Source organism: Choloepus didactylus, chromosome 3 (assembly GCF_015220235.1).
Source record: "Choloepus didactylus isolate mChoDid1 chromosome 3, mChoDid1.pri, whole genome shotgun sequence".
Lineage (NCBI taxonomy): Eukaryota > Metazoa > Chordata > Mammalia > Pilosa > Megalonychidae > Choloepus > Choloepus didactylus.
This window is the reverse complement of record NC_051309.1, coordinates 53,104,768-53,176,856: the sequence shown is the minus strand read 5'-3', so window position 1 is coordinate 53,176,856 and position 72,089 is coordinate 53,104,768. Positions and strand designations below refer to the sequence as shown.

Below are 72,089 nucleotides of genomic sequence, written 5' to 3'. Positions count from 1 at the left end.
AGGAGCAGAGAGAACCCCCTGAGAAACGCTGCTATAGACCAATGTCTCTTATGGCCATCAATGGGAAACTGAGTTTGCAAAGCCCCAGTCTCTGGGGGAGAAGGAGGAGGGGGGACCAAGGACCCTGCTAGAGGCAGGCGGTAAGTCTGTATGTTCTTCTTAAATAAGGATGCAAACTCAGGCAGAAACAGGGATAGAAAGCTGTATGGGCCAAGAAGGGGTCCATAAAGTAAAAGAGAGGAAAGATAGCATTAGTCCTCAAAAAATGACAGATCCTCATCTTTAAGCAGAAGCTACTTACCTTAACTCTGCTCTGTCTCCCCAGCTGGCTGGGTCTGGCAGCCCTGAGTCCACTGGGGTTACTCATGGCCAGGGGAAAGCAGAGCCCTGCAGGTGGCCTGCTCTCCACTTGAAGTGGGGACATAGATGGGATTACTTTGGTTATTATAACACTGTTAGGCGTATGTTGTGTTCAACCCAACTGCAGACAATTTCACATTTGCATTGTTAATAGGGCTCTTTCAGAGCAAGCAGATGTTTCTGTTGATTTTGAGTGCTGTTAATTTTCTCATATCTGGGCAGAGCTGACTGACTGGGTGACAACAGGTAATGTTGGGATATGGGCCATAAAATGTGCCTTGTCAGTTACAGTCATGAAAGATAATCTTGAAGAGATGGTTAGTTAGATACAGTGGTTTCAGGGGAAGGCCCAGAAATCTCCATTTTAAAGAAGTTGTCCAGGGGATTCTGATGTCCAGTCAGGCTTTTGAAGCAGAGACACGAAAGATCTCTGAGTGGGTAGCCAATGGAAGGTTATTTGGGAAGTTTCTGGAGCTACATTCTGACTGTTGAAAGGCTCCTGTTTTGAAGGAGACAGATAAGAAAGGAAATGTCATATTTAGAAAGGAGCTTAGAGCTTTTCAAAAGTTCCCATTTTAGCAATTATAAAAAATTCACAGCTAACATCATGCTCACAGTGAAAGACTGAAAGCTTTCCCTTAAGATTGGGAGCAAGATGAGGATGTCTGCTTTCACCACTGCTATTCTACATTGCACTGGAAGTTCTAGCCAGAGCAATTAGGCAGAGAAAGGAAATAAAGGGCATCCAACTTGGAAAGGAAGAATAAAACTATTTCTATTCACAGATGACAAGATCCTATATAGAACATCTCAAAGAATCTACAAGAAATTTACTAGCATTAATAAAAAATTCAGCAAAGTTCAACACATAAATCAGTAGTGTTTCCATTTACCAGCAATGAACAATTTGAAAAGACAATTGAGAAATCAGTTCCATTTACAATAGAATCTAAAAGAATAAAATGCTTGGCAATAAATGTAACTTGCACACTGAAAACTACAAAACATTGCTAAAAGAAATTAAAGGAGGCCTAATAAATGGAAAGATATCCCATGTTCATAGATTGGAAGACAATATTGTTAAGATATCAGCCCTACACAAAGCCATCTACAGATTCAATGCAATCCTTCTAAAAATTCCAACAGCTTTTTTTCATTTTGTTTTGTTTCAGAAAAGGAAAAGCTGATCTTTAAATTCATATGGAATTGCAGGAGTCCTTGGTTAACTAAAACTTTCTGGAAAAAGAACAAAGTTGGAGGACTCACTTCCTGATCTCAGAACTTACAACAAAGCTACAGTAATCAAAACAGCACAGTATGGCATAAGGATAGACATATAGACCAATGGAATAGAATCAAGAATCCAGGAGTAAATCCCTATATATCTATGGCCAATTGATCTTTTTAAATTCAATTTTATTGAGATATATGCACATACCATGCAGTCATACAAAGTGTATATTCAATTGTTCACAGTACCATTATATAGTTGTGCATTCATCACCAAAATTAATTTTTGAACATTTTCATTACCACACACACAAAAATAATAAGAATAAAAATTAAAATGAAAAGGAGCAATTAAAGTAAAAAAAGAACACTGGATGCCTTTTTTTTTTTTCCTTCCCCCATTTTTCTACTTATCCATCCACACACTGGACAAAGGGGAATGTGGTCCATATGGCTTTCCCAATCACATTGTCACCCCTCATAAGCTACATTTTTATACAATCTTCTTCAAGATTCATGGGTTCTGGGTTGTAGTTTGATAGTTTCAGGTATTGACTGCTAGCTGTTACAATTCATTAGAACATAAAAAGGGTTGTCTATATTGTGCATAAGAGTGCCCATCAGAGTGACCTCTCAGCTCCTTTTGGAATTTCTCTGCCACTGAAGCTTATTTCATTTCCTTTCACATCCCCCTTTTGGTCAAGAAGATGTTCTCCGTCCCACGATGCCGGGTCTACATTCCTCCCCGGGAGTCATATTCCACATTGCTAGGGAGATTTACTCCCCTGGGTGTCAGGATCCCACGTGGGGGGAGGGCAGTGATTTCACCTGCCAAGTTGGCTTAGCTAGAGAGAGAATGGCCAATTGATTTTGACAAGGGTGCCTCAAATATTAGAGGCAATCTTGGCCTGATGATTCTTCCAGGAAGAATGACCCTATTCTCTCCATTGTGCCATGCCAAAATTGGCCTCATGGATTAAATATTACAGCTATTCAGACTCCCAAAACCCATCTCCCAATTCCAATCCTCCCCCAAGGGAACTAGGAGGTGAACTGGTGAAGGAAGACCTGGGGTTAAGCAGGGGCTGAGAACCGGCCTGGTCTTTCTCTGCGGTACTACATATCCCGTCCATTATTCTCAAATCTCCAAGAAACTATTCTTAAAGCTTATAGGTATAAGGAATTAAGAGGCAGGAGCATTAACTAGTGTCCCCTTCACCTACACACTGTGGTGGAAATAGCATCAGTTAGCAGTAAAGAACCACTCACCCCACAGAGAGAACCCCATGAAGGTCAGCTGCAGAGGAGACCACGGCATGAGGGCAGGTGGGAAGGCATGTGAAGTACATCCCAGGGATCTCTTTGAAATCACTAAAGGAGAGTCTGAGAAGGACTCATTTCCAGTAAGAATAATTTGATTTTCAGGTAGAACAGTTCAATTCAGACAATTGAAAAAGAGAGGCACACTCGTTTACACATAACTTTAAAATATTATTCAATTTATGGAATTCAACTTCAAAAGCATTGCTGTAAATCATATATGATGGTCCTCCATCCAAGGGCACATGGTACGATACTAAAACAGATGACTGGGCGTTTTCAATTCTGCCCCTATATTTGAAAAATGGGATAAATTTATACTTAGAAAAGCCAACTTGATTCAAAGCTATAAAAAAGAAACAAAAAGTACTCCCTAAACCTCTCATGCTACTGAGGCACTAAAATAATCAAATGAGATTGTACGGTACTTGATCGATGATCTTTGCTCAAAATGTTCCTTTCAAAGTGCATTCAAGCCTGCTGCTCATAACAGAGCCATAAATCACATAACCACACAAAAGACTGGGCAAGGGGTGATTATATCAAGTACTAAAAGTAAGACACAACCAGCCATTAGAATTGGGAAACTATTTTTGTACAAAGTACAGCCTCAATGTACAGGATCAGTGTGACATACACAGGATGGAGCCATCTGTGTAGAAGCTGCAGGGATATGTAAATCAGATCCCAAAGCAAATGCTTCAGCTGCAGGAAGTCAAAGAGGACTCGATGCCCAAAGCCAGCCCTGGTGTGGAACAGAGCCCAGGGGCAAACATAGCATGCCCAGCAACTAGCTGAGTGACCCAGGACAGATCACTTAACCTCTCTGGATTCAGTTGTGTCAACAGCAAAAGTTGGAGTTGCTTTCTATCTCCAAATTTCCCTTTATAACTGATGCAGGATCTATTCAATATATGGGGTCAAATAAACCAAAGCAGAAATTGTTGTAGGCTTTGACTTAAACAAAGCTTAGGATCTGTGGTACTGATACTTGGCGTCCATCACAGCTTGTTAGACATATGGGTGCCCTAGTCCTGAAGATTCTGTTTTTGTAGATCTGAAGTGGGCACCAGACAATGGTGTATTTCCCAAGTTCCCAGGGTGATTTTGATGTGCTCTCAAATCTGAGAGCCACTAGTTTTTCTAAGTCATCAGGGATGATAACCAGTTATCAGAAGAGACTGAAAAGAGAAGCAACATTTATTGAGTACTTGCTATAAGCCAATACGTTACATACTTTATCTTACTTAATCTTCACAACAATCTTTGGCTCTGAAAGAAAAGAACTCTTCCCTTAGGAGAAGTAGTAATCAACTCCAGTTGAAAAACAGGCAACAAAGAATTCTAGATAATCCCTCTAAATTAATTTCCCCCATTGACTCTTGGCCAGTCAAATCAATAACTAAGATCATTATATGCATTTCTTTGTATGTTTTCTTTCTTCTTGTCTGGTCCTTTTAAAAAGTACCAATTTGAATCTACTATTCAAGTTGATGTCATTTTATTCCAGTTGTTAAGCAAATAATCATATTTTGTAGTGGGGCAACTTTTGAAATGGAGTGATCAAATAAGAGTAAAAATAAATTTCATAAATTCAAAATAGTTGCATAAAAATAATATACAGCTTTTATACACAAGCTAATCAAAACAACAAAAAAGTCAGCAAAAGAATTAACGCCGTCCTTGGGTAAATAACACTCATCAAGCCATAATTTAATTGTACATTTCATTCTGACAACAATGAAGACACAGATTTATTCAGCTGCAGTAGAAAATTAAGAGATCGTATACCTACACCTTATATACAAACTCTCTATTAAATGATGTTTGCATTTCTGCCCTTGGAGAGAAAAAAAATACTTGGTTTCTCATTTAACCCTCACAACAGTTTTTTAAGACTGTTTCAAATTCCAGGTTGCTAGGGAACATTGTCCATTTATCCTAAAGTTCAAATCTCTGTTCTTGCTTGTGCGTAGAGAAACTGTCATTACTAAAATATCTTTACAAACACTGTTCACAAAGTGCTTTTCCTCAGAATATTTATTCAAATAGCACTGCCCTAACAAGGTTCCAGATTCTTTATTCTTCATAACCTGGGACGGTGTTCTGACAGACATTTTTACAAGTTCACATGTGGCAAAACCCTCACATCCCACTGGTAGTCAACCACCAGAGAAGGGAAATTTATAGATATTTTGAAACTTCAGAGTGAAAATAGAATTTAGAAAATAGAAAATAGAAGGGTGGGGTGAAGTGAATGGAAATATAGCCAATATTTATTTATAATATCCTTTCAGATGTAGTCATTTTGCTCAGGAACATAAAAATTAGATTGTGATAGATGTGCAAGATAAATACATACTGGTTGTATATGTGTACCATATGTTCGAAATAAGTTATTTTGCTGAAAGAAAAGTAAATTGTCATTAGCTAAGTTTACTTATCAAACTAAAATATGTATGTCATATTTTAAAGTATAATTTATTTGATAATTACAAGTACATTAGCTGGGTGTTCTTTTCAATGTTCAAAAATGTTCCTGCATGTGGAACTATATACTGCCAAACAGAGAAATCCAGCATCTGTTTTGCTAAAATCAGGCAAAACTCTGTGAAGGAAGAGAGGGGAAAGAAGCATTTTGGAGGATGTACTACAGGCAGGCACTGTACATAGACTATGTCATTTAATAAATTAATTCTAGGAGGCCAGAATTCCTCAGAGTTGAGGTTATTGGCCCACCTTACAGATGAGGAAGCTAGGGCTTAGAGAAGTCCAGTGGGTTGCCCAGCTAGTAAGTGTTGGAGCTGGGATGGAACCCAGTCTGCTGACTCCGTAGATTGTGCTCCTGCTCTTACATCACTCAGATGGGATGACTATGGGAGGCCATCAGCTGACAGGGGTCTGCAGAAAGAATGTGTTTTATCTATGTGTGTCCTGGAGTGGTGAAATGCCATTAATCAACCAACATGTATCATTGAGTCCCTGCCATACGATTCTATTTTCTGGACTCTAATGCAAAGGCTCATGAATGCAGGACAGTTTCCCCACCTGCAGAAAGTCAGTTCCTTAGCCAAATGACTCGGGATAGTGTCTCCAACGCAGCCCTGCACAGCCAGGGAGGAGAGACCTCACAAGTCCAGCTGTTTCCAGCTGTTGCATTCAAAAGGTGTCAGGACTAGAGCAAGCACAGTAATGTGGTCTCAGGAAAGTGATCCTGATTTACCCCTCTAACTTGTAAAAGTACAACCTCATCCCTGATCACAGTGGTGGGTCCATGAGACAGACTTGGAAAATACTAGTTCCCTTCTCCCTGGACCCAATGAATGGTCCTCAAGTGGGCAGTAACCCAAGCAGAGCGAGACCTTTCCTGAGTTGGACATACGGATAATGGGATAATGGAGGATTTGATATTTAGATGGCCAACAGCCATCATCCCAGCCATGGCCATGTGGAGAAAGCCTGTTTGCAAAATGAAGCCAGAGCTGAGACATGGATAGAGAGGGCCCAGTCCCTGGTGCAGGTAGGCCCTGGTGCTGTCAGCTCCTCCTCCAATCCTATAAGCTACACCAATGTATCCTTTTTTTTAAAGAACATTCTTATAATTGTACTATTAACTGTAGTCCATTGTTTACAATAGAGTTCACTGCTTGTGTTGCAAAATACTGGTATTTTAATTGTTATTCTAGTAACACATACGCAACCTAAAATTTTCCCTTTTAGTCACATTCACATATATAATCAATGCTGTTAATTACACTCACAGTGTTGTGCTACCATTTGCTTTTCAGCCTGTTGAGTTGGTTTTCTGTCCCCTGGAATTGACAGAGCTTTGGTAAACACACTTGTTTACCTTTCCCAGGAACTGAGAATTCGCTTGGTTTTCAGCCATGTCTCTAAGTATTTCCTTGGTCCACTTTAGCTCACAACTTCCCCTAATGGACTCCATAGATGGGAACCATATTGCCACCCACACATCCATCCACTGAATCATGAAGAGAGACCTCACCTTGAGGAAAGAGTGGCACCATATTCTGATTAAAATATTTAGGGATCCTGGTTAAATATGCACAGGGGTAGTGCTGCCAAGCACACTCTGCACACAAATACGATTTACTGTTTATCTGCATAGGTGGCTGAATGCCAGCTACGGAATGACAAACAGAGGACCAATGTGGTGTCAGTTGCTTCCATGTCAATTTGGAATCAGTTCTCATGGGATTTCAGCCCTTTCCTTTGCCCTCTCCTTATTTCCTGGCCTCACTCTTAGAATGGTACATTTTAGATTTGCTTTTACAGAATGCATACTGAATTCCCACTTTTGTTTACACCAGGGTTTCACAACAGCAGTGCTTTAGACATTTTGGACCAGATCACTGTTGGCTGAATTGACTCTCCTATGCTTTGCAGAATGTTTAGAGGCATCTCTGGCATTCACCCACTAGATGCTAGTAGCAACCAAAATTATCTTCAGGTATAGCTCAATCTCCCTGGGAGGGAAAAATCACCCCAATTGAAGGCCACTGATTTAGACAGTTCACCCAGTTTGAACACTGGGTTTTCAGAAGACACATTTGCCCTCTATTATCATCCTCAAAAGCACATGCTAGTTCACAATCTACCTATGTTTAGGTTCCTGATTACTTGAGAATATTTCTCTAGCAATTACTAGATTTGGGCCATTGTTTAGGTAAGTTTCTGTAATCCAAATGATGCACATGCAGGCATCTTTCTGAGCCTTCAATCCCACAGTCCCTCTGCTTGGACTGGTCCATATTTCACAATTGCCTTGATCACAACCAATAACTGTAGCCTGTAACAAAGACTTCAGTCAAGTTCTGATTCCAGCTCCCATTTTTTTTTTTCCAAAACTGAACTTGCCTGCCCCCAGGTTTATTCCTGTACAGTCCAGCATCAAACCCAGCTCTCAATATGAGCTCATTCTCTATTAACATGACCAGGTTTAGCAAATAAAAATGCCAGATGTACAGTCAAATTTAGACTTCAGGTAAACAACGAGTGATCTTTTAGTATAAGTATGTCCCAAAATATTGCTAAACATTCTACAATGCACAAGACAGCCCCCCACATCAAAGAATTATCCAGTTCAAATATTGCATAGGATGTACCTATATTTTATCTGGCAACCCTATATTTCTATCCACCCTGCCTTGAATCCTGCTAACCTGTATAGTTTTTACCCGAGTATCTACCTACCTACTGCTTATAAGCCAAGAGACATTTCCTTGTCCAGAGTTGCCCTTGTGGGCTGTGGGATGCCCCATGTGCTTTCTGGGTTCCTTAGGATTTCAGACAGGTCCAACCAGGAAACCAGAAACCACCTGGAATTTTAATTCAGGGAAATGGTTATACAGATGACAGCCAAGGCTGAAAAGCCAACCAGGACACAATGAAATGACTCATAGATTAGCAGCAGCATGAAGTTATTCCCACCCCTAGGCTGGAGTTCAGGGCCCAGGGTCAACTGGCAGTTATTGGAACTCAAACCAGGCTGATGCAGCAGAAGTGGGAGACAAGAAGATCTATAGTCCCTGTCTCCACCTGAGAAGGGAAAGAAGGGGAGAAATATCCCATCTTAGCCTACCAACCAATTCCCCGTTGTCTCCCACTCACCACACTCAGCCAGACACCAGCTACCAAGGGAACCCAGGAACTGCAGTCCAGTCCAAAGCAGCTTGAGTTCACCGGCCCTGATTCTCAGGATCCCTCTCCCACTTGTTATGTCCCTTGGCCCCCCACATGGACCCCAGATCTGGGCGGTGCAGTTTCTTCTGGCTCCACAGACCCCAGGAGAGGTGGAATCTTCCTGTCTCTGGGATTCAGGTGAAGTCTTGTGGTCACTGCCTCATGTACCCATGCCTACCCCAGGTCTACTTATGAGAAATGTTGAACTGATTCGTTATCCTGATTTGAGCACTCAGTCAGTTACTGGGTTTTCCTGAGCTGAGTCAGACTTTTACTGGCCTAAATCATATTCCTTCCAGTTCTGTTCTTTCTGTACATTGATCACCAGAGCTACTCACCAGTGTTCCCGCTCTCCATTCCATCCAGGCACATGATAGGATTGCACTCTGAGGTGTGGCCACATGACTTCCTTTGGCCAATGAAAAGTAAGCAGAAGCAATATAAGCCACTTCCGGTCCGAAACTAAAAGCAGGCATATAATTCACCACTTTCCTTTTTCCTGCCTTGGGCACTAAGAAAACATCTGTGAAGATGGAACACAGGTCCCTGTATTAGTTTCCAATTGCTGTTGTAAATTACCATAAACCTAGTGGCTTACAACAACATGAATATATTATCTCACAGTTCTGGAGGTCAGAAGTCAAAAATCAGGTTCTCTGGGCTAAAGTTGTGGTGTTGGTAGGGCTGGTTGCTTCCGGAGGCTCTGAGAGGAGACTAGGCTTCCTCGTCTTTTTGGTTTCTGGCTCATTGCCCCTTCCTCACATCACTCCAACCTCTTGCTTCTGCCATCACATCTCCCACGACTGACTGCCTTTGACCTTCTTGCCTCCCTCTTCTGAGGATCTTTATGATTACATTGGGCTCAACTGGATAATCCGGCATTGCCTCCTTATCTCAAGATCCTGAACTTAACCACATCTGCACGTACCCTTTTGCACTTAAAGTAGCATATTCACAGGTTCTGGGGCTTAGGACATGGTCATCTTTGAGAGGGAGGGTATTACTCTATCTACCATGGTCCCTGAGAGATTTTATTGAGCTGAGCCCACCTGCCAAGTGGTTTTAGATATGTAGCGTGGGTTAAAAATAAAATTCTATGACATCAAGTCACTGAGAGCTAGGGGTTTGTCTGTTACTGTAGCACAACTTAGCACATCCCAACTAATAAACCCTGTTTACTTTCTATCTCCTTTCTATATTTTGCAAAATTTTTAAATTACTTAAAATATTAAATGTGACTATTTTCTGCATAAAGTACATTTTTTTAAAATAACATACATAAGTAAACAATTTATGAGCAGATCAAGTTTTTTTGTTGTTGCTGAAGTAAAGTAACTTTAGACTTACAAAGTAGACTTAAAAATAAAGATTGCACACATTTCAATAGATGAACAAAATTCTTTCCTGAATCCGAAAAAATTTTCACAGATTCCCTTTGCTCCAAAAGGAACAAGTTAACAATGTCGATTTACTCAGATGTTGAAAGAGATGAATGTGAGAGAGAAAATAATTCATTGAAAGAATACAAAATCTATTCCTGTTTTTCCTAGAGGTTCTGAAAAAATAAAAGTTTTTCCTGACAGTTGAAAGGAAAATATTACCCAAACTACTAAAGTACAATCATTTCCTTAATTCATGTGATAATGACATAGGTCATAAAAGATAAAGTGATAAATGTCTTACAATCTTGGCTCCAATATGACTCCAAGTTGAACCACCACCCATGACTTTTTTTCATAAGTCAGATGAACATCTGGGCATGCCAGTCTCAGCACAAATCAGTGGTCACCAAGGCTTTTGATAATGCCCCTCTAATCAGTAAAAAAAAAATTTCAGTACATGCTTCCAATATGTATACTTACCAATGTGTTATGAGTGTTATAATAAATGCACAAAATAGAAAGTAAGAAAGATGATATAAAGATGAAATAAATACTATTTAAAGATTCCCTGCTTACTGATGACTTTAGACTATTTAGCTACTATTTCAAAGCACAATATGCCCTGAAGGTTAGGTGCCTCATTAATGATAGTGATATAAATCCAAATTGCACCTGTCTACTAGGTAATTTTCACTTTTTTTTTCAGACATGTCATTAGATCTTTTTTTTTTTTTTTTTTTTTTTTATTATGAGCACCACTTTATTTTTCCTTTCAAGGTCCATTTTTTTTTTTTGCTTATTTTTTTTTAATTAAATTCAGTTTTATTGAAATACATTCACACACCATATAATCATCCATGGTATACAATCCACTGTCTACAGTATGATAACATAGTTATGTGTTCATCACCACAATCTATCTCTGAACATTTTCCTTACATCAGAAAGAACCAGAACAAGAATAAAAAATAAAAGTGAAAAAAGAACACCCAAATCATCCCCCCATCCCACCCCATTTGTCCTTTAGTTTTTATCCCCATTTTTCTACTCATCCATACACTAGATAAAGGGGGTGTGATCCACAAGGTCTTCACAATCACACTGTCACCCCTTGTAATCTACATTATTATATAATTGTCTTCAGGAGTCCAGACTGCTGGGTTGGAGTTTGGTAGTTTCAGGTATTTACTTCTAGCTATTCCAATACGTTAAAGCCTAAGAGGTGTTATCTATATAGTGCATAAGAACGTCCACCAGAGTGACCTCTCGACTCCATTTGAAATCTCTCAGCCGCTGAAACTATTTCATCTCATTTTGCATCCCCCTTTTGGTCAAGAAGATACTCTCAGTCCCACGATGCTGGGTCCACATTCATCTTGGGAGTCATATTCTGCATTGCCAGGGAGATTTACAACCTAGATCTTTATTTTAACCTTTAATGTGGATGGCAAAGAGCTTGTACTAGGATTGCCTGTGCTGTCATTTTTGTTGTTTATTTGCTTGCACTCACTTTATTGTTTTAACATCAATCCATGTTTTCTTGGCAGAAACTCTGTTTTTAAGTCATTTGTCCAATTCATGAGAGTTAATTTAAGTAAAATTAGAAAATGTTATCTAAAAGGAGTTACGATACTATAACTGGGCACACATAAACTCTAAAATGTCACACTTTGCTGAAAGCAAACAAAAGAGTGAGGACACTGCCATCAACCCCTTTGTGTTCTGGAATGCCCACTCTTTCCCCAGTATGCCTTCGTGTGTGTCTCATCTGTAATATAAGACCACGTGACATCAAGTCAAGTGAGGGTGCCAGCATCAACCCATGTATTTAATATGATAATGCTTCTTGGGTGCACATGACATACTTTATAGAAACGCTAAAATAAATAACTGAAAGGCAAGTTTCCAGGGCTTTTACCAGAGCAATGAATTTAGGTAAGTGGCAGAAGACACGTGATAGGAGGCTTTGAAGACCCCAGAAAATCATGTTCTTGAAGCTAATCCATTCCTGTGGGTGTAGACTATTGTAGGTGGGACCTTTTTATTCGGTTATTTCAGTTGATGCATTTCCCAGGTGGGTCTTAATCCTCTTCCTGGAGTCCTTTATAAGAGGAGAAAAAACAGAGAAAAAAGCCCCAGAGACGCTAAGAGACAAGGACACACAGAGAAGCTCAGAGAAGAAACCACTGAAGCCAGAAGCTGGAAGCAAATCCGGGAGAGATCAGCAGACATTGCCATGTGCCTGGCCATGTGACAGAATTGAAGATCACCAGTAGCTTGTATTCAGGGAGAAGGTATTGTTTTAATGCCTTAATTTGGACATTTTTCACATCTTGAGAACTGTAAACTTTTAAGTTAATAAATCCCCACTGTAAAAGCCAACCCATTTCTGGTATATTGCATTTCATCAGCTTTTGCAAACTAAAACAACACATGATCTATTTTTACAGTATTGCTATTATAAAACAAGAAAAACTGAGACCTAGAGGTCTAAATGATTTTCCTCTGTCCTCACAGAGAGTTCTTGGCAATATTAGTACCAGAAACCAGATACTCTAAGCTTCAATCCAACACGCTTTCTATTACATCCTGAGATTATAAATGAGTAAGCACAGCAATTTCATGATTGAATTAAGTCCTGCTGACCTCCCTTCAACATAATGCATTGTAATGAAGGAGAAAGACTCAAGCCAAGTATAGAGAGAAGAAACAGGGGGAGATGGGTCTAGCCCTGCAGATGGGAAAGGCTTTTTACTTCTCTGTGAGATATAAGGAGGGACAGTTTGCCTTTCCACTGTATCACCAGCCCCAGTTTATGTTTGTCTCACTGAAAGAGATCTTTCAATTTAGATTCTCCCAAAAAAGAGTTCCTTTGTGACCCCCTCTACCAAGTTAAATTCATGGCAGCCAGCCGGGAAGGTGCTTGGTGTGGCTATTTATAAGGAATGATAAAATGTCCCCAGAAAATGTAATATGATGAAAAGAATTATATTTACCCAAACTCCTGTACCAGGAGGGTTGAATCAGGGAAGCAAGACGAGTATAAATATTGTGGGATAAGTTATTTGTTCTGGAATCAGACTTTACACAATTTCGGGAAGAGCTGGGGAAGGAAAGGCCCACAAAAGCATGAGCTTAATGCTTAAAACAACACAAATTCATTAGCGCATGGTTCTGGAGATCAGAAACAGTTAAAGCTATGAAACAGCCCTAGTGCAGATGAACAAGTCAGACATTGCTGGAAACTATCGCAACCAACTGCCGGAGCAGAACCAGGAAGGGGACAGTTCATAGCTTCCAGCTCTGTCACTTCACAGCAAAGCACCTCAAGGTGGGCTTGGGGGCACTGCTGGCTAGTGGGGCCCTCAGTTGGGAAGAAGAGCTAGATACTGGGTGGGAAAAAGCAAGAGCAAAGTGGAACCTGCTGACACCTCTGCGTGTCTCCCTAACATCCTTTACCTATGATAACCTTCGAAGTATAAAGGCAGCTGCTTCCTTTCTGCCTCTCAAGAACACACACATTTCTCTTGAGGCAGCTCTTAACTCTGAACCACACAGAGAATGCTGTATCTGGATATCTGGGAAGTGTAGTTCCACATTAGCTAAGTCGACACTGTGTAAACCACCACAGCTCCCCCCAGGAACGTATACGATGTGCCTGGAAGAAATACTTTGGTAGGTTGCCTGGGGTAGAGTGTCAGACAACCAAGGCTGTAGCTCCAGTTACAATCAAAAATTGCTGTACTGCCTTCTAAAAATGTGGGGCTGTCTGCTTGCAGGACTTCTGCTTTGGTGTGGAATATGCAAGCTTGGAGCCAGAGCAGAATCTCTGAGAACAGCAGAAATGAGGCAGCAAATGCCCCCAGCATCCCTTTTTCACTGCCTTTGCCTACTGCAGGGCTTAGCTTCCCTAGAAATAAACCTGTAAACTTTTCTAAGTTTTGAGGGAAATCTCCAATAGCTATCCAAATTATAAATGCCCTTCCTATATGAGTCAGAAATCCCAAGAATTTTGGCCTCACCACTTACCAATTTTGTGAACTTGTGCATACCTAAACATGTGAAAAATTCTATGTGTACAAATGCATCCATGGCAGTGTAAGAAAAATGGAAAGAACCCTAGCATCCATCTGTGAGAGCCTGGTTAATAAACTGTGGTACTCCCACACGATGGAATATTATGCTGCTAAGAAAAAAATGAAGACACTCTCTATGTATTGACATGGAAAGATCCCTGAGGTATGTAAGAAAGAAAGAGAGGAAGAGAGAAGGAGAGAGAGAGAGAAAGAGGCACAGAACAGCTTTGATAGTGTGTGTGTTAGTTTCCTGGCTGCTAACACAAATACCATGCAATGGGTTAGCTTAAAAAATAGGAATTTATTGGCTCATGGTTTTGAGGCTAGGGAAAGTCCAAAATCAAGGCATCATCAAGGCAATGCTTTCTCACAGAAGACTGTTGCATTCTGGGACTGGCTGCTGGCGATCCTTGGTCCTTGTTTGTTTGTTTGTTTTGTCTCATGGCAATGCACATGTTAGCCTCTCCTGGCTTCTCTGGGTTCCATTGACTTCCAGCTTCTTTCTCTCTGTGTGTCTGAATTTCATTCTGCTCATATCCAGTGTCTGCTCATACTCTGGGAATAATATTAAGACCCATCCTCATTCACTTGGGCCATGCCTTAACTGAAGTAACTTCACCAAAAGGTCCTACTTAAAATGGGTTCACACCTACAAGAATGGATTAACTTTAAGAACATGTTTTTCTGGGGTATATAGCTCTAAGCTCCCATATGTATGCTAGCTTTTATATAAGATAAGGAGGAAAATAACAGCACATATTTGCACATGTGCATATGTTCATAAAGAATACTAAAGGATGCAGGAAGTGAATACAAGTAGTTACCTATGGGGTGTGGGAAGGAGTGATGGAGAGGATGGCCAGAATGTGGTGGATAAACACAAGGATGGAACCAGACTTCTCAATGTATATCTTTGTATGTAGTTTTGATTTTTGAATCAGATTAGGGTATGACCTATCAAAAAAATTTTTTTTAAGTTAATACAGTTTGCCTACAAAGAAAGAAAAAAGAAGAATTCAGAGAAGCATGAAATTATTAACCTACCTGCATCTCATCAAACTCTCCTGCAGAACACTATGGGGAGCAGTCAAGTCGTACAGACTGGGGCAAGAGACTGTGAGGAAACTGTTTCCTAGAGAAGAGGGCACATTAATATCCGTGTAAACAGGGGAATTCCTACAGCCATATATGCATGCCCAAGATAAGAGGCATGCACAAAAAGGACCAGGGAGGCCCCTAGCCTTGTTCCTGTGCCTATTTTCAAATTCATTGTATGTATAAACCCAAAAAGATAGCACTCGTACAGGTCAATCTGCAAAGATTAGTAAAGGTGTTTACTCCTTCTTCTTCTTCCATTTTTTTTTTTTTTTTTTTTTTTTTTTTGGTTGCTGTTACCTCCTGGAATTCAGAGAAAATGGTGGTGTCATAACACTAGCTGAATACAAGCTTGGGAACAGATGCCTCAGAGTCTAAATTCCAGCAATAATCCATTAAAATATCAAAATGTCCAGGTTTCAGCAAAAGATCACAAAACATACAAAGAAACAGGAAGCAATGGCCCAGGCAAATGAAAAGATTAAAACATTAGAAACCACCAAGGAGGAAGATTGGATCTAGGATATTCAAGAAAAAGACTTTAAAATATGGACCTAAATAAACTCAAAGAGCTAAAGGAAAACGCGGACAAAGACCTGAAGGAAATCAGGAAAACAACAGATGAACACAAAGAGAATATCAATAGAGAGACAGCAATTATGAAAAGGAACCAAACAAAGCTGAAGTCCGCAGTAACAGAAATTTAAAATTCCCCAGAGGAGTTCAACAGCAGATTGGAGCTGCCTGAACAAAGAATCAGAGAACTTGAAGATAAGACAGTTGAAATCAAGAAAAGTGAACAGAGCCTGAGGAACCTCTGGGACACCATCATGTATAGTAATACATACACTGTAGGTGTCCCAGAAGGAGAAGAGAGAGACTAGTCCAAGAAATAATGGCTGAAATTTTCCCAAATTTAACAAAAGACATGAGTATACACATCCAAGATGCTCAACGAACTCCAAACAGGATAAACCCAAATAGACCCACATCACACCATGATATAATCAAACTGTCAAATTCCAAAGGTAAAGAGAGACTTCTGAAAGCTGCAAGAGAGAAACAACAGGTCACAAGCAAGAGAGCCTCAATAAGATTAAGTGCCAATTTCTTATCACAAACCATGGAGGCAAGAAAGCAGTGGGAAGAATTATTTAAAGTGCTGAAGCAAAAAAAATGTCAGCCAAGAATTCTGAATCTGGCAAAACTTTCAAAATAAAGGGAAGATTTAAGACATTCGCAGATAAGCAAAAGTTGAGGAATTTTGTCCCCATTAGATTGAACCTACAAGAGATCTAAAGGGAGTTCTGCAGGTTGAAAGGAAAGGACACTAGCCAATTAACTGAAGCCACATGAAGAAATAAAGATCCTCAGTAAAAATAATGACATGGGTAAATATAAATAACAGTGCTCTTGTATATCTGATTTGTAACTCCACTCTGTACTTCCTACAGATTTTAAAAGGAAAATGCATAAAATATAGTGATAAATCAGTGGTTTTGGACTCATAAGGTAGGGACAAGAATAACAAAAAGGTGAGGGAAGGAGGGGTATAGGAACATAGTTTATGTGTACTAGTGAAGTTGTTATACTGGTATCAAAGCAAATACAATTGTTATAGATTTAGGATATTAAATTTATAACCTATGGTAACCACAAAGAAAATATCAGATAATATGCAAATTCATAGAGATAGAGTAAGAGTTACAGGTTACCAGGGGTGGGGTAAGGGGCAATGGGGAATGTAGGGTTTCTGTTGGAGGTGAAGGGAAAGTTACAGTAATGGATGGTGACAAGGATACAGCAACATTGTGAATGTGTTTAATCTCACTGAATGGTATGCTTGGGTGGGGTTGGGATGGGAAGATTTATGTTGGATATATGTTTCCACAGTTAAAAAAGGAAGGAAGGAAGGAAGGAAGAAAGGAAGGAAGGAAGGAAGGAAGAAGGGAGGGAGGGAGGGAGGGAAGGAGGGATGGAGGGAGGGAAGGAAGAAAGGGAAACGCTAAAGAGATAATGACAATTAAATGCAATATATGATTGATACTGGATGGGATCTGAGAATAGAAGAGAAAAGGTTCAAAAGGATATTATTGAAACATTAAAAAATGGAATATAGAATGTAAACTTCATAGCAACATTAAAAATATTAAATATTAATATCCTGAACTTGATAACTGCTCTTAAGGTCATTACATAAGTGAATATCCCTGTTTATAGGGAATGTACATGGAAGATTATGTGTTCAAGGTATATGATATGTGCAACCTACTCTCATATGTTCAGAAGATAGATTAGATAGATGCTAGATGCTAGATAATAGATTAGATAGATAGATAGACAGATAGAAAGAATGATACTACATAGGTGGCAAAATGATAAAATTGGTGAATATAGTTATTAAGGGGGTGTGGGGTTATGTTGGAGCTCTCTGCATGGGGTCTGCATTATTTTTGCAATTATCTAGTAAGTTTGAAATTATTTCAAAATATAAAGATTTTTAAAAAATAGCCCACCTGGAACACCCCAGTATGTAGGTCAGACCTTGCTCTCCACACCACCCAAAACCACTGGATCAGGGGGAAGCTGCGTATATTCATTTCCTAAAGCTGCCATAAGAAAACACTACAAATTAGGAGGCTTAAAACAACAGAAATTTATCCTCTCACAATTCTGGAGGCTAGAAATCTGAAATCAAGGTGTCAGTAGGGCCATGACGTTTTCCCTCAAGGTTCTTGAGTCAATTGTGAAACAGGGTCCCACAATAATGGTTCTCAAACCAGCCATAGCTCCTGTTCCCCTGGAAAAGCCCATGAGTGTAGGGAGGTGGCTCAGGCTGATGCCTGCATCCCATCTCCAGCCTCCTGGGGTGCTGTTATCTGCACTTGCTGCCACATTTGGAGAAAAGGTCCCTTTGGGTGAGAGCTGCCTTCCTTCAGAGAAATATCTCTCTCATCAGCCCATGCTATCCCTGAACCCACAGTGAGATCCCTTCAAAATGTTCTCCCAGTCAGTTTTGGACCCTCTTATCATTGTCCAGCCTCAGTGGCTGTAACACCCTTGGGCTGATGGGTTCTCCAGGGAGTCCTTTCCCTTGGGTCATTGCTAAAGATGAAGGAGATGCTGAGGGAGGGGCTTGAGAAGAGCAGTCCCTGTTCAGACCAGGTGCTAAGAAATCGGGGAGCAGGAGGTGATACGGGAGCTGCAGGACGATTTTCTGGCAGTATCAGGGACCTAACAAAAGTCGGAGGCCAGGAACTTATAGAGACACCAAGCTGCCCCACTGTGTGGTTTTCCTCCAAAATTTTTTGGAAGCAAAGTACAGAAATTTGAAAAGACAGCAGTCTCATAATGGCTGAGATTCTGCTCCTGGAATCTAGCCAGATGGAATAATTTTATTTATTTATTTATTTAAAATAACTTTATTTATCAAACAAAAAAAATTTCCAGACAAAACAAAGCAAAGCACTGGGAGAACAAACATCCTGAAATAAATTCATTCCTTCCAATATACTCCTCTTACTGTAGTGTTCTGGTGCTGGCTGCTGGCAATCCTTGGGGTTCCTTGGCTTGCAGCTCTGCCTCCCTTCCCATGGCAATGTTCTCTCTTTTCTTTCCTTTGATTTTTGGGTACTCTTTATAAAGCCCCTAGTAATACAGATGAAAGCTCACCCTGCTTCAGCTGGCCATACCTTAACTAAAAATAACATCTTCAAAAGGTCCTATTTCCAGTGAGCTCATACTTACAGAGTATGTCCTACCCAGATCCCTTTCCCCAGGCTGGTGTACCCTCCTCCTGCTGCCCCCTTCTTCTGAGAACTGCCCTTGGCCCAGGGGGGCTACCTCACCCAGCAGCCCACTGCCAATGACTAGCTGATATGAGGGTACAAAAGACCGGCCCTCTTGTCTCTAGGGGGAAGTCCCCACTTCCTGCTACAATGCATGCTCCAGGGCTCCCTTTGAGCTAGGCTGTAGCTAGATTCCAGCTGAGGCCACATCCTTGCAGAGTTCCTTCTCCTACTCTCTTCTGTTTTTCTCTTTCCTCTTGCCTTTTCCTGAGAGCATGCCCCCAGTAAGTTTTGGGCACCTGAATTCCTGTCCTAGGCTCTGCTTCTAAGGAACCTCAACCTACAGCCTCTTTCTATTGCATTCTCATCTCCAGCCACATTGCCCACCTGCAGTTCCTGGAATCCTGGGCAAGCACCAGCCTCAGGGCCTTTGTACTGGCCATTCTTTATCCCTGGCATACTTTCCCGCCAGGTCTTTACTCAAATGCCACCTTCTTTTCTTACCCCCACTTAAAAATACAGAGCCACCCAACACTCCTTTTCTCCCTTCCTTGTTTTATCACCACTTAATATAATAAAATCAAGTATTTATTTAGTACTTACAGTGTGCCAGGCACTGTTCTAAGCCTTCTATAAACATTAACTCATTTCTCCCTCATGACAAACCTACAAAAGTTTCATTAATCCCATTTTACTGATAAGGAAACTAAGACCCAGAGAGGTTAAGTAACTTTCCCAGAGGTCACATAGCTTGTAAGTGATGGAGCCAGGCTTTGACCCCAGGCTGTCTGGTTCCAGACACTGTGCTCTTAATCACTACACTGCTTTACCATACTTATTTATTTTGGTCATTGCATGTCTCCTCCCACTAGAGAAACCCCTTGAACATATGGAGTTTTGTCTGTTCTGACCACTGCTATATCCTTTAGCACCTAGAGGAGTCCAGGTGCCATACTACTCCTCAGTAAGTATTTATTGAAAGATGCACCTTCTATGACTTCAAGCCCTCCTTATTTCAGGGTTCAAGTCGAAAGCAAATTGTAATAAGGATAGATTGATTATTCTAATTTCAGCCAATAACCAGATTCATGTAATAAGAACCTCTTCCTTCCCATCTTGATTCAGCTCTGTAATAAGATGAATGCAATATATTTAAGGCATGTGGTTTAAATACTTGGATTCCACTTTATAATCTGTGAATGCCACATAGCCATGTAAAATTGTTGGCTAAGATAATGATCTCTGGAGTTCTGAAGGCCAGAATTTGCAATGATGCAATGTTAAAACCTTTACAGAGACGATCAAGATGGGAAAATGACCTGTGTGAATCTAAATGGAAATTTCATGGCCAAAGTCATTTATTAATTCAATCTGGTACTGCTCATTGGGACTTCAAAGTCCAAAACACAGAACCTCTATTTCCCATTCAAGTTTTGAATTATACCAAAGAAATTGACCAAACAAAGATAAGACATATGGAAATCAAAATATCATGCATGAGGGAGAACCTAAGATGGCAGCTAGGAGAGACAGGGCAAAAAAACACCTCCATGAAAAATACTAGATAAAAGCCAGAAAGTGACCCAGAACACCAGCCGGATATGTTCTGTTAAATCCACAGGGACTGTGCACTTGGTGAAACTGGGAGTCTGCATTCTGAAATGAGTGAGTGAACCTGCTGAATGTCCGGCAGCTATACTGTGGTGTAGGTTGGCATTTGGAGGCAGACGAGTTCTTTTTTAAAAAACCGAAAAGCAGCTGCAGATACAGAAGTGAGAACCACATAGTGAAGTGTGGCGGGAGCGGGCTGAGCAAACACCTCATTATCTGGCATGGAAGATAGCCTTTCGTGGACCCACTGCTAATTGTCTCAGAGCGGGGAGGGCAGAGGTGAGCCAAAAGGAGAAAAAAATCACGCCCCTTGCAGCCATCTTCCTGGCAGGCTGGGAACACTCCTGCCTGGCACCGGAGCCATGGACCAGAGCCACACCAAGGGACCCAGTGTGATGAGAAGTGTTTCCCGCAACACTGCACACATGCCACTATATCGAGCGTGGACAGTGGCCTTTTGCGCGCCCACAGCTGGTTGTCCCGGAGTTGGGAAAGTGGAGCAGTGCAAAAAGGGGGAGGTTAACACTCCCCATTCAGCCATCTTTATAGCAGGCTGAGAAGGCCCCTGCATGGCCCGGTGGCCCAGGGCTTCCCTTGAGGGACAGCGCCCACTTGTGACATAGCACATACTTCCCCCAGCAGAGGCCCTGGAAGGGCACAGCTGGGAAGAGGGAACCACTCAGAAATCCCAGGGATCCCAGGGACTTGTGGGTCAGTGGCAGAGACAATCTGTGGCAAGACTGAAATGAAGGTTTAGGTTTGATTATTAAAGCTGCCCTGCCTCCCTAACCACTCAGACACATGCCCCACATTCAGGGCGGACAGCACCAACAACACACCCAAACTTGGTACACCAATTGGACCCCACAGGAACCAGACCCCCACACACCACAAAGACAAAGTTGGGGAGAACTGACTTGAGGGGAATAGGTGACTTGCACATGCCATCTGCTGGTTAGTTAGAGAAAGTGTATGCCACCAAGCTGTAAAGCTGACAAATTAGAGATTGGGGTTTAAACAATTCTTCATATCCTAAAAGAACACTATCAAGTAAAGCAAATGCCAAGAGACCAAAAACAACAGAAAATTTTAAAGCATATGAAAAAACCAGATGATATGGATAACCCAAACCCAAACACCCAAATCAAAAGATCAGAGGAGACACAGTACTTGGAGCAATTAATCAAAGAACTAAAGACAAACAACAAGAGCATGGTACAGGATATAAAGGACATGAAAAAGAGCATGGCACAGTATATAAAGGACATGAAGAAGACCCTAGAAGAGCATAAAGAAGAAATTGCAAAAGTAAATAAAAAAATAGATGATCTTATGGAAATAAAAGAAACTGTTGACCAAATTAAAAAGATTCTGGATACTCATAGTACAAGATTAGAGGAAGCTGAACAATGACTCAGCAACCTCGAGAACCACAGAATGGAAAATGAAAGAACAAAACAAAGAATGGGGAAAAAAATTGAAAAAATTGAAATGGATCTCAGGGATATAATAGATAAAATAAAATGTCCAAATTTAAGACTCATTGGTGTCCCAGAAGGGGAAAAGAAGGGTAAAGGTCTAGAAAGAGTATTCAAAGAAATTGTTGGGGAAAACTTCCCAAACCTTCTGTATAAATAAACAAAGCATAAATGCCCCGTGAACTCCAAATAGAATCAATCCAAATAAACCCACTCCAAGACATATTCTCATCAGACTCTCAAATACTGAAGAGAAGGAGCAAGTTCTGAAAGCAGCAAGAGAAAAGTAATTCACCACATATAAAAGAAGCAACATAAGACTAAGTAGTGACTACTCAGCAGCCACCATGAAGGCAAGAAGGCAGTGGCATGACATATTTAAAATTCTGAGAGAGAAAAATTTCCAACCAAGAATACTTTATCCGGCAAAGCTCTCCTTCATATTTGAGGGAGAGCTTACATTTTTCACAAACAATTGCCCTGCTGCAGAGAAACAAAGAAAGGAGAGAGAGAGAGAGAGAAATTTAACAGACATATATAGAACATTATATCCCAAATCACCAGGATACACATTCTTCTCTAGTGATCATGGAACTTTCTCCAAAATAGACTATAGACTAGGACATATAACAAGCCTCAAAAATTAAAAAAAAAAAATGTAATTATTCAAAGCACATTCTCTGACCACAGTGAAATACAAATAGAAGTCAATAACCATCAGAGACTTAGAAAATTCACAAACACCTGGAGGTTAAAAATGAGGGGGAGATGGAAACATTCCCAGATAATCAAAAGCTGAGGGACTTCATCACCAGTAGATCGGTCCTATAAGAAATGCTAAAGGGAATTGTGCAGGCTGAAAGGAAGGGACACTAAACAATTGACTGAAACCACATGAAGAAAAAAAGATTTCCAATAAAGATCACAAGGTAAATATAAATACCAATACTACTATATTTTTTATTTGTAACTCCACTGTGTACTTCCTACAGGATCTAAAATACATCAAGTGTAATGATAAATCAGTGTTTTTGGACTCAATGTAAAATGTGTAATTTTTGACAAGAACTACATAAAGATGGGGGAATGGAGGAGTATAGGGACATAGTTTATGTGTCCTATTGAAGTTAAGTTGGTATCAAAGAAAACAAGATTGTTATAGACTTAAGATGTTAAATTTAAGCCCCATGGTAAACACAAAGAAAGTATCAGAGAATATGATCATAGAGATGAAAAGTAGAGTATGGGTTATAAGAAGTGGGGGAAGGGGCAATGGGGAGTTAATAAGAAATGAGTGTAGGGTTTCTGTTTGGGGTGAAGGGAAATTTCTAGTAATGGATGGTGGGAAGGTAACGGCATTGCAACATTGTGAATGTGATTAATCCCACTAATGGAATGCTAGAGAGGGGTCGGAATGGGAAGATTTATGCTGTAGATATGTTACCACAATTGAAAAAAAAAAAAAAAGACGGTCTAAATAGATAATGACAATTAAATGCCATAGATGATCCTGGACAAGATCTAAGAATAGAGGAGAAAAGTCTCAAAAGGACACAATTGGGACATAAGGGAAAAAACAAATATAGAATGTAAGCTTAATATCAATGTTAAATTTCTTGAACTTCTTAACTACACTTAATGTGATTACATAAATGAATATTCTTGTTCATAGGAAATGTATATATGAATTATATTATTTGTTCAAGGATGTGTGCAACTTGCTCTCATATGTTCAGAAGACAGAGCAATAGAAGATGGATGATAGAGAGGGAGGGAGGGAGGGAGGGAAAAAAGAAATGGTAAAGTGACAAAATATTAAAGTTGGTAGATCGGGGTATCGGTAGAGGGGGGTTGGGGTATGCTGGAGTTCTATGTATGGGGTTTGTATTATTTTAGCAACTGTTCCTGTAAGTTTGAATTTATTTCAAAATTTAAAAAAAAAAAAATCATGCTTACATATAATGAAGTTGATACTGCAGAATGTGGCTTAGATTTTTAGAGCCAAATGGATTTCCTGGCACTGAACTCCAGAACTAGGCAGACTTCCCCAGAGGTAGAAGCCTACAGACTTCCCCATATGGGGTCCCAAACCTGTGAAACCACAGTGTGGAGGAGCAGAGCCGGACCCAGGTTCTCTGCAGCTACACCAGCTCCCAAGTGGCCTTGAGAGGGGAGGCTGGCTACTCTACCCAGTTTCTCCTTGTATTCTTTCCAGTCAGATAAGTCATTGCATCTCCACAAGGTAAGAATGAGAGAAAAGGCAGAGAGATGCCAGAAATGCAGAGTGATGTGCATCACTTCAAGAGAAAGGAAACATTACGAGTGAGGGAAAGCATTACACTTGCAACAATGCTTCCCCTGGGGCAGTTGGACTACTCTGGAAAGCACTTCAATTACATGTTTGCTAGTTGGAGTTAGGAGTTGTGTGCTGTAGAATATCTACAATTAGCCTCTTACAGCTTCAATTTTGCTTCCGAGTTACCAGAGATAAAACTGGATTTAAATCACAGAATTTTCTGCTAGAAGTGAAACCTCAAAGATAGGCTGATTGACTACCACCTTTTTTTACACAGAACAAAACTGAGGCCCAGCGGGGTTGAGTATTTTGTCCTGTGACAGAAACCTAGGCAGATCACCCTGAGTCAGAACTGGAACCTCCTGTTTCTTTATTCTCAGTCCAAAGCCTCTGTCCATCTATTGGACTGTTTCTGAGTTTATCATCAAATTGTCAATAGTAAAAAACATAAACATAACATGCATGTCTATTTCACAACCAAGGAGAAGACAGAAATACTTTCTCTAAGAAATTTACAATGAAGGCCTCATCAACTTTTACTATGCCTTTCATGAATTGATACTTCATGTTAAAATTCATCAATCTAATTCCACGATGCTATAGTTAGCTAATACAAGAGAACTGAATAGTTGTGATATGAAGATAAATTCCAATATTCTAATGATATCTGTTAAATTGTTTTTTTTAAATGTGAATTATTATGAGACACTGCCTCTGTTTATGAATGGTAATGAATGGTAAAGGAAATGAGCGCTGTCTTCAGAAAGTTTGAGAAGGAAAACTTACTTCAAGATTCTTTCATTTCCTATAATATAGTACGCATGCACTGAGGCTGGAAAATAGTGCACAAATATAAAGATTACGAATCATCGTGTTTAAAAATTAAAATAAGGGATTTATTCATCATTATAAATATAGGTAATATAATGACAGTAACAGTTTTTATTCTACATTTCTAGGTTTGTTGCTGAAGGCATCTGATTTATTTGTTTATCCCAATGCTTTTCAATTAGGAAAAGCTTGTGCTAAATTCTAAATTATAACAAGTTTAGGCAGGTCCAGAAACTGTCTACAGGGAAAGGGAATGGGGAAAAAATTCCTTGAGAACTTCTTGTCTTAACAAGTGGAACTGCTTGCTTTAACTAGTAGCAATGTTGAACACATGAATTAGATATGCATGTGGCTATGATGTGTGCCGACCAAGAAGCTTCTGTTTGTTTACTTTGAGCTCCCCAAGTAGGTCAGGCCATCATAGAGATTGTTATAGCCTGAGGATGATTTGGTTGCTAAGGGAGTGAACTACAGCCTACACCAGCAAATTCAGGTCACCGTATTATGGAAATATACTGTGGCATCCTCAGATATTATTGGAATGGACGGAAATTATTGGCTCCAATTATCTATAACAGAGGAAAATCACAGTCCAGCTGATGTGGCAGTCCTGAATTGTAAAAGGTATTGCCCCATGTTTATTAAGTTTGCCTAGAATGGATGATGCTTTGGAAAAAAAGATATAAAGGAGCTTGTGTGTGTGTGTGTGTTTTATTTGTTTACAGAAGTAACTACTTCAAAGTAGCTGAAACTACATTCTGGAAGAGTCCAGCTTTAGAGTCCAGACTTCCGTTCTTTAGAGCCTTAGGATCAGTTTGGAGGCATTTTTCCTTTAGGAAAACGAAATTAATCCATAGTGCAAAATTTCTGAACACACAAGTTAGAAGGCTGGCTAATCAGGGAAGACCCTGATATCAAGTCTAACTGCTAAGATCAACTGTGTATCTGTATTTCACAATACTTATGGGCAAAGATTTTGATGATTTGTTCACCTTTAGAATCCCCAGCACCTAATACTCAGCCCAATGCCTATTAAGTGCTCAATAAAGGCTGAATGGATAAAGAACTAATCATTAATTCTAAATTTCAGTGGGGTCCTCATCATTACAGCTACCCATGTGATCTTGGGCCAGTGATTTAACTATCAGTTCCCTCAAGGGAAATATAGGCACAAGAAACCCCCAGATAGGGTTTCGTGAAAATTGAATGACACATTTCATGTAAAGCCCTTAGCACAGTGCTTGGCACATAGCCTTCAATGTCAGCAATTTTTATTATATATATTTATTATTATATTTATTTTATATATATAATGTTTTGTTTTTATGGAATTGTGATGTGGTAGCATCATAACAATTAACATTCTAATTTCCAAAACTGTTACTTTGGCAGTACAAACCTTATAAGAAAAATAATTTTCATAATTTGTCATGACTGTAAACTTTGACCATTTAGGATTTTCTGTGATATACACCCATTCAATCTGGCAAATTTCTGTTTACTCTGGAATCAATCTAAGTTAAATGGCTATTGTAACACATCAGAAAGTCCTCACAGCTTCTAAAGGTCAAACTCTCTCTGTGTTTACATTAAGTGGGTGAAAAGAATGGAAAAAAATTATTAAGCTGTATCCAAAATTGAAAAATGGCATGGGGCATTAAAAAAATAAAGCCATTTGAAATATTAATTGAAGTATTTCTGCAGCTAAAAATCTGAAACATAGTTACAAAATCGTATCTACCTTCTTTCAATTTTGTTAGTGTAAAAGATACAGCCCTAAATTGGCCACTTTTCAGATTTGCTTTAAGGGATATGTTTATAAAGGCATCTTATATTGTGTTTGCCAATTTCTTAAAGGTAAAGTTAAATTCTGGCTGCCATATTCTGAATAAATAAGTTAAATCTTCCTGTCAGAAGATTTCAGGCCTAGGAGAACCTTAAATTACCTATTATTTACTTACACTTAAAACTTGGAATTTTTAATGGGCCACTGAACCAAAAGTCCCATCACAACCAATGAGAGAAAATGTTTTTAGGCCTCACCAGCCCCTCAAACACTGATTGAAACAGTTCTCAGTGTAGCATAAGGAAAAATTCAAAAATGGGTCCCCAAGATATAAGGGCTTCCATGGCTACTAGCAACGTACCAGAAAAGCCAAGAAGCTGCACTAATTGTACCAGTTTATGCCAACTCAGCACCTGCTAAAGTCATACCCCATAATAACAAAAACAATAGCAACAATAATAGCTAACATTTATTTAGCAATTACTATGTGCCAGAAACTGATTAAATCGGCTTATTTATATTAATTCATTTAACCTCTGAATTACTCTATGTAGTAGATTTACTAATGTTACACTTATCTTACAGTTGGGGAAACTAAGGCACAGAGAGGCTAAGTACCTTGCCCAAGATCACACAGTTAGTAAATGGCAAAACATACTCCAGAGTTCATGTACCTTCCCTACCCGTGTAAACATGTACTGTCTTCTTACCCAGGTACTGTAGCAAAGCAAGCTTTCAGGTTAATTGGGCCAACCAATTAAGATATAATGTGAAACATAACTCAATTCTCCCACACTTTTTGTTTTCAACTCAATATATTTTTTATGCCTAAGTATTTTAAAGTATTTTAAAGTCATGACATTCCACCCCGAAATACTCCAATATGCAACTCAGAAAAAAAAAAAGGATATCTTACATAACCAGAATAAAAAATTCTCACGCTAATGAGCCACAATAGCAATGATCTTAATGAGTTTTAATATCATTTATGACCCAAACTATATTCCAGTTTCCCCAGTTGTTCCCCAAATGATCTATATCCTGTTCAGACTAGGATCTAAACAAAGACCACATGTTGGTTACCTGCTGGATCTGGTGATTAGATAATCTGAAAATTTTTTTGCTCTATAACAGTCTCTCTTTTTATGACACTGATTTGCTGAGTCCAGGACAGTTGTCCATTAGAAATGTCTCACCTTTGAGAACTGCCTGATTGCTTCCCCATGGGGTTATTTAGCTTGTTGCTGCTTTCCCCATTTGTTATCTATCTTTTAGATACTTTTACAATACTTACAAGGGAAAGAAAACACATCAATTCTGCATGCTGCCATAGCAGCCTACAAAAGAATTCTCAGAAAACTGGAGATGGGAATGAGCAGAAGCAAATGACCAATGAGCATTTTGGGGTTATCTCTAGTTGTAATTCATTTGAGTAATTCCTGTATGAATGACCATATATAATTAGGAGTAGAAAAAAATAACAGCCTAAGTATTGCTTCATTCTGAGCAAGGACTAGGAATTCTATGTACAAGACAGCTTTGCAAAATGGACGCCAATATGCAAAGTAAGATTTTGATTTTTTGTCTTCGAGTCTTTATCATAATAGGTGAGGCTCTGAAGACTATGTCTTTGTGATACAAATTCTGGCTGGAGACTCCAATCTAGCCAGAGTCAGTGTAAAGCCGCAAGTCTTAGTTGCTTAGGCAACCAACAATGTAAGACTGGTGAGTTGTGAATTCAGCTTATTGCTAACTTGTTGCTGTCATGAATGCCTTTTGTGCTTTAAAGCCTTGAAGTGTGCTTTAAATAGGAATAGGTGTGGAATACCTGTATTCAAGGGAGGTAAACAAAAACGTTTCTATGGTATCATTAAATCAGACTGGATAAATTTCAAGGTACTTGAAATGTTTGTTCACTAACCAAATACCGTGAATGCCCAACCTTGCCAAGCCCCTGAACATGTTTCAGGCATGAATTTTAGGGTTCACTAGGGTTCAAGAAATGTCACATTCCTTTGTGTCTCTAAATAAAATTGCTTTTGCTCAGTGCCCCCATCCTCTCAGGAAATTCAATGTCACATATTTGGTTGGGGTAGAGTTGGGGGAGAGGAGGCGAGTGGAGGTGGAATCTTCTCTCAGGTCAAGTGAGCGACCTGGGCATCTGGCACAGCCCAGAACATTCTGGAAGGCCTTCTGGTCCCCACTGGTCACAGCTGAGGTGTTCAGTGTCAAAACCTATGTGGCCCTTTGAAAGCAGTGGCCCCAGCCCCAGATCTTTCTAAACTGGGAGGCTAAAAATTGCTTAGTGAATCTCCCGCAGGGCATCATGCAGCCTTTGGTTCTGCCAAGGACCAGAGTTTTCAGAGGGATTAAGGAACTGGTCTCCACAGTTCCAAGACCTACACACTTCTGTGCCCTTCCCAGTCTCTCACAGAGCTTTAAAAATCTTCCCTCTAAAGATTCAGGTGTTCTTTTTTGCTTTTATTTTTATTTTTGAGTAAGGAAAAGGTTAAAAAATTGATTCTGGTGATGAATGCACAACTGTATGATGGTGCTGTGAATAACTGATTGTACACTGTGGATGACTGTAGGGTGTGTGAATATATCTCAATTAAACTGTATTTTAAAAAGTAAATGAACAACGGGGGGATGAGATGTTTTGGATGTACTTTTTTATTTTAATTTTCATTTTATTTTTTGGGGTAATGAAAATGTCCAGAGTTTGACTATGGTGATGAAAGCACAACTATATGATGATACTGTGAACAACAGATTGTACACTTTGAATGATTGTATGTTATGTGTTTATATCTCAATAAAATTGCATTAAAAAAAAAATCTTCCCTCTAAGGTCTACTCATGGGGCAGGTACTCGGGATGACAGCTTCATGCTTTATTTCTGACTCTCCTTTTAGCCCCTTAGAACAAAAGTCCTTAACAACGCCTGGAGGTAAGGATCCCTTTGGCAATGATTTTTGGAATAGGGAAGAGGGAATGCCTCCCATTCCTTCAGGCTGCTGAAAGAGGACAGGGCAACAAATCAATTAATATCTCAGTGTAGTTTTCCAGTGGACATAAAAGTGAAAAAGGCACTGTTTTTGATTTCAGGGATCTCACAACTTAGAACAGAGACAAATAAAGAGGCCTTTAAAATACAGCACATAAGAGGGTAGGGAGGGTTTCCCTGAAGGAAGTGGTCATGAGCATTTAAACAACTTGCCTTATGGGTCAGGCACTGTTCCAAGCCATTACACACACACACACAAAAATCTCATTTACTCCTCAAAGGAACCATAATGAGACTGAAACCATTATAATCATCCACATTGCACAAAAGAAAAAATTGAGGCCCAGGAATGATAAGTTGGTCACCTGAGGAAGATAAACGGTGGGACTGTAACTCAAACCCAGGTAGACTGTCTCCAGAGTCCATGCCCTAAATTCTTAGACTTATGAGGCCCAAAGGGTAAGTAAGAGCTTGCCATGTCAGAGAATATATGTGTCTGGGAGGGGGGCGGGTTGGACACAGTATGAAGGTGGCCTGGGATTCGCGCAATGGGCCTGTCATGAAGGAGGAAAGTTGGAGTTGAACTCCCTGGGGTAGTTATAGCTGAGGGACCTGCAACCCTGCAGAAGTGGATTGTCAGGATGCTGAAGCTTGTTTCATTAATGCTGAGGGAAGTGAGTCAGGCAAGAAGGACTGACTAGAGGTAACCAAACAACAGCAACTAAAAGAATCAAATATAGGAATAAACTTACCCAAGAATGTAAGGGAGCTGTACATGGAAAACAACAAAACATTGCTGAAAGAAATCAAAGACCTAAATAAATGGAAGGACATTCAGTGTTCATGGACTGGAAAACTAAATATTGCTAAGATGTCAATTCTACCAAAGTGATTTATAGACCCAATACAATCCCAATTAAAAGTCCAACAGCCTTATTTGCAGAAATAGAAAAGCCAAGCATCAAATTATATTGAAGCAAACAGGACCTTGAATAATCAAAACCATCTTGAAAAAGAAGTACTAAGTGGGAGGACGCATACTTCCCAATTTTAAAACTTATTGCAAAGCTGCAGTAATCAAAACAGCATGGAACTGGTTCAAAGACAGGCATATAGAACATTGGAATCAAATTGAGAGTTCAAAAACAAATCCTCACATCTATGGCCAATCAATCTTTTGATGAGTGCCAAGTCCATTCAATGGGAAAAGAATAGCCTCTTCAACAAATGGTGCTGGGAAAACTGGATAGTCATATGCAAAGAAATGAAAGTAGACTCATACCTCCCACCATATGAAAAATGGATCAAAGACCTAAATAAAATAACCAAAACTATAAAAACTCTAGAAGAAACCATAGGGAAGCATCTTCAGAATCTTATATTAGGTAACAGTTTCTTAGATTTTACACCAAAAGCTTGAGCAACAAAAGGAAAAATAGATAAATGGGACATCATCAAAATTTAAAACTTTTGTGCATCAAAGGACTTTATCATGAAAGAAAAAAGAGCCTACAGAATGGGAGAAAATATTTGGAAACCACATATCCAATAAGAGTTTAATATCTCAAATATAAAAGGAAATCCTACATCTCAACAACAGAAAGACAACAACCAAATTAAAAAATGGGCAAAAGGCATTTTCTCTAAGAAGATATACAAATGCTCAATGAGCACATGAAAAGTTGCTCATCATCATTAGTCATTAGGGAAAGTGCAAATCAAAACCATAATGAGATACCATTTCACACTCACTAGAAAGGCTACTATTAAAAAAAAAAAAGAAAATTACAAGTGTTGGAGAAGATATGGAGAAATAGGAACACTCATTCATTGCCAGTGGGAATGTAAAATGGTGCAGCCACTGTGAAAGTCTGGCATGTCCTCAGAAAGTTAACTATAGAATTACCATATGACCCAGCAATTCCAGTATATACCTAAAGAACTGAAAGTAGGGAGTTGTACAGATATTTGCACACCATTGTTCTTACTAGCGTTATTCACAATTGTCAAAAGATGGAAGCAACCCAAGTGTCCATCAGCCAATGAGTAGATAAACAAAATGTGGGAAATACCCGCAATGGAATATTATTCAGCCATAAAAAGGAATGAAGTTGTGATACCTGTTACAACATGGATGAACCTTGAAGACGTCATGTTGAGTGACATAAGCCAGGCACAAAAGGACAAATATTGAGTGATCTTGCTGATAGGAAATAATTATAATAAGCAAACTCATAGAGTCAGAATCTAGATTATAGGTTACCAGGGACAGGGTAGGGGTAGGGAATAGTGAGTTAAGGCTTAAAATGCACCAAGTACATATTTGGGACAATGGAAAAGTTTTGATAGGAAAAAAAAAAAGGAATGAAATTCTCATACATGTAACAACATAGGTGAACGTTGAAGACATCATGTTGAGTGAAATGAACCAGAAACAAAAGGACTAATATTACATGATCTCATTTATATGAAATAATTAGAGTATGTAAATCTGTAGAGTCAGAAACTAGAATCCAGGTTATTAGAGGCCTGGGTGGGAGTAGGGAATGGAAAATTAATACTTAATTGGTACAGAGTTTCTGTTTGGGGTAATGGAAAAGTTTGGGTAATGGACACTGGTGATGGTAGCACAACATTGTGAATGTATTTAATACCACTGAATTGTATATTTGAAAATAGTTAAAATGTGGAATGTTAGATTGTATGTGTGTTACCAGAATAAAATTTTAAAAAACAAAAACAAAAAAACAACATAAGTAAATCTTCCCCCAGCCTTCTGTAATTAGATTTTGATTAATAAGTTTCTCTTCTAAAATGTAAATATGCCCTGCAATGAGCAAAATCTGTGGCTTGAAATTATATCCTGCTGTGGGTAATTCTCACAATCAAATTGCTTTTCTCCTACTTTCACTCTCAGCCAAGTATGAGGCTGCTCTAGAGAGAGACTTAGACATCAGAACATCAGGTTGGCTGTACAACTGAGTTGAGGTCAAAACGTCTGTCAGGATGCGGTGGCTCACTGATTGGCCACAGATTCTCTCTGCTACACCGGGAGCCTTCCGAATTTTCAGTCAAAGGGATTTGCATGCCAAAGACTGTAGAAATCAGTTCTGGAATATTAAAGTATTAAATTTAATTTTGGAATATCTATTAGCAATTGTGAGTGAAATAAAGGACAGGCATGTCACAGGGAAGACTGGAGGTACAACCAAGTGGAAGGATACCCGCCTTCATATTTCAGATTTTCCCCATTTGGGCCAAATTTATGGTTGTCAGGGCCTGCTTTGCCTCTTGCTGAGTCTGGCAGCCTGAGTATGAAATCCAGATGAACTGAAAGCAGCCAGCATGCTGGGTTGACAACCCAAAAGCTCAAGCTGAGACCTTGGCAACATGCCTGTCCTGACAGCAGTGCCAGTTCATAAAAGAAAGCAGAAGCCATGCTCAATCTTTATGTGACACCTCATTTAAACCCGAATGCTCTGCTTTTGTGAGACTTGACATTATTTATTCCTCAGAGAGGGAATGAGTGACTCACAGATCCTGTGATTCACAGAGACTCTCACAGAGCTAGACAGATGGAGGAAAAAAAAATATGGCAGGAGGGTGAGGGCTGCTCTGGCCACTTGGTAGACATCAAAGACACCCCCACTCACACACATATGCACCAGGAAATTTCCCCACCAGGAAACCTACCAGAGCCCCTTTTATCAAGCAGGAAAGAGGTGGTTGTGGAGTGAGCCCCGAGCTCTCAGTGGCACTGATCTAGATTCCCAGCTGTATTTTGTTTTTATTCCATCCCCACCCTTCCCCCACTCCAGCCTGTTATTCAGCCAGTCATACTGCACAACACTCTCTCCCACTTCCCCTCAAACTGCTCTTCTGGGTCCCTCTTCCTTCCTTGCTCCCCATGCCCTTGTACATATCATGTGTCTCATCTACTGAGAAATAGCAAAATGTAGAGGTGAAGAGCAGGAGCTCTAGAGCCAGGCCACCAAGATCTGAATCCTAGATGTGTCATTTCCCAACTGTGTGACCCTGGCCATGTTACTTAACATCTCTGTGCCTCATTTTTCTTACCTGTAAAGTTGGGATAATAGTACCTAGTTCTAGAATCGTTTATAAGACCCTGCAGCTATTTTGTTGAATGGAAAGGAGGGAGAGATGGATGGAGCGAGGAAGGGAAGGTGGGAGAGAAGAAGAAGAGAAAGAGACTGTGAGCCCCTTGAAATAAAGACCATGTATTATTCATTTCTGGTTCTGTGTCTAATTAAATCCATTTATTCATTTATGAGTTTATATAATGCACCAATTCTAGGAAAGATCAGTCTCTGCCCTAAAAGAGCTCACAATCAAGGGAGAGTGACAGCGAATGACATCAAGGTTGTAATGCAGTGTGACGGGGTAGTAGTGTGGTGTTGCTGGGGAGCACATTGACTCTAGAGCCTGGATTCAAATTCTAACTCTGTTACTTCCTGGCTGTGTGATCTGAGTAAATTACTAATTCCTCCCTCACAGGACTGCTAGGGGATAGAGCTAAAATGTGAAGAGAGCCCAGAAGAGTTTCTGACATACAGTATTTAACACATATTAGTTATGAATGTCAATATTTATATACATGTAACTGCATATAGATACATCAGAGTTGCCCAATAACTACCAATAATGAATTTATAATGCATGCACAGTATGAATGGGAACTTCTAACTATTTAAGGTAGTTACTGGAACATTCCAGTGGACATTAGAGGTGGGGTTGGGGGCACAGACTATACCGTAGCAAGATGTCAAAGGACAAATACCACTTAGAGTATTTGTTAGAAGTTAGACTTCCAGTATAACGGATTACTGTTCGTTTACATCACAAAACCAATTAGAAAGCTGTTCCTTTCAGACACAAAATGGCAGAGGGTATTTTCTGCCTTCTGGTAACAGAGTGTAAAATTGTCAATAGAACTATATCCCCTTTAATTTGGAGGGGCAAAGGGGATGAAAAGAAAGGAAAATGCACTAGGGGAAAAAGAAATTGGTGAATGCCATCTAGGAATGTGGACTGGGGGATGTACTGGAGAATGCGAATCTTCCAGAACAGTAGTGTCTTGACACAGTCTGATCCAGGCTTATTTATATACTCAGTTATTCATTCATTCATTCAATCATTCAACCAATATTTATTGAGTCCCTATACCCAAGATGCTGAGTACACAACAGTAAACAAAAATAGATATATTCTTCTGTATCTTATGAAGATCACTATGAACCAAGGAAAACAGGCTTTAAACATATAAATGCACTAATAAATATAGAACAACAAATTGTGGCAATTGTTTTGAAAGACAACTAAATGATGCCATGAAAAAGAAGGGAAGTCTACTGAAGGCTAAGGTGGAGATCAAGAAAGGTCTTCTTGAGTAAGAGACAGCTAAACCAACACCTGAAAGATGAGTAGGAGAAAACCAATGGGGAGAAGGAAGATGAGTAGGAGAAAACCAATGAGAATGAAGGAAACCAATGAGAATGAAGAAAACCAATGAGAATGAAGGAGGTCAAGAAACCAATGAGAAAACCAATGGGGAGAAGGAAGATGAGTAGGAGAAAACCAATGAGAATGAAGGAAACCAATGAGAATGAAGAAACCAATGAGAATGAAGGAGGTCAAGAAACCAATGAGAAAACCAATGGGGAGAAGGAAGATGAGTAGGAGAAAACCAATGAGAATGAAGGAAACCAATGAGAATGAAGAAAACCAATGAGAATGAAGGAGGTCAAGAAACCAATGAGAAAACCAATGGGGAGAAGGAAGATGAGTAGGAGAAAACCAATGAGAATGAAGGAAACCAATGAGAATGAAGAAACCAATGAGAATGAAGGAGGTCAAGAAAGGTCTTCTTGAGTAAGAGACAGCTAAACCAACACCTGAAAGATGAGTAGGAGAAAACCAATGGGGAGAAGGAAGATGAGTAGAAGAAAACCAATGAGAATGAAGGAAACCAATGAGAATGAAGAAAACCAATGAGAATGAAGGAGGTCAAGAAACCAATGAGAAAACCAATGGGGAGAAGGAAGATGAGTAGGAGAAAACCAATGAGAATGAAGGAAACCAAAGAGAATGAAGAAACCAATGAGAATGAAGGAGGTCAAGAAAGGTCTTCCTGAGTAAGAGACAGCTAAATCAACACCTGAAAGATGAGTAGGAGAAAACCAATGGAGAGAAGGAAGATGAGTAGGAGAAAACCAACGAGAATGAAGGAGAAACCAATGAGAATGAAGGAGAAAACCAATGAGAATGAAGGAAGATGAGTAGGAGAAAACCAATGGGGAGAAGGAAGGCTCCATGTCAGGCATCAGGTAGAAGGAGCTGGGTGTGCATGAGGAACATGAAGGAGACTAGTGTGGGTGTGTGGGGGGGGGGGGTAGAGAAAGGGAGAGTGTGAACAGTGTAGAGGCATAGAGACCAGTTAGGACACTGCAGAGAGAAGGTGAGAAATGGTGAAGGCCTTCACCGGTGGTCCACTTCCTCTCTTCCAACTGAACACACTCCCTGAGTCCCAGCAGCTCATCACATGGGATGAGCTGAGTTGGAGTGAGTGATGTAGGAATAAAGGCACCTAGCAGCTTCCTACCCTTGTCAGAGGCTGGGGATGGCCCCCCTACAGAGGAGGGGATGGACAAACTGCAATGGAAAAAGAAGGCTTGGGTGCCACCCTGACTTGGGTTTGACCCCAAACTCCCTGTATGGCCCTGAGCAACTCAGTTGCCTTCTCTGTAAAATGAGGATAATAGTACTCACCCTCAAGGGTTGTAAAAAAAAGATTGCAGATTTTGTTAATAGTGCAATTATAAAAATGTACTTTTATCAATTGTAACAAATGTATCAAACCAATGGAAAGTGTTAAAAATAGGGAGGTATATTAGAATTCTGTATTTTATGCATGATGGCTCTGTAAATCCACAACTTCTCCAATTAGTTTTAAAAAGGAGCAGCCAGAAAAAGAAGACACATTACCTACCAAGTAGTAACATTAAGGACGACAATATATTTATCTTAGAAAGTCAAGCAAAAAAGTCTATGGAGCAATATCTTTACAGTACTGAAAGAAAAAAAAAAAAACTGTAAACAAAAATATCTTTTAAAAATGAACATAAAATAAAAACTTTTTCAGGCCTACCAAAGCTGAAAGAACTATCAGTAGACCTGCAGGAGAAGAAACATTAAAGGAAGTCGTTTGGGTAGAAGGAAAATGATATAAAATACCTAGACCTACATAAGGGAATGAAGAGCACCAGAAATGGTAGCTGTGTAGATCAATATACAGGATTTTTTTTAATGCTTAAATCTCTTCAAAAGAGAATGGACTGTTAAAAATAATAACAATGTAGTATGGGGGTTATTATATATAATATATAAAAATTACATATACACACAAATGTATATATATAGGGAGAGAGAGCACAATAGAGAAAGAAGTAAACTATATGATAGGAGTAGCACAAGGCTAGGAGGAGAAAATCAAACTGTACTATCGCAAGTTTCTTATATGTGAAGTGGTATAATTGGTTCTTCTGTGATTGCCTCTGATACAGTCTCCGTGAAAACCTTGTTGGGATTTTGAGTGGGGGTTGCATTGAATCTATGGGGGTTGCATTGAATCTATAGATCCTTCTGGAGTCTTTCTAGTCATAAGCTTGTTATGGGCCTGTATTTATTTAGATCTTCTTTAAAGTCTTTTAATAAAGTACTATCTTCTTTTTTTTTTTAATTAAAAAAAAAAAAAAAAGACTGCGGACAAAGAACGCCAAGGCCTGGCCCGGGGAGGGTTTCCAGTGAACGGCTGCTGCTGTTGGCACTGCTGGGAGGAAGGACATAGAATCTACTCGGTGGTCGCGGACCCGGCTGGGGCGTGGGGAGGAAGGTTCTAGCAGGAGCCGAGTTCCAGCCTCCGCTCTTGGGTGCGGGTGGCGATGCCACTGACTGAGAAAGGGGCCGCAAGACGGGGAAGAGGGGTGACCCGCTGGGCGCCGGGGTTCGAAGTACAGCCCGCTGCTTCGCTGCCTCGGGGACGCGCGGCGCGGCGAGGGGCGGAGCGAGAGAAGGCCCGAGCGGGCGCGGGGGGAAGGAGGGGAGCTGGCGGCGGAATCCAGGTGAAGGGTAACTCGGCCTCTGGCCCGGCCGCGGGGAGGAGGGGAGAAGCTGGGGCGCAGCGGCGGCGGCCGAGGGAGGCGAGCTCGGCTGACCCCCCCGGCAGTCGCGGCCTGGGAGGCGACCCTCACCCCCGCAGGTGAGCCCCGCGGAGCGCCCGCCGCGCCGTGGGGTGGCAGCCCGCAGGGTGGCGACGGGGAGGTGGGCTCCTCGGCGCGCTTTACTTCCGGGATCCCCGGGCTCCCCGGGGAGGAGGCCGCCGCTGGGCAGCCATTCCGAAGGTTGCGCGTCTCAGGAGTGGCCACCTTCGCTCGCCACTTGCAACTCCTTCCCGCCCGGTTGGGGCCCCGGCTGAGATCGAGCCCCTGAGGCCCCTGGGCCGGGGTGGGGGGTTTGGGGTCGTACTGGCGGCCCCTGGCTGGGGGTGGCGGCAGATTCCGGACTTTTCCGCTGGTCAGAAAGCGGGTGACACCCCCTTTCCCTCCCCCACTGCCCACCCTACCAAGCACCAACCTTCCTCGCCCTCCCCACTGCCCACCAGTCCGACCCCCTGCCTCCCTGGGGAAACAGGAATCCCGGAGCCAAGTGGGGGTGGGGTTGCTGCACTTGGAGCCGCACAGGACCCTCGGAAGTCCTCCTTAGCGGTGGACTGAAGATTAATTGGATGCGAAGGGACACGATCACCAAAGCTGAGTTGTTGTGGGATCCTTTTGAAAGCTTAAGGCCTGACTAAGCAAAGATAATTTAATTTGGCCTTGGGCCCTCAGACATCCTGGGGGTCCTCAGAGTAAGGTGCCTAGGGCCACCCTGACCGCTGCTGCCTACTGTTCACCGCCTCGATGTGTGCTGGGTGCTGAGCTGCTGTGGACCTCATCTGCCATTCTGCAACAGTCCCTCAAGCTTGCTGTGTTCATTACCCTCACTTAATAGGTGAGAAAGTTGAGACACAGAGACATTAAGTCACTCACCCCAAAGCACAGGTCTCACAAGGAGTAAGAGGCAGGATTTGAACCCAAGTCTTCCTGACTCCAGGGCTTTCTGCTACAGGGCATCACACTGCCTCTAAATAATTAAGCACCTAAGGTAAAATTTGGTACGAGTAGGGTCCCCCTTGGATCATATGCCTGCAGTTTAGTAACTAATGTAAGCAACAGAATTTTCTATGATTAGATGCGCATTTTGCTGGGAAATCAGTGGTATCATGGAGCCCAACGCTGAGTGCAGTAGCCAAGGGGGGAGGGTGTTTGCAACGGGAATGATTCACTTGGAGTATGCCCCCATCTTTGCCAAATGCAGGATCCACTTTTCTGAGCCATTTGACACCTTCAACATTTCCCTCCTTCGGAAACTCTTCCTCCCACTGTATCAGCAATTTTCTTCTCAATCATTTCCTTGACCTGCTTTTCTTCTCTTCATTGCCTGTGTTCCCCTGGGATTAGTGTTCACATATCTTCACATTCTCCAATACTCTTTTTAGACAGCCTTATTCAGGTTCCATGCTTTAACTATCATTTCTTTAATGGCAATTCTTAAATGCGTCTCTCTAACCTACCCTTAACTTGGAACTCCAGGCCCAAATTCTCAAATATGCAAATCCCTACTGTGCCAGTTTGAATGTATTATGTCCCCCAATCGCCATTATCTTTGATGTAATCTTGTGTGGGCACACGTATCAGTGTTGATTAGATTGTAATTCTTTGAGTGTTTCTGTGGAGATGTGCCCCACCCAGCTGTGGGTGATAACTCTGATAGGATAATTTCCATAGAGGTGTTACCCCACCCACTCAGGATGGGTCTAGATTAAATCACTGGAGCCATATAAATGAGGTGACAAACAGAAGGACCTCAGTGCAGCTGAGAGTGACATTTTGAAGAGGAGCTACAGCCAAGAGGGACACTTTGAAGAAAGCACAGGAGCTGCAGATGAGAGACAGTTTGAAGATGGCTGTTGAAAGCAGACTCTTGCTCTGGAGGAGCTAAGAGAGGACAAATACCACAAGCGCAACTAAGAGTGACATTTTTGAGGAACTGCAGCCTAGAGAGGAACATCCTGGGAGAAAGCCATTTTGAAACCAGAACTTTGGAGCAGACGCCAGCCATGTTCCTTCCCAGCTAACAGAAGTTTTCTGGACACCATTGGCCATCCTCCAGTGAAGGTACCAGATTGCCAATGTGTTACCTTGGACACTTTATGGCCTTAAGACTGTAACTGTAACCAAATAAACCCCCTTTTATAAAAGCCAATCCATCTCTGGTGTTTTGCATTCCAGCAACATTAGCAAACTAGAACACCTACTGACTGATTACACTGTATGCCCCACAGGCACCAAATCCAACCTTCCAAAATGTGTCATCATCTCTACCCTTCCCACCAGCTTTTGGCTCAGGTCTCCATAGTTCTTTGCCTAGAGTATTAGAGCATCCTTCAAACTGGTCTGCAGCCCTTGAAGTCTGTCCAGCCTCTAACTGAACCTTTTGAAAGCTCAGGAGTGATTTTGATGTCTTCAGATCTGTCCAGACAGAATAGACCTTTCTTCCTCTTTCCTTTAGCATTTTTAGAACCCTTTTCATGTTGTGTAACCGTTGATTTGTCTGCTTTCCAGTTAGATTCTGAGTTCCTTTAGGGCAGTGATTTTGTCTTATTCATCTTTATATCTGGCACATAATAAGCACTCAGTAAATATTTGTATAATTAATGATCTTGAAATGAAATGAAACATTTTTAGGAACACAATTTACAGGTGGTAAAACATTTCAGTGTACACAGTGATATTTCACTCTACTCTAAATTTGACCTGTTGCCATTTGTGGGTTAATGTGTGTATGTAGTGGGGGAGGAGTGTTAGAAATTGTGTTTGTAGATGGCTACAGATTAAGACCAATGACAAAATGAAAATAAATTTTCCAAGTAAGTGGATTTGATACTAAAGATGTTTTTAAAGTTGATATGAACATTCAGTCGTGGCGTAATGATTCTCTTTTACTTTCCTTAGGCATTTGGTCAAGTGGTAAGCAGAGTACACCCAGCTAGAAGAAAAGTAAGGACAGGGTCATCATGGCTTCAATTTCTACCCATGGAAACCAAGATAAAGGCCACCACTTGCCACCACCAAGCAAGCAGGTACATTTTTAATTTGGGAGTCTGCCATCTGCAGAGGAATATCGTACAGGGCTTTAGTTAAACCTCTTCCTAGACTGGTCATCGTACTTTTTTTTTTTCCAATCTGGCACCTTGTTGGATGGGTTCAGGGAAATGGAATGAGGAAGGAAAGTGTGTTTTTGACTGCCTTGGAAAGGAGACTTGTAAAATTTATTTGCAAAATCCTTTCTTTACTCTTCCCTACTTAGAATCTAGCATAACTAACTCTTATGTAGGCTGTCAGTAACTGAATAAGTTTCCTTTAGTAGAGCAAAACTCTTCGTTGAATCTAACAGAATGAGACATTATGCTTGTTTTTACACTTTTGTTACCAAGGTTAATCATGCTAAGCATATGCTTCTGTTAAGTGTTCCTGATCAGAACAGCAGAAGCCTTGTTACTAAATTAGTCATCAAATTGAGAACCTAAGTGTTAACATGGCACATTTTTCAACTTAAGAATGGATATGTGTTTCAGGAACACAAAAATGAAGAAAAGACACTGTAGTGTGATTGGTAAATGGAGTCTGTGTTCTCTGGGGTCAATTTTCAAGCTAACAATAGTTTATGGAAGAGATGATGTTTAAGGAGAAAAGTTTAGGCAAGCACACCATTGATATCAAGTCACAAGAAGAATGTGGACACCCGAGTTGCCTCTGTGAAACTGAGAGCCCTAAAACATTTATGGCTGCACAGAAAATGGTCACCAGTGCTCTACTGGGGAGACAGCCGGGATGTTGTGACTGCAGGATTCACAGCAACTGGTATGGTCGATGGCCCAGGGTTCTGACCCTATGGGTTTATATATAAGTTTGGCAGGGATGCGGGAATGAGAATTTCCTTGCTGCTTCTGTAGCCACAGCCAGAAGCAAGAACAGATATTTATACCTTGCATAGGAGGAATGCTTTCTGTGGATTAGTTGTATTGAGGAATTAAGGTGAGTGGAGAGTGAGAGCATCTCCTTCTTCCATTGCTGTGACTCACCCTGACCACTGCCTCTTTGTATCCCATTGTGGGAAGTTACAGAGAACGAGGAGGGAGGTTGCCAGCTGGAGTTGCTTGGAGAGCTCCAAAGGTATGGGTGCCTTAGGGTACCTCCACCTTGTTAATGTGACATCATGCATGCATGCATGGCCTGGGGGAAAAGTACTCAGGAAACGGTAACCAGCATCCAAGATGACATCTACAGCAAACCATTAAAGAGTCTGAAAAAGAGCAGAAAACCAGCAAGGTAAACTTCAAAAGCCAAAAAACATTAAAACCCCAATAGATGAATGATAGAAGACATATATAAATGATTCACAAACAAGAAAATACGTGTGACTTTTATAGTAAGAAACAGTATATTTTTTTTAAATTGAGCTAAAAATCAAAACCCCAGTCTAATCATGAGAAAAACATGAGACAAATACCAATAGAGGAGCATCCTACAATATACCTGACAAGTACTCCTCAAAACTGTCAAGGTCATCAAAAACAAGGAAAGTCTGAGAAACTGTTACAGGAAAGAGTTGCCTGGGAGACATGACAAGTAAATGTAATATGGCATCCTAGATGGATCCAGGCACATTAGGTAGTTAGACTGTGAATTCCTCAACAGACTGTTTCTTATTATTCTACATAGTTTACTTTCAATCTCAGCAGGATTTTATACATTTAAGGGGTCTGCATATAATTTCTGATGTAACTATTGACAAAGTGGACAATTATTTTTACTAGTTCTGGGGTATGTTTTATCATGTTGATATACTATAAATCGGGACTAAACTCTCCTAGTTTATGATCCTTCCCCCTCTGTATGTGTGTATGTATTTATTCATTCACCTTTATCCATATTTCCCACCCTCATTTCCTTCTACCCATCACCACCATTCTGGGTGTCTAACATTGATTTTTTTTTTTTTATTGAGATTGTTCACATAACATACAATTATCCAAAGATCCAAAGTGTACAATCAGTTGCCCATGGTACCATCATACAGCTGTGCATCCATCACCACAGTTATTTTTTTTTTTTTCAATTTTTAGAACATTTTCATTACTCCAGAAAAGAAATAAAGACAAAAAAAGAAAACTCAAATCCTCCCATACCCCTAACCATCCCCCCTCCATTATTGATTCATTGTTTTGTAATAGTACATTTGTTACTGTTGATGAAAAAATGTTAAAATACTACTAACTGTAATATATAGTTTGCAATAGGTATATATTTTTTTCCTATATGCCTCTCTATTATTAACTTCTAGTTATAGTACCATACATTTGTTCTAGTTCATGAGAGAGATTTCTAGTATTTGTAGAGTTAATCATGAACATTGTCCACCACAAGATTCACTGTTTTATGCATTCCCATCTTTTAACCTCCAACTTTCCTTCTGGTGACATACGTGACTCTGAGCTTACCTTTTCCACCACATTCGTACACCATTCAGCACTGTTAGTTATTCACACAATGTGCTACCATCACATCTGTCCATTTCCAAACGTTTACGTTCACCCTAGTTGAACATTCTGCTCAAAATAAGCAACTGCACCACATTCTTTAGCTTCATTCTATATCCTGGTAACTTATATTTCATAGTTATTAGTTTACATTTTATAATTAGTTCATATAAGTGAGAACCTGCAATATTTGTCCTTATGTGTCTGTCTTGTTTCACTCAATATATTGCCCTCAAGTTTTCTTCATCAACCCATTTTTTTTTTGACGTTTTTGTTCACACACCATACATTCTGTCCTAAGTAAACAATCATTGGTTCCCTGTATAGTCACATATTTATGTATTCACCACCATCGCCACTATCTATGTAAGTACATCTCCATTTCTTCCATGAAGAAGGAGGAAGAGTCAAAGAGAGTAGAGAGACAAAAGAAAAAGAAAGAAGAGAGAGGGAAAAAAACATGACAGCTAGGAAGCAACAAAAGGAAAGATAGCATTAAACTAAAGTAGAATAAAGAGTCAAGCAACAATAAGCTTCAGTGGCAGAGAGATTCCAAAAGGAGCCGAGAGGTCACTCTGGTGGGCACTCTTACGCACACTTTAGACAACCCTTTTTAGGTTCTAAAGAATTGGGGTAGCTGGTGGTGGATACCTGAAACTATCAAACTACAACCCAGAACCCATGAATCTCGAAGACAGTTGTATAAAAATGTAGCTTATGAGGGGTGACAATGGGATTGGGAAAGCCATAAGGACCACACTCCACTTTGTCTAGTTTATGGATGGATGAGTAGAAAAATAGGGGAAGGAAACAAACAGACAAAGGTACCCAGTGTTCTTTTTTACTTCAATTGCTCTTTTTCACTCTAATTATTATTCTTGTTATTTTTGTGTGTGTGCTAATGAAGGTGTCAGGGATTGATTTAGGTGATGAATGTACAACTATGTAATGGTACTGTAAACAATCGAAAGTACAATTTGTTTTGTATGACTGCGTGGTATGTGAATCTATCTCAATAAAATGAAGATTAAAAAAAAAAAAAAGAGTCAAGCAACATCACCAATGCAAAGAGTCCCATACCCTTCCCCATGTCCTCCCCACCATGTGTATTTAGCTTTGGTATATTGCCTTTGTTACATTAAAGGAAGCATAATACAATGTTTCTGTTAACTATAATCTCTAGTTTACAATGATTGTATTTTTCCCCCAATCCCACCCAATTTTTAACACCTTGCAATGTTGACATTCATTTGTTCTACCTCATGTAAAAACATATTTGCACCTTTTATCACAATCATTGAGCACCCTAGGTTTCACCGAGTTATACAGTCCCAGTCTTTATCTTTCCTCTTTCCTTCTGGTGTCTCACATGCTCCTAACCTTCCTCTTTCAACCATACTCACAGTCATCTTTGTTCAGTGTACTTACATTGTTGTGCTACTATCTCCCAAAATTGTGTTCCAAACCTCTCACTCCTGTCTTTTCCTTTCTGTCTGTAGTGCTCCCTTTAGTGTTTCTTGCAAAGCAGGTATCTTGTTCATAAACTCTGTCATTGTCTGTTTGTCTGAGAATATTTTAAACTCTCCCTCATTTTTGAAGGACAGTTTTGCCAGATACAGGATTCTTGGTTGGTGGTATTTCTCTTTCAGTATCTTAAATATGTCACCCCACTTCCTTCTTGCCTCTATGGTTTCTATTGAGAAATCCGCACATAGGCTTATCAAACTTCCTTTGTATGTGATGAATCATTTTTCTCTTGCTGCTTTCAGGAGTCTCTCTTTATCTTTGACATTTGATAATCTGATTAAGTGTCTTGGCATAGGTCTATCCAGATCTATTCTGTTTGGGGTACGCTGTGCTTCTTGGATCTGTAATTTTATGTCTTTCACAAGAGATGGGGAATTTTCATTGATTATTTCTCTAAAATTGCTTCTGTCCCTTTTCCCTTCTCTTCTCCTTCCGGGACACCCATGACACATAAATTCCTGCATTTCATTTTGTCCTTCAGTTCCCAGAGATGTTGCTCATATTTTTCCATTCTTTTCTCTAACTGTTCTTTTGTGTGTAGGCTTTTAGGGCCTTGTTCTCCAGTTCCTGAGTGTTTTCTTCTGCCTCTTGAGATCTGCTGTAGTATGTCTCCATTGTGTCTTTCATCTCTTGTGTTGTGCCTTTCATTTCCATAGATTCTGCCAGTTGTTTTTTCAAACTTTCAGTTTCTTCCTTATGTACACCCAGTGTTTTCATTATATGGTTCATCTCTTTTGCCATATCTTCCCTAAACTTTTTGAATTGATTTAGCATTAGTTATTTAAATTCCTGTTTCTCAGTTGAAGTGTAAGTTTGTTCCTTTGACTGGGCCATAATTTCATTTTTATTAATGTAGGTTATAGTTTTCTGCTGTCTAGGCATCTGGTTTCCTTGTTTACCCCAGTCAGATTTTTCCAGACCTGAACGGCTCAGGTCTCAGAAGGAAGCAATAGTATCATGTCTCCTTGAGGGTGAGTCTTAGAAGAGTGATACACCCTGTGAGGCCTCAAGTCACTGTGCTTTTCTGCCCAGCATGTGGTGCCTGTCAGCCTGTAGCTCCAGACTGGAGTAAGGAGGTGTGGCCCGTGGTGGTTTTTCCCCAGGCTCTGGGGTCTGGTTCTGAATGGAAAGCAGGTAGTAGAGCTTGGCACCACCTTCTTCCTCTTAGGGAAGATAGAACCCCTAGGGAGAGGTCATTAGCATTTGAGTAGTCTCTTTGCCTGTGCTATCTCCACCCTTCTCTGTGTCGTAGCACTGGGAACTGAAAATGGCTGAGGCTTTCTCCACTGAGCCAAAAAAGGGACAGAAAGCCCCTTTCAGCGCCAGTCTGTGGCCCCTCTCAGTTTCACCCATTGGCCAGAGATAGCACCCAGTCCTCTGGGCATCCCCTCCATCCCAGAGAGGTCCTCCAGCTCTCCAAGGTCAGTTGTCACCAGAAGCCTCTCTGCTTGTTGGGGATTCATAGCTTGTATTGAGCAGTCCATGTTTGTTAATTAAAACCCCAGTTGGAGCTCAGCTGAGCTATATTCACTTGCTAGGGGTGCTGCTCTCTAGCACTATGAGGCTTTGCAGTTTGGGCTGTGGGGGGAGGGGCTTCTGGCTCAGGTCTGCAGTTTTTACTCACAGATTTTATGCTGCGGTCTCAGGTATTCCTCCAAATTCAGGTTGGTGTATGATGAGTGGATGGTCACATTTGTCCCCCCGCAGTTATTCCAGCTTATTTACTAGTTGTTCCTAGTTGTTTATTAGTTGTTCCAGGGGGACTAACTAGCTTCACTACTCTCTATGCTGCCATCTTCTGGACCCCTAACATTGATCTTTTGTTTGTATACATTCTTGCAAAATGAAAAGGGACATTAGGTAAAAACTAAGGAAATCCGAATGGTATGGACTTTAGTTTATAATAATGTATCAGTACTGGTTCATTAGTTACAACAAATGTACTACACTAATATAAAATGTTAATAGGAGAAGTTATTTGGTGAAGGGGAAGGAGGGCAATAAGGGAAGTCTCTGTATTGCTAATTTTTCTATAAATGTAAAACTTTTTTTAAAAGTCTATTAAAAAAAAAAGAGTCGATTGTAACAAAGAATCCCATCCCCAGTCCATTTGCAGTCATTTTATCAATAAAAATACCCACAATAGCATAAGGCCAAATACTTTGGGAAGTTCTCTAATAAATATCCATAACATTATTTAATAGCAAAAGCATTAAGTGACAATCAAGGACAGTTTAAATAGTGAGAGATACCAGATAGAAAATAAAACCCTCCAAGCTTAAAAGAAAATGAAGAGATGCCCAAACACATTAGTTATCTGAGAAATGCAAACACACAATAAAATATTACTTTATACCTATTAGACTGTCAAAATTTAGAAGACTGGTAATGCCAGGTGTTGTAGAATCCTTTCTTTACTCTTGCCTGTTTGAAATCCCACTTAAATAGCTCTTATGTAGGCTATTTAGGCATAGAGGAACCCTCAGGCATTGCTAGTTGGAGTAGAGATGGATGTAGCCATTGGAGAGAGCAGTCTAGCAATGTTTTGTCAAATTTGGAATATACATGCCCTATATTTTACATATCTATGTATCTGTCTATATGGAAAATGTTCTCAGGGGTCTTTAAGGCACGTGTGGTGTTAGGGACTTGGAGGCATCTTGGAGAATTATGCAGAAGTTAAAAGCAGTAGTCTAGCACAATAATTGTAATAGTCCCTAGATTGTAAGCTCTTACAGTAGTTAACTCTATCCCCGAATTGTGAGGCCTATCTCTAAACTTTGAGATGCTAATCCCCTAGCGTATAACCTGATTGGTCCCTGGAACAATGCGTATCTCTGAGACACCTGAAACTCAGAGCTAGAGCTCAGCAGATATGAATGTCAGTATTAGTGCATACAGCCACTGTCAAAAAAAAAAAAAAAAAAGCTGAAAAAGAGCCCAGACTTCAATTAGTGATATGAATGAATCAGGTCTGATTAAGACCAGGGCAAGCCAGGCCAAAGGATAAAGGTTGAAACTGTTTCTGTTTTAAAACTTCAACTTTTATATGAGACCAAGGGAATAGATATCTATTTGGTACAGGATCTAAATTTTCTAAACGGTACAACTCTACAGTCGATTTGTTCAAACACCACAATTGCATGGAACTTTGAATAGGAAGTGAGATACGGTAGGTTAGTATAGGCTGGAGTGAAATAGTGACACATCCTAGAGTAATTTGGGCAGATAATAAAAAATATATTTACAGCCTCCCCCTCCCCAGCCCCCAAGGATCTGGGGGAAGGTGCAGATGTGTTGGACATCCTCACCTGGACTGGTGTTGATGTTGTCACAAACATTGGGACTGGCGGTTTGATGTGCTGAGCCCTCGAGCATGGGACTTGCCCTTATGAAGCTCATTACCACAAAGGAGAGTCTAAAGTTGTATGTAATGGTGCCTAAGAGTCTCCCCCTGAGTACCTCTTTGTTGCTCAGATGTGGCCCTCTCTTTCTCTAACTGAGCCATCTCGACAGGTGAACTCGCTGCCCTCCCCCCTACATGGGACCCGACTCCCAGGGGTGTAAATCTCCCTGGCAACGCAGAGTATGACTCCCGGGGATGACTGTGGACCCGGCATCGTGGGACTGAGAGTAGCTTCTTGACCAAAAGGGGGATGCAAAATGAGACGAAATGGTTTCAGTGGCAGAGAGATTCCAAATGGAGTCGAGAGGTCACTCTGGTGGACATTCTTATGCACTATATAGATAACACCTCTTAGGCTTTAATGTATTGGAATAGCTAGAAGTAAATACCTGAAACTACCAAACTCCAACCCAGCAGTCTGGACTCCTGAAGACAATTATATAATAATGTAGATTACAAGGGGTGACAGTGTGATTGTGAAGACCTTGTGGATCACACCCCCTTTATCTAGTGTATGGATGAGTGGAGGAATGGGGATAAAAACTAAGGGACAAATGGGGTGGGATGGGGGGATGATTTGGATGTTCTTTTTTCACTTTTATTTTTTTTCTTGTTCTGGTTCTTTCTGATGTAAGGAAAATGTTCAGAGATAGATTGTGGCGATGAACGCATAACTATGTTATCATACTGTGGACAGTGGACTGTATATCATGGATGATTGTATGGTGTGTGAATGTATCTCAATAAAACTGAATTTAATAATAAAAAAAAAAAGAATAGCAAAAGCAGTAGTCTAGATGTATATAACAACAAGAATGGATTGTAAAAACATCAACCTGAGTTGAAAACATAAAAAAATAAGATATATAAAACAATGCCATCTATATTAAAAATGCACACACCCAAAATAACGAACATTTTGCAAGAATGCATATGCACAAAAGATCCATGTTAAACATCCAGAATGGTGGTGATGGGCAGAGGGAAATGAGAGTGGGAAACGTGGGTAAAGGTGAGTGAATAAATACATATGCACATACAGAGGGGGAGGGATCATAAATGAGGAGAGTTTAGTCCAGATTATGGCCAACATGATAAAAAATACTGCAGAACTAGTAAAAATAATAGTCAACTTTGTCAATAGTTACACCAGAAAGTATGTACAGACCACTTAAAAATGTATACGATCCTGTTGAGATTGAAAGTAAACTATGTAGAATAATAACAAGCAGTCTGTTGATGAAATCACAGTCTAAAGATGCATACGGAGATATATATATAGATAAATTGTAATACAGATTTATAAATAGATAAACTATATTACAGTTCTCTGGGTAATGTCTAAAATATGTGCTGTAGCCAAAATAATCTCTCTCTTTTCACCCAAAAGGCAACATTTGAGCTGGGTCTTAAGGAGTCAGGTAGGAAAAGGGAGGGAGTAGTATTCCAGGTAAAGTGAACTGCGTGGACGGAGGCACAGAAGTATGAGAGAAGACATGGCCATCGCAGTACTTCAGCCTGACCAGGTATCTGTTCCTTGCTCCCTAGTCAGTGCATCACTCTTCGATTCTCCAGCTGGCATTCTTTCCTTGCCTACATTGATCCAGCATTCCCAAATGGGAAGTACTCGATTGCTTTGTGCTGGCAGCTGGCACACAACGCACACTGTGAAGACAGCAAAGAGACCTCCCAGTCCTCTTCCAGAGAAGACAACACAGATGCTTTTCTGATGATTTCAGTTAACTCACCACCTAACTTTCCTTACAGAGCCTGTTATTTTGCCCCAAATCAAAACTCCACATTCACAGAGGAGAGATTTCAAAGATTATCCGAGAATGTCAAGAAGAAAGTTTCTGGAAGAGAGGTAATTGCACCCCTCTTAGTCATTGTTAACACTGTATTTGCTGCAATAACCTACCCAAATCTTATATTAGTGTGGTGGTGGTGGTTTATTTTTGAGCAGGGACTTGGCATAAATCCCTGATAAACTTTGCTATTTGGGGGCTGAGTTGAGACCCTCTTTTTTTTAAAAGGCAGAGAGAGCATCTGATTAAGGAGCACTTTGCCTCATTTTGCGAAAAGCGATGTACACCTCATATTATCTTTGATGTGACCAAGAATGTGTACCAGGAGTGTCATTTAGAATTTCTTGACTACCAAAGCATAGGTCTTCCTAAACTCCACTAGACTCCCAGCTCCATGGAGTTCAGGAATAGCAAGGTCATTGCTTCATCCCAGAGCCTAGCACAGTACCTCACACATAGAAAATACTTAATAAATATTTCTTTAATGAGTAATAAATGGCAGCACTTCATACTTCTCTTGCATTGTCTTTGAAATAGCCTTGTCTGCTGAGTTGCTTACTCTTTCCGGGCCTGCTTTGCATGAGACAAGAGTGCAATTCAGGTTTTGCACTAAGGCCCCTTCCAATTAAAAAATTCATGATTCGTCATTTGAAAATGTCATGATAAAGCCTAGAAACACAGCCTCAATGTTTTGCAACATTGCTGATGTGGGAATAAGTTATACTTTGCAATATTCATTTTGATTTCTTAAATCATTCAAATTCAGTTTTAGCTCTTTTGTTAGTAGCATTGTCTCAAAGTTGATATTCATTATACATTACTATGACCATTGATCATGCTTCTTGAAATTCATATCTTTCTCTGACAATCCATGAGTAAATAATTTAATTGGACCCTAGTAGATTGACACTTCGGTATGACTTATTTGCCTACTGTCAAGTAGGTCTGAATGGAAAAATACGTTGCTACTTGATTTGTCTTGGTTGCTAGGAAGAGCTGGATGTTTATCACTGCTCTCTGCTTTTGAAAGAAGTCATTCGAAACATTTTGTCAGAACTAGAAACTGCATTTTGCCAAGCTAGTAGCTAAATTCACCCATGTTTGATGTGAATGTTACAATCTTATATTCTTCAGAAAACAGACAAACCCAAATTGTGGGGGGAAAATGTTATGAAAAATTAAAAAAAAGAAGAAGAAGAAAGAGAAAAAAGGCACAGCATTGTCCTGGATTAAAGCAGATTAGAGAGACATGATAACTAAATGTAATGCATGAACTTTGATTTTCTGGGTTAAAAAAAAAAAAACCCACAGCTATGAAGGACGATATTGAGCCATTTGGGGAGAATTGAATACAGATTGTGCATCAGTTAATATTATCATATCAGTGTTAAATGTCTTGAGTATGCTAATGGTATTGTGGTTATGTGGGGGGAGGTAAGCGTGTTTTTGGAAGATAGTCGCTGAAGTATTTAGTGGTGAAGAGTCTGATATTTGCAAATTTCAAATGGCTTAGAAAAGGAGAGAGAAAGCAAATCTGGCAATATGTTCACAATTAATTTATTAACAAAGATTATGCAGGGCTTTATTGTACTGTGGTTTTTTTGTTGTTGTTTTTTAACTTCTATGTAGAATTGAAAATTTTCTAATATACAGCTAGTGGAAACTCAAATTCAATAGCAAAGTGTACCTAAACACTAAGAGGCCTGTGTTGTACAGTGGGCATTCAGTAAATGTGGAGGTTAGAGATGGAGGAGCATGTGGTTTAGGTTTAGTCAGATCAATGCTGTGCACAGGCTGAGTGCCTACAGATTCCAAGAAAATTCTCAACAAAATTTAGGAGAGTGCCTGTTTATTGAATAAGTAAAATAACAAATGAATAAAAACTACTGCTGAGCTCAGAAAAAGAAAAAGCTCAGAGTAAATCTCCCTGACTTCTAGGTGAGGTACCAAGTTTTAAACTACCAATATTGAAGGGCATTTTTATTTTTCAGCTCTGCCTTTTTCGCTTGTAAGCATGCTCATCACCCAAGGACTAGTCCACCAAGGTGAGATTCAATATTTGTTAAATAGCTCATCTTAAGATAGCCCAGATTTCTGTGACCCTCCTGGCATCATTTTGGCATTTATTTTCTGGTGATGGATTTATTTACATAGACTTTTGCCTATTTTCAGCCAAAGTAGGCAGAATAATTGCTCCTCCAAAGATGTCCTAATCCCCAGGACCTGTGAATATGGGAAGGCACATGGGAAAGGGAAATAAAGGTTGCAGATGGAATTAAGGTTGTTAAACAGTGGACCAAAATAGAGAGATTATCCCGAATTATCCAGGTGAGCCCAGCCTAATCACAAGGGTCCTTAAAAGTGAGAGAGGGGATCTGAAGGCAGAACCAGAGAAGTGGCAGCATGAGAAGGACTCAGTCCCACATTGCTGGCTTTGAAGATGGAAGAAAGGGCACAAGTCAAAGAATGTGGGTGGCCTCTAGGATCTGGAAAGGACAAGGAAGCACAGTGTCCACTAGAGTCTTCAAAGGAACACAGCCCTGCAGATACCTTGATCTCAGCTCAGTAAGACCCTTTTTAGATTTTTGACCTCCAGAACTGTAAGATAATAAATTTGGGCTGTTTTAGGTCACTAAGTTTGTGGTAATTCATTGCGGCAGCCATTGGAAACTAATACAGTGCCGTTCTCTGTACCGGAGTTCCTGGCTCTCCCAGGGCCTCTGCATATGGCTGAACTGACGGTTCACTGCACAAGGGTGCATAGAGGAAGGGACCAGTGGGGCTGAACTCCAGCCCAAGCTCAGTGCAAGCCCTTGTCCTGGCAAGAGGCTCATCTGCCTGGGGAGACACACTTAGTCCAATTTGTACAACAGAACTATGAGGACTAGCAACCACCTTACATCCCCCTCAGAGCCTCTCCCTGCCTCTTAGAGTTTTCCTTTTTGCCTCTCTGTTCCTCCTTCCTTGTTCTCTTTCTTTCTCCCTGTCTCCACCTAGCTAGTGAATCCATAGACGTTGCTTAGTCCCCACCTAATAATAAGGCACCTGATCCTGTTCAAGCACATTTTATTGAACATTACTGATTACTAGGAGTTCAGAAGGGTTATTTGTACCCAGTAAACATGAGGGAAGATGTTCTAGTACTCTTTTGAGTATCAAAAGACCATATGTCTCATGTATCTAGGAAAATCGCATGTCAATCAATGTTATTCTTGTCCATAAAAAATGTGTTCCAGTTTGCTAAAGCTCCCAGAATGCAAAATACCAGAAATGGATTGGCTTTTATAAAGGGGATTTATTAGGTTACAAATTTACAGTTCTAGGGCCATAAAAGTGTCCAAACTAAGGCGTCAAGAGGATACCTTCACTGAAGAAAGGCTGATGGCGTCTGGGGTTCCTCTGTCACGTGGGAAGTCCTTCTTCTCCTGGGTTCTGGTTTCAAAATGACTTTCTCCAAAATGCCTCTGGGTTTCTGTCTCTCTTAGATTCTCTCAGCTCTCTGCTTGTCTCTCCTGGGGTGTTTCTCTCTAAGCGTCTCTTTCAGCTTCTCTCGGCTCCTGTGGGTCCTCCTTGCTTCTCCTGGGGGCAAACTCTGGATTACATATCTTAGCTTCTCTCTAAATGTCTTTATGTCTGCATCTCCAAGTGTCTGGGTCTGTGTCAGCTCTCAGCTCTCCCTCTCTCCCTGAGCTCTCTTAAGGGCTCCAGTAAATTAAGTAAGACCCCCCCTTGAATGGGCAGGGTCACATCTCCATGGAAACAACCTAATCAAAAGATCCCAGCCACAATAAGTCTGCACCTACATGATTGGATTAAAAGAGCATGGCTTTTCTGGGGTACATAATAGTTTCAAACCGGTACAAACTGATCTCATTTTTTTGACCTTAAGAAAGTCTTTTTTGTAGAAATGTATTGATTGCAAGCCTTAATCATCAACCTTAATAAATCAACCTTTTCTGATATAGAAAAGAATATGGCAGGGACATCCATGGGGATTATGTTTTATAATATTGCACTACTCAAAAGCTACCATTCTAGCATCTGTGAGAATGTTTTGGCAGGAGTTGTATGGTAGTTTTCTATGACTACTTTAACAAGTTACCACAAATTTAGTGGCTTAAAACTTTCAGTTTATTAACTTATAATTCTGGAGGTCAGAAGTTCAAAATGGATCTCAGTGGACTAAAATCAAGGCTTCAGCAGGTCTACATTCCTTTCTGGAGGCTTTAAGGGAGAATCTGATTCCTTGCTGTTTCCAGTTTTCAGAGTCAGCCTACATTCCTTGGCTTGTGGCCACTTGCTCCATCTTCAAAGCCAGCAAGGATGGGCCAAGTTCCTTTCACACTGCATCACTTTACCTTCTCCTGTCTTGTCTTCCACATTTAAGAACCCTTGTGACTACATTGTAATCACCTTGTTTATCCAGGATACTCTCCTTATTTTAATAGCAGCTAATTGTCAACCTTAATTCCATCTACTACATTAATTCCTCACTGCCGTGTAATGTAACATATTCATAGGTTCTGGGGATTAAGACATGGACATTTTGTGGATATGGGGCATTCTGCCTATCACAGGCTGTAATGTTTTCATTTAAAAATTATGTATATATACTGTGAGTCTCTAAGTTTAAACTCTCTATGTAGAATTAATGTAAAAAGATGAAGGGGCGGTGGAGGCGGGGCAAGATGGCAGACTGGTGAGCTGTAAGTTTTAGTTACTCCTCCAGGAAAGTAGGTAAAAAGCCAGGAACTGCGTGGACTGGACACCACAGAGCAATCTGACTTTGGGCATACTTCATACAACACTCATGAAAACGTGGAACTGCTGAGATCAGCGAAATCTGTAAGTTTTTGCGGCCAGGGGACCCGCGCCCCTCCCTGCCAGGCTCAGTCCCGTGGGAGGAGGGGCTGTCAGCTCCGGGAAGGAGAAGGGAGAACTGCAGTGGCTGCTCTTAGCGGAAACTCATTCTACTGATTCAAACTCCAACCATAGATAGACTGAGACCAGACACCAGACACTCTGAGAGCAGCCAGCCCAGCAGAGAGGAGACAGGCATAGAAAAAAAACAACATGGAAAAACTCCAAAATAAAAGCAGAGGATTTTTGGAGTTCTGGTGAACACAGAAAGGGGAAGGGCGGAGCTCAGGCCTTGAGGCGCATATGCAAATCCCGAAGCAAAGCTGATCTCTCTGCCCTGTGGACCTTTCCTTAATGGCCCTGGTTGCTTTGTCTATTAGCACTTCAATAACCCATTAGATCTCTGAGGAGGGCCGTTTTTTTTTGTTTTTTTTTTTTTTTTTTTTTTTAAATCCTTTTTTCTTTTTCTAAAACAATTACTCTAAGAAGCCCAATACAGAAAGCTTCAAAGACTTTCAATTTGGGCACGTCAAGTCAAGAGCAGAACTAAGAGAGCTCTGAGACAAAAGGCAATAATCCAGTGGCGGAGAAAATTCACTAAACAACACAACTTCCCAAGAAAAGGGGGGTGTCCGCTCACAGCCACCATCCTGGTGGACAGGAAACACTCCTGCCCATTGCCAGCCCCATAGCCCAGAGCTGCCCCAGACAACCCAGTGTGACGGAAGTGCTTCAAATAACAGGCACACACCACAAAACTGGGCGTGGACATTAGCCTTCCCTGCAACCTCAGCTGAATGTCCCAGAGCTGGGAAGGTGGAGCAGTGTGAATTAACAAAGCCCCATTCAGCCATCATTTGAGCAGACTGGGAGCCTCCCTACACAGCCCAGCAGCCCAGAACTGCCCTGGGGGGACGGCACTCACCTGTGACATAGCACAGTCATCCCTCAACAGAGGACCCAGGGTGCACAGCCTGGAAGAGGGGCCCACTTGCAAGTCTCAGGAGCCATACGCCAATACCAAAGACTTGTGGGTCAGTGGCAGAGACAAACTGTGGCAGGACTGAACTGAAGGATTAGACTATTGCAGCAGCTTTAAAACTCTAGGATCATCAGGGAGATTTGATTGTTAGGGCCACCCCCCCCCTCCCCGACTGCCCAGAAACACGCCCCACATACAGGGCAGGCAACACCAACTACACACGCAAGCTTGGTACACCAATTGGGCCCCACAAGACTCACTCCCCCACTCACCAAAAAGGCTAAGCAGGGGAGAACTGGCTTGTGGAGAACAGGTGGCTCGTGGACGCCACCTGCTGGTTAGTTAGAGAAAGTGTACTCCACGAAGCTGTAGATCTGATAAACTAGAGATAAGGACTTCAATAGGTCTACAAACCCTAAAAGAACCCTATCAAGTTCAGCAAATGCCACGAGGCCAAAAACAACAGAAAATTATAAAGCATATGAAAAAACCAGACGATATGGATAACCCAAGCCCAAGCACCCAAATGAAAATACCAGAAGAGACACAGCACCTAGAGCAGCTACTCAAAGAACTAAAGATGAACAATGAGACCATAGTACGGGATATGAAGGAAATCAAGAAGACCCGAGAAGAGCATAAAGAAGACATTGCAAGACTAAATAAAAAAATGGATGATCTTATGGAAATTAAAGAAACTGTTGACCAAATTAAAAACATTCTGGACACTCATAGTACAAGACTAGAGGAAGTTGAACAACGAATCAGTGACCTAGAAGATGACAGAATGGAAAATGAAAGCATAAAAGAAAGAATGGGGAAAAAAATTGAAAAACTCGAAATGGACCTCAGGGATATGATAGATAATATGAAACGTCCGAATATAAGACTCATCGGTGTCCCAGAAGGGGAAGAAAAGGGTAAAGGTCTAGGAAGAGTATTCAAAGAAATTGTTGGGGAAAACTTCCCAAATCTTCTAAACAACATAAATACACAAATCATAAATGCTGAGCGAACTCCAAATAGAATAAATCCAAAAAAACCCACTCCAAGACATATACTGATCACACTGTCAAACATAGAAGAGAAGGAGCAAGTTCTGAAAGCAGCAAGAGAAAAGCAATTCACCACATACAAAGGAAACAGCATAAGACTAAGTAGTGACTACTCAGCAGCCACCATGGAGGCAAGAAGGCAGTGGCACGATATATTTAAAATTCTGAGTGAGAGGAATTTCCAGCCAAGAATACTTTATCCAGCAAAGCTCTCCTTCAAATTTGAGGGAGAGCTTAAATTTTTCACAGACAAAGAAATGCTGAGAGAATTTGCTAACAAGAGACCTGCCCTACTGGAGATACTAAACGGAGCCCTACAGACAGAGAAACAAAGACAGGACAGAGAGACTTGGAGAAAGGTTCAGTACTAAAGAGATTCGGTATGGGTACAATAAAGGATATTAATAGAGAGAGGGAAAAATATGGCAAACATAAACCAAAGGATAAGATGGCCGATTCAAGAAATGCCTTCACGGTTTTAACGTTGAATGTAAATGGATTAAACTCCCCAATTAAAAGATATAGATTCGCAGAATGGATCAAAAAAAATGAACCATCAATATGTTGCATACAAGAGACTCATCTTAGACACAGGGACACAAAGAAACTGAAAGTGAAAGGATGGAAAAAAATATTTCATGCAAGCTACAGCCAAAAGAAAGCAGGTGTAGCAATATTAATCTCAGATAAAATAGACTTCAAATGCAGGGATGTTTTGAGAGACAAAGAAGGCCACTACATACTAATAAAAGGGGCAATTCAGCAAGAAGAAATAACAATCGTAAATGTCTATGCACCCAACCAAGGTGCCACAAAATACATGAGAGAAACACTGGCAAAACTAAAGGAAGCAATTGATGTTTCCACAATAATTGTGGGAGACTTCAACACATCACTCTCTCCTATAGATAGATCAACCAGACAGAAGACCAATAAGGAAATTGAAAACCTAAACAATCTGATAAATGAATTAGATTTAACAGACATCTACAGGACATTACATCCCAAATCACCAGGATACACATACTTTTCTAGTGCTCACGGAACTTTCTCCAGAATAGATCATATGCTGGGACATAAAACAAGCCTCAATAAATTTAAAAAGATTGAAATTATTCAAAGCACATTCTCTGACCACAATGGAATACAATTAGAAGTCAATAACCATCAGAGACTTAGAAAATTCACAAATACCTGGAGGTTAAACAACACACTCCTAAACAATCAGTGGGTTAAAGAAGAAATAGCAAGAGAAATTGCTAAATATATAGAGACGAATGAAAATGAGAACACAACATACCAAAACCTATGGGATGCAGCAAAAGCAGTGCTAAGGGGGAAATTTATAGCACTAAACTCATATATTAAAAAGGAAGAAAGAGCCAAAATCAAAGAACTAATGGATCAACTGAAGAAGCTAGAAAATGAACAGCAAACCAATCCTAAACCAAGTAGAAGAAAAGAAATAACAAGGATTAAAGCAGAAATAAATGACATAGAGAACAAAAAAACAATAGAGAGGATAAATATCACCAAAAGTTGGTTCTTTGAGAAGATCAACAAGATTGACAAGCCCCTAGCTAGACTGACAAAATCAAAAAGAGAGAAGACCCATATAAACAAAATAATGAATGAAAAAGGTGACATAACTGCAGATCCTGAAGAAATTAAAAAAATTATAAGAGGATATTATGAACAACTGTATGGCAACAAACTGGATAATGTAGAAGAAATGGACAATTTCCTGGAAACATATGAACAACCTAGACTGACCAGAGAAGAAATAGAAGACCTCAACCAACCCATCACAAGCAAAGAGATCCAATCAGTCATCAAAAATCTTCCCACAAATAAATGCCCAGGGCCAGATGGCTTCACAGGGGAATTCTACCAAACTTTCCGGAAAGAACTGACACCAATCTTACTCAAACTCTTTCAAAACATTGAAAAAAATGGAACACTACCTAACTCATTTTATGAAGCTAACATCAATCTAATACCAAAACCAGGCAAAGATGCTACAAAAAAGGAAAACTACCGGCCAATCTCCCTAATGAATATAGATGCAAAAATCCTCAACAAAATACTTGCAAATCGAATCCAAAGACACATTAAAAAAATCATACACCATGACCAAGTGGGGTTCATTCCAGGCATGCAAGGATGGTTCAACATAAGAAAAACAATCAATGTATTACAACACATTAACAAGTCAAAAGGGAAAAATCAATTGATCATCTCAATAGATGCTGAAAAAGCATTTGACAAAATCCAACATCCCTTTTTGATAAAAACACTTCAAAAAGTAGGAATTGAAGGAAACTTCCTCAACATGATAAAGAGCACATATGAAAAACCCACAGCCAGCATAGTACTCAATGGTGAGAGACTGAAAGCCTTCCCTCTAAGATCAGGAACAAGACAAGGATGCCCGCTGTCACCACTGTTATTCAACATTGTGCTGGAAGTGCTAGCCAGGGCAATCCGGCAAGACAAAGAAATAAAAGGCATCCAAATTGGAAAAGAAGAAGTAAAACTGTCATTGTTTGCAGATGATATGATCTTATATCTAGAAAACCCTGAGAAATCAACGATACACCTACTAGAGCTAATAAACAAATTTAGCAAAGTAGCGGGATACAAGATTAATGCACATAAGTCAGTAATGTTTCTATATGCTAGAAATGAACAAACTGAAGAGACACTCAAGAAAAAGATACCATTTTCAATAGCAACTAAAAAAATCAAGTACCTAGGAATAAACTTAACCAAAGATGTAAAAGACCTATACAAAGAAAACTACATAACTCTACTGAAAGAAATAGAAGGGGACCTTAAAAGATGGAAAAAAATTCCATGTTCATGGATAGGAAGGCTAAATGTCATTAAGATGTCAATTCTACCCAAACTCATCTACAGATTCAATGCAATCCCAATCAGAATTCCAACAACCTACTTTGCAGACTTGGAAAAGCTAGTTATCAAATTTATTTGGAAAGGGAAGATGCCTCGAATTGCTAAAGACACTCTAAAAAAGAAAAACGAAGTGGGAGGACTTACACTGCCTGACTTTGAAGCTTATTATAAAGCCACAGTTGCCAAAACAGCATGGTACTGGCACAAAGATAGACATATAGATCAATGGAATCGAATTGAGAATTCAGAGATAGACCCTCAGATCTATGGCCGACTGATCTTTGATAAGGCCCCCAAAGTCACCGAACTGAGCCATAATGGTCTTTTCAACAAATGGGGCTGGGAGAGTTGGATATCCATATCCAAAAGAATGAAAGAGGACCCCTACCTCACCCCCTACACAAAAATTAACTCAAAATGGACCAAAGATCTCAATATAAAAGAAAGTACCATAAAACTCCTAGAAGATAATGTAGGAAAACATCTTCAAGACCTTGTATTAGGAGGCCACTTCCTAGACTTTACACCCAAAGCACAAGCAACAAAAGAGAAAATAGATAAATGGGAACTCCTCAAGCTTAGAAGTTTCTGCACCTCAAAGGAATTTCTCAAAAAGGTAAAGAGGCAGCCAACTCAATGGGAAAAAATTTTTGGAAACCATGTATCTGACAAAAGACTGATATCTTGCATATACAAAGAAATCCTACAACTCAATGACAATAGTACAGACGGCCCAATTATAAAATGGGCAAAAGATATGAAAAGACAGTTCTCTGAAGAGGAAATACAAATGGCCAAGAAACACATGAAAAAATGTTCAGCTTCACTAGCTATTAGAGAGATGCAAATTAAGACCACAATGAGATACCATCTAATACCGGTTAGAATGGCTGCCATTAAACAAACAGGAAACTACAAATGCTGGAGGGGATGTGGAGAAATTGGAACTCTTATTCACTGTTGTATTCAATGTTAATAACATTGTTATTCAATGTTGTATAATGGTTCAGCCACTCTGGAAGTCAGTCTGGCAGTTCCTTAGAAAACTAGATATAGAGCTACCATTCGATCCAGCGATTGCACTTCTCGGTATATACCCGGAAGATCGGAAAGCAGTGACACGAACACATATCTGCACGCCAATGTTCATAGCAGCATTATTCACAATTGCCAAGAGATGGAAACAACCCAAATGTCCTTCAACAGATGAGTGGATAAATAAAATGTGGTATATACACACGATGGAATACTACGCGGCAGTAAGAAGGAACGATCTGGTGAAACATATGACAACATGGATGAACCTTGAAGACATAATGCTGAGTGAAATAAGCCAGGCACAAAAAGAGAAATATTACATGCTACCACTAATGTGAACTGTGAAAAATGTAAAACAAATGGTTTATAATGTAGAATGTAGGGGAACTAGCAGTAGAGAGCAATTAAGGAAGGGGGAACAATAATCCAAGAAGAACAGATAAGCTATTTAACGTTCTGGGGATGCCCAGAAATGACTATGGTCTGTTAATTTCTGATGGATGTAGTAGGAACAAGTTCACAGAAATGTTGCTATATAAGGTAACTTTCTTGGGGTAAAGTAGGAACATGTTGGAAGTTAAGCAGTTATCTTAGGTTAGTTGTCTTTTTCTTACTCCCTTGTTATGGTCTCTTTGAAATGTTCTTTTATTGTATGTTTGTTTTCTTTTTAACTTTTTTTTTCATACAGTTGATTTAAAAAAGAAGGGAAAGTTAAAAAAAAAAAAAAAAGAAAAAAGACAAGGAAAAAAAAAAAAAGATGTAGTGCCCCCTTGAGGAGCCTGTGGAGAATGCAGGGGTATTCGCCTACCCCACCTCCATGGTTGCTAACATGACCACAGACATAGGGGACTGGTGGTTTGATGGGTTGAGCCCTCTACCATAAGTTTTACCCTTGGGAAGACGGTTGCTGCAAAGGAGAGGCTAGGCCTCCCTGTATTTGTGCCTAAGAGTCTCCTCCCAAATGCCTCTTTGTTGCTCAGATGTGGCCCTCTCTCTCTGGCTAAGCCAACTTGAAAGGTGAAATCACTGCCCTCCCCCCTACGTGGGATCAGACACCCAGGGGAGTGAATCTCCCTGGCAACGTGGAATATGACTCCCGGGGAGGAATGTAGACCCGGCATCGTGGGACGGAGAACATCTTCTTGACCAAAAGGGGGATGTGAAAGGAAATGAAATAAGCTTCAGTGGCAGAGAGATTCCAAAAGGAGCCGAGAGGTCACTCTGGTGGGCATTCTTAACGCACACTTTAGACAACCTTTTTTAGGTTCTAAAGAATTGGGGTAGCTGGTGGTGGATACCTGAAACTATTAAACTACAACCCAGAACCCATGAATCTCGAAGACAGTTGTATAAAAATGTAGCTTATGAGGGGTGACAATGGGATTGGGAATGCCATAAGGACCAAACTCCACTTTGTCTAGTTTATGGATGGATGTGTAGAAAAGTAGGGGAAGGAAACAAACAGACAAAGGTACCCAGTGTTCTTTTTTACTTCAATTGCTCTTTTTCACTCTAATTATTATTCTTGTTATTTTTGTGTGTGTGCTAATGAAGGTGTCAGGGATTGATTTAGGTGATGAATGTACAACTATGTAATGGTACTGTAAACAATCGAAAGTACAATTTGTTTTGTATGACTGCATGGTATGTGAATATATCTCAATAAAATGATGATTAAAAAAAAAAAAAGATGAAGGGGCAATGTCTAATTTGAACCCTCTTTTGATGTCTTTAAATAAGCCTTGAATTAAATAAGCCTTTTATTAATGGCTTTTGTCTTATTAATAATTAATTTATCTTATTACTAAATGTTCTCTTTTTTATACATGAAAACTAATATTTGATACTTGCCTAAAATGGCCGTTTGGTTGTTAAATTCGACCAAGAATTGAATTCATAACTCTTTTAAGATTGTCTCTTTAGATTAAGAATCTGTGTACATTGAAGGAGTTTTATATGTTAAATTTCGAGGGTGTCTTTATACTTTATAAATTTAAATAAGTTGTGAAATGAAATAATAATATATTTATACACTACTCCTTAGGTTATTTAGCAGCTAATCCAAGATTTGGATCATTGCCTAAAGTCGCACGTAAGTCACGGAAGAAAAATAAAAATAGATTCATGTTGGAAATAGATGTTGATAGCATCTGGAGCTATGAATGTCCAAGTTAGCCAAATTTCCTGTATTGACTCTGAAAAAACAGTCTTCCTTTTTTGCCACTTTGCATTTCTTAGTTCCTCCAACACTTGCTGATGTAAAGCTTGCCAGTAAGGACCTTCACCTTAGACAATCCTCTTTAAAGTATGAACTAGGACAAGGACTAGCAGAATATATAGATATCAACGGCAGAGCCTCTGAATGATAGAACTGCTAGTGATTTTTATTTTCTTATTTCTGCCAGTCTTTTCAAAGTATTTCCTACAGTGGACATAAAAAAATGAATAATTATAAAAATCGGAGACTTCTAAATAACTTATCAAAAACTTGGAGTTTCATCTTCTTCCGCTTGGTATACCTGGTGCTTCTTTTATGTACAAAGAAGGTGCATTCCAGTTTACAGTGTTAACCTCATTCCCATTGGGAGGAGCAGGGTGGCGACTGCTTCCACGCTATAGCACAGGATATTTCCTTCTTCCTTGTGACCTCTCTCCCCTTCAGTTAAGACGAGCTGCTGCTCCTCCCTGCTTCAAGGGCATAGAAGGGATAAAAGGGCTTTCTACCCGTGACTAGGAGGCTGCCCATAGCCACAGCTAGACCCCACCGTGCCCTCTCCTGGTGGCCTCATTCATTGGGTGCCAGTTGGGCTACCTCGGGCTGCCTGTCTCTGGGACAGCACTGTTGCTTGCTCCATCCCTGACCGCTCTGCAGGGGGATCACAAAGTCCCTGGGTCCCAGTCCCGCTTTTGAGTAGGGAGCTTCATTCTCAGTTTTGTTCATCAACCCATCATGGTACTTTTAGTATAAAAATTATTACTGTTTAAAAAAAAAAGTTCTAAGAGATAGTTAGTAGAGAAGATTCTTAACATTTAAATTACCCATTTTTCCTAACCTCCTTTTACAGTTGCTGGTGTCTTGGGATTTGGCCTTGGAAAGGCATCATACATCAGAGTGTGCCAGAGTAAATTCCATTCCTTTGAAGACCAGCTCCGTGGGGCTGGTTTTGGTCCAGGGCATAACAGGTTTGTAATCTTTTTGATTGAGGGATTGTAAATGAAGATAATTATAAAAATTAAATGAAAGAACATTTACCATTTGTAATATTAAACATTTTTTAATCCAGATGCTAAAAACTCTTTAACCTCAAATTTTGAGTTGTTGCCACTGAACTTCAATCAGTTATTTAGTATATAAATTAATCACTTAACTTCATTCTCTCAACGAACATTTAATGAGTACCTACTATGTTAAGGGCATTGTGTGAGTAAAAAATAACAATGAGCAGGCATGGCTTCTAACATCATGAGGTTACATACAACTTAAACTGGTTTCTTTACTACAGGACTTCTGAGAGCCTGTAATATATTAATATATATTATGAGCCTCAATGGGAGGTCTTTGGAGTTAGTAGCCTGATCCCTGCTATTAGACTGCCTGGGATAAAAAACAGTTCTACCACTTACTAAGCTGTGTGACTTTGGACAAGGTCTTAAACTCTCTAATCTTCAGTTTTCTCTTCTGTATAAAATGGTGATCCGATTGTTTCCATGAGCTATTGTAAGGAATAAAAATGGTTATCACAATGCTCAGTAAGTTCTCAGTAATTATTAGCTATTTTTTACCATAGTATCACAGGACTAGTGTTGGGGACACATTTCTTGAAAGACTCCTCATTTGTCGTGGTGGATTCTATTTGAGAAGCAGTATGATTCAGTGAAAACAACATTGGACTAGAAAGCAGGATACCCAGATTCTTTTCCTAATTGTTTGGCTTTGGAAAGCCATATCCCCTGGCCAGAAGAGGTGCACAGAATCTTAGCCACTGTCTCTTCCTGATGAGCTGTCTGAGGCCTGAAGAGGGGCAGAGACCCTCTGAAGGTCACATAGTTAATAAAAGGTAAAAGAGGGACTCTAACCAGAGCCCGTTTGTTTTCCAAGCCCTTACTCTTTATACTACACCAGCAAGGCCACCAGAGAGTCATCAACTCCATATTTACAGACAACACCAACTTCAGCCCATCCTTGCAAAGTTGTGTTTTGGAGTCAGCTTACTGAGGAATAATTGTCCACATGATCCCACATGTGTAGGGAGAGTGGGAAAAAAGCAGTACAAGCAAAGGAGATGATTTTGCTAACTGCTTCCTCCTCCTCTTTAATCAAAAGAGTTTATTTTGCAATTAACCAACTTTGGGTTCCAGAAAAATTAGGAACATAAGACTGAAATCTAGATTTTTGTTACAATGTCCATTGTTCATACTTCGTGTATAAAAGGAGATAGTTGAACTGAATGGTCTCCAAGTCCCCTTTAAACTCTACATTCTGTAATTCCTTTCGGCTTGCCCATGTCCAGCTACAGCAGCCTAACTCTAGACTTCGGAAAACGAGCTTGCATTAGTAGCTGGTAACCAGTTGCTAAATCCTATGTGAAGGACCATTACCAGCACATGTTAGTGGCAGTAACTCACAAAGCTTTCTGGTTTTCTAATTAAGGGAGAGTAGAACAGAGTACCTAACTAAGTCGAAGTGGAAGGGAGAGTGAGGAAGGATTATCAGGAAAGACTTCTTAGAGGAGGTGATGACAATTGACTTGAATCTTAAAAGACCGGTAGGAATTTTAGTAAGGCTTAAAAAAAGCTTATAAGCCAGGAATAGCATGCACAGAAGGGAAACTTGACTTCTCAAGGAACCATAAAAAGACCGCATGGCTGGAGCCTGAGGAGCTATTGAAGAGTGGTAGAAGATAAGCTGGAAGGCTAGCCAGGCAGGGGTTGGTTTCTGGAAGAATTTATAGGCCACGCTCAGAATTTTTACTTAATTCTTAAAGCCATGGGGTGATGTAAGTGACAAAGGAAGGAGAGGGAAATTCATCATACATCTTCCAGGGACTTGCAATAGCAGCTTCTGGTCTTGCTGCCTTCTGAGTGATCCTTTCCACTCAACTCAGAATGATCTTTTTACAATGCAGATCTCATCCCATCACTGTCTTGCAAAAATCCTTTGTATGCAGACTCCTGACAGTGGTCGGGAGTCAATTAATGTTTGTTGAATATAATTTGTAAGATTCTAAAATTTTAACGTAAGGAAGGGCCTGGAGGTTATCTGTTCTACGTGTGTTAATAGTATTCTATGACAAATCAGTACATTTTCTTGCTTATTGCATTAGATCCAGAGGAAGTTGATACAAGTCAGGCAAATAATGAAGAAGGAATTCTGGAAAGGTCATTAATTTTTTTTAATTTAAAAAAAATGTGTGTGTACAGACCAAACCAGTCTGTAGGCATATAGTTAAATCCTATATAGATGCACTGTGTATTTTATGACTTTTGTGCTGTTTGTAGAAATTGCTCAAATTAGAAAAGGGTCAATTTGTTCAACTCCTTTGTAACCCAGACCACAAATCCAGCCATCTGTCTCAACACGAAGATCATTATTGTCTTTTTTAGATGAAATTCTGGGGATTTTAAACCAAGAAACACTTCCTATTATTACTGTAAAAGTTCGGCTAGTAAATGTTAGGTCGGAGTCGTTGAAGAATCCATACAACACAGTGAGTCATAGTTTAAGTAGAGAGTTTAAGGTTTATTAGAGGAAGAAAACAGGTGGGAGCCAGCAAAAAGAAAGAAAGAAAATGGCTCTGGCTCTCTATCTGAGAGCAGCATTTTTTAAAGGAAAAAACCACGTTGGGATGGAAGGGTGTTGAGGGCAAAGGGTGCCTGCTGAGTGTGTCCTGTGCCCTAATTGGGTATGGACTTATCAACTTCTGAGCTGATTGGTTGCTAGGGTTCTAACACACTCATCTTCTTTGATGTGCACTGTATTATCTATGTGGAGGAAGCAGGCCTTTTGGCTTGCTTGTGGTCGTTCATCTTATGGGCCTATCTGATCTTGTCTTATCCGCCTTTGGGGGTCGAGGCGCCACTAAGACTGGGATTTCTAAAACAGCCTTCAACCCTTAGTTTATGGTGCACCTGGTATCTATGAGATAAGCAGCAGGCCCCCTAGATCAGACATTCCTTCTATATGTTAGACTCTTTTTTTTTCTGGGTCTGACAGTAAACAGCATAGAAAATGTCTTAAATAATGTGTAAAGAGTAGAGCTTCCAGTGTCAAAATACAAACCATTATCTTTATTTGCTTCTTTTTTAGGCACTGCCTGCTCACCTGTGAGGAATGCAAAACCAAGCGTGGGTTAAGTGAGAAAGGAAGTTCACAGCCCTCAGCTTCCTAAACTTTATAGCTATGACTTTTGAAGTTTCTTAAGCCTCTGAATTTGTACACATTTAAAATTTCAAATGTATCTTAAAATAACAAATTATAGAACAGAAATATTATGATTCCTACTCTACTAAAATGCTTTTTGATGAAGGCTCTCAATTGAATCTCAGAGGCTTTTTATCAGCACGCTACATGTTTTTCTGCTACTTAAGAACTTGTTGGGAGTTTTCATACACCAAAAAGAAATTATGTTGCACCCTAATTTACTTGCAGATGAGTAAAAAATTTAGAGCCTTCTTTGATTAGCTCACACCCTTTTTTTCATTCTGCATTTTTTCTGTGTTCTAAGTTCTCTAATGGAAGACAGGAGTGACTATTGAAGAAACTGGGAAGTCATAACCCCATTTCTAAAATATAGGGGCCGTGATTTTTAACTTAAAGTAATGAAAAATATTTCATTTGAAAGGGTCACAGTATGAATCAACTGTCCTTTTGATGCTCTAGGTGACTTTATGTCTCATTGGTATGGTGGAATGTGGAAATGTCCCATTGTCTGTAGTCACCTGCTTGACTAAAAGGTACATTCTCATGGACAGTACTCAAGAACCAGGTTTTTATACATACTACTAGTGGCCTGAAAGAAGAAGCACAATTTCCCAAACCATCCTCCCTCTTCTTCCTAAGGAATAGCTTATTTATAGGAGGAATGACTGGAAGAATTAATTCATACAATCATAAATTCCTGGGGTTTTAGGGAGCTCAGAGGCAGCCATTCCAGCTAGCACTTTCCTATCCTCCTGCTGGGTGTTTGCATGGAAAAGAAAAAAAACCACCTATTGGGAACTTTTTATTTTTGGCAGGTTGTCTAAGCCTTATATAAAAACTTCTTTTGCAACTTCTCAGGAAAGTGCTTTATATATGTGTCACCCTTTATATTTAGTGTATGTTTGTGAGTATGTGTATACACATTTATGTTTTACTCAATACATCTTGAAATCTGTATTCTGGAAGTGAGAAGGGGAACCTCATCCAAAGTTAATACCCAATGTGAAATAGTTTAAACATTTAAAAAATTTGGAAGTCTTCATTTTTATGTGAACATTAAGCATGTGAAATGCAGTGATTTTGACTAAGTCTTTTTTATAGTATATAATCTGTTTTATCAGTTGATAAAGTTCTGTTTCTGTAAATCATAACTTGGAGCCAATATCCTAGCTTTTTGGATGCAGTTTAACTCTTGGCTCTGACAACCAGCAATTGGTGACTCTTTGTTATCTCAGCTATTGGCAAAAATTCAGAATTGGGTACATTTGTTTTCTGCATCCCAGAAAATGATTTCCCAGGGATCAGAACATTTTAAGCACAGCAAGTCAATGTTAAAATCTGTCTCGGGGCCCTGGGAAGAGATGAGTCTACTATTGTTGAGGGGGAACATTCTTTACTGCTGACATCTAAAAAGTTCTTCTGCATCAAATTGGGTTTACTGTTTGGGCCCTTTGCTTTTCCTAAATAAACAACTTACTCATTAAAGCAGTAATCTTAGTGTGAAAGGAAATCGATAAAGAAAAAACTGAAAGGTCATCCAAGAAGTCTTGTTTATTCTGCTGCTTATCTTTTTTATCTATTTAGAAAGCAGATATCTGGGAGAGAATATCTGTTCCTAGTAGGAAGATGTGTTAAGGTACAACATCTGTATTTTAGTATTTAGAAATTACCAACACTCATCACCAAGCTGGTCAAAAGTTTATGGTAGCAATAACTTCATGATGAAAAATGTTGGCAGAAACCAGCAGGATAAAGTTGCAGATAAACTTGCATGAATTGTCAAGACAATGTGGTGAAAGTTGGATGTCTAACCAACTTTACTTGAAATTTTTCCCTATTATGATATGTACTGATATTCTAGAGTGAAGAAAAATGGAAAATATTCCATTACTTTGAATTTGATTAATGGAATTTAAAATGTAACCTTAAGCTACTTTATGAATGTACCTATAAGAGACAAATTTGATATATGGAATCAACAATACTGTCTAACACATTTGTAGTTTATCTGGACAACATAGTAAAGAATCATAACAAAGGAGAATGGTACTTATGAGAATAAGGAAAATCTTTATCCCAGAAAATGACACCAAAATGATTTACTTTAATATTATGCATCCTTTATGCCCTCCGGTGATGCCTGGAAGTGGGTTTCTGTCTTGGGTTATGCATGAGTAGATCTTCAGAAAGGATTCCATCAAGATATTTTTTTATTGTAAGGGATTGATCAAATGTTCCACCCACTGTTAACTAAGGTGGTCATTTGTTTGTAAATGTTGCCTCCGTTTGTGTGATCCTGGAATTCAAAAATTATTGCTGGAATTAAACTGTATTCTGCATGAAATGTAAGCTTCACAATTAAAACAATAAACATTTTGTGTCTGTTTCTCTTTTCAAAACAGAAAAATTTCCAGGAAGATTTATATAGTATATATAATAGATAGAAATATATAACATAATGTACTGCATATAATGTTTATATATTTGAAAAATTCTCATTTTAAAAGGATATTGTCTTCCATTGCTGTCAGAAGAGATGATTTGTCTATTTTCTGTCTACATTTTGAAAGTAATAAAATTTATCTTGAATGACTTGGTTAAATAATGAAAATGTGCAGATAATTTTCTTGATAATCAAATAATGCAACCTATTCATTGACAGAAAAATTTTCTGCTTTGGAATTCTGCCCCCCAATTTCTATTAAATTTTATTTCATAGACATTTAGAGTTAACAGAGATTTCAATGATTAATCAAGAGGTTGCAAAGTCCAGGACCAGATGGATAATGTAATTGGCGCTGGACAGGTTGTATATTAAACATGGGGGTATGATTTACTTCCACAAACACAAATATGTGGGCCCACGGTTGTCAAACCTTCCCATTTTTCAAAACAAGCAAGAAGTGAAGGTTTCTATGTGACACTTGGTTTTTAAATTTTCATTTTTCATATATTCATATGTTTATTGAGTATCTGCTTTACCAGGCTCTTTCTTAGGTCCTGAGAATATAGCTGTAACAAAACAAAAAAACTCCCAATTTCTAGGAGCTTATATTCTCATTGCCAGTTTGTGGCTTAAGATATAAACCAAAAGGTAGAGATGTTTATTTGGTGGAAAATCTTTATTTTCCGTGGCACACTATGTAATTTAACTTGTATGGTCAGTTTAATTGTACGCCATAACTACGTGGAACCTTGAATACGGAATGAGACCTGATTTGTTTGTACAGGTTAATGTGAAGCCCCGATATATCCAGAGTAATCTGGGCAAAGGATAAAGAAGTATTTGAAAAGCCCCCTTGAGGGATTGGGCAAAAATGTGAAAATATCAAATTTATTAAATTTACCCACCTGGGGAATTCTTTATTTTCTCACAAACATTGGGAACTACCAATTTTAGGCCAAGTCCTCTCTCTTGGGACTTGCCCTTTATGAAGTCTGTTCCTGCAAAGGAGAGGCTAAGTCTACTTATAATTGTGTGTGAGTCACCCCCAGAGAACCTCTTTTGTTGCTCAGATGTGGCCTCTTTAAGCCAACTTGGCAGCAAAACTTGCTGCCCTCCCCACTACATGGGACATGACTCCCAGGGGTATGAATCTCCCTGGCAACATGGGAACATGGGACATGACTCCCAGGGCTGAGTCTGGACCCAGCATCGTGAATTGAGAAAGCCGCCTTGGACCAAAGCGGGGAGAGAAATGAAACAAAAAAGTTTCAGTGGCTAAGAGATTTCAAATGGAGTCGAGAAGTCATTTTGGAGGTTATTCTTATGCATTATATAGATACCCCTTTTTAGTTTTAGTGTATTGGAATAGCTAGAAGGAAACACCTGAAACTGTTGAACTACAACCCAGTAGCCTTGATTGTTGAAGACAGTTGTATAACTATATAGCTTATATGGTGTGACTGTGTGATTGTGAAAACCTTGTGGCTCACACTCCCTTTATCCAGTGTATGGACAGATGAGTAGAAAAATGGGGACAAAAAAATAAATGAATAATGGGGGACAGGAGTAGGATGTTTTGGGTGTTCTTTTTTACTTTTATTTTTATTACTTTTTTGGAGTAATGAAAATGTTCAAAAATTGATTGTGGTGATGAATGCAGAACTATATGATGATACTGTGAACAACAGATTGGATAATTGTATGGTATGTTACTATATCTCAATAAAGTTGGAAGGAAAAAAAAGATATAACTCAACCTCACACAGCCACTGTGGAAATACCCTCTCCACTACCCAGGCAGGTGATGTTCTAGGTCCCACTTAAGCACCTCCAGGGAAAGGACACCTGTCCACAGGCCACCTCTGCCCAATGCACAACCATTTAAATTACGGTGAGCCCAGGTTTGCCTCCCTCCCCTCTAGACTAGAAGGTCCTCCAGGAATTAGTGTTTCC

The 72,089-nt window shown here is 39.9% G+C and overlaps 1 protein-coding gene across 1 annotated transcript; it reads left to right on the top strand.

Annotated features, from left to right (window-relative positions):
• Nucleotides 1–38,079: 38,079 nt before the first annotated feature.
• OCIAD2 (OCIA domain containing 2) lies at nucleotides 38,080–70,076 on the top strand. Its single transcript, XM_037829776.1, has 7 exons — nucleotides 38,080–38,238; nucleotides 41,093–41,220; nucleotides 50,381–50,477; nucleotides 52,410–52,463; nucleotides 63,314–63,361; nucleotides 64,335–64,452; nucleotides 67,577–70,076. Exons 2-7 carry the CDS (start codon nucleotides 41,155–41,157, stop codon nucleotides 67,656–67,658), a joined length of 465 nt encoding a protein of 154 aa, XP_037685704.1. The 5' UTR covers nucleotides 38,080–38,238; nucleotides 41,093–41,154; the 3' UTR covers nucleotides 67,659–70,076.
• Nucleotides 70,077–72,089: the final 2,013 nt, after the last annotated feature.

Coding starts and splice junctions, on each gene's coding strand:
- OCIAD2 (XM_037829776.1), top strand. CDS start 41,155: ATGGCTTCAATTTCTACCCATGGAAACCAAGATAAAGGCCACCACTTG. Junction 50,478..52,409: donor AGAAAGTTTCTGGAAGAGAG/GTAATTGCACCC, acceptor TTTATTTTTCAG/CTCTGCCTTTTTCGCTTGTA. Junction 64,453..67,576: donor TTTGGTCCAGGGCATAACAG/GTTTGTAATCTT, acceptor CTTCTTTTTTAG/GCACTGCCTGCTCACCTGTG.